This window comes from Rattus norvegicus, chromosome 8, assembly GCF_021556685.1.
Source record: "Rattus norvegicus strain SHRSP/BbbUtx chromosome 8, alternate assembly SHRSP_T2T, whole genome shotgun sequence".
Lineage (NCBI taxonomy): Eukaryota > Metazoa > Chordata > Mammalia > Rodentia > Muridae > Rattus > Rattus norvegicus.
The window spans coordinates 43,674,316-43,746,404 of NC_141541.1; the positions used below are offsets into that span (position 1 = coordinate 43,674,316).

Consider the following 72,089-nt stretch of genomic DNA (forward strand, 5'->3'; position numbering starts at 1 on the left):
CTTTATTAACTTGGGTATTTCTTATTTACATTTCAATTGTTATTCCCTTTCCTGGTTTCCGGGCCAACATCCCCCCTCCCCCTCCCCTTCTCTATGGGTGTTCCCTCCCCATCCTCCCCCCATTACCGCCCTCCCCCAACAATCAAGTTCACTGTCCCCCTGTATTTCTAATCGTTTATGAGTTCTATGTAATTTATGTTTTTCAAATTCTGAGTTTCTTGCTCTTTCATACATTATTTCATTTTGTATAATGTTAGCATTTTGTTTAAGCTCTGCCCTGCAGTTACCTGACTCATTATAAGAGGGGTTGCTAGCCTCCTCCTCTTTCTCTTTCTCTTTCTCTTCCTCTTTCTCTTTCTCTTTCTCTTTCTCTTCCTTTTCTCTTTCTCTTTCTCTTTCTCTTGCTCTTGCTCTTGCTCTTGCTCTTGCCTTCCCGCTCTTGCTCTCTCTCCATGCCCTCCTTTCCCCTCGACAAATGTTCGTGGGTGGCTTCTACTTCTCTGCTCTCTCTCTCTCTCTCTCTCTCTCTCCCTTTCTCTGTCTCTATTACCCATCTCAACTCCCCTCTCTATGCCCTGAATAAACTCTATTCTATACTATACCATCATGTGGCTAGTCCCTCAGGGGGAAGGGATGCCTCAGCATGGGCCCATGTACTACAAGTACATTTTGCTATAAACAATATATTGGCTTTGTTCAACAAAGAAAACAAATGAGAGACCAAATTCTCAAAGACATGAGACATTGTTTTTGTTTTCTGTTGCTGCGATCAAGGGAAAAAGCTTATTTTGGCTCATAGTTGAAGTCTATCACTATTGGGAAGCAAAGGTGGTCAGAGTTTGGACCAGATGGTCATAACTGAAAACCAGACATTGATGAATGCTGCTGCAGCTTATAAGCCTTCTCTATTTTTATAGTCCAAGATTGCAGCCATATTGTGGTGCCATCCACAGTGGTCTTCCCACATCAGTTAATGTAATCAAGGTAATTCTTTACAGGCAAGCTCAGAGTCCTTTCTCCCAGGTGATTCTAGATTCCATCAAGTTGATAATTAATACTAACCATCAAAACTTCACTCCTAATCAACCTGATACCCAAACACATCACATTCAAGTCATAATTTTCTATCCCTTATCTTCACAGGCTCGTGTAAACTTTATAATGTAAAGTGTAAAGTCCAACATAAAAATTCTCCATAACTACTAAAAGTTCCAACACTTTAAAGGTCAAAATTTCTTAATGCGAGCTCCGATAAAAGAAAACACTGAATTATATATCAATGTATAACAGCACAGAGAAAACATTCCTATTTTAAAATGAAAGATTCAGAGTACAGCAAGGAGTTGATATGACCAAAACAAAGCCAAATTCCTTCAGGGAAAACATCAGGCCATGTCCAGTATTTAGAGCTTGTGATGGAACCAACTGAGCTCCAAAAGGCTTTGTTAGTTTAATCCTCCAACCCTGTTACCTGCAGCCAGCAAAGCATCTCATTTAGGTCAGTTGTACACCACACTTGTTGCCCTCCTCGATGAATGTTTTATGGTCCTTGCATCTGTAATATCATAGATTTTCTACTTCACAGCTGGCTTTACTGTTACTGTTCCATGCAGTGGCCTCTCAGGCCCTCTCTGGAGGACCTTTAATCACGCTACACTAAAGTTGCTTTCTATGATGCCTCCAATCTTTGAAGGAGTCTTTCATGCTTTCAGAACCACACTCGTGTGGATGCAGCTGCTAATTTTGTCTGAAAACTTGAGGTGCTACTTGGAGTCCATGGAACATACTCCATTTATTTTGTGTGCTTACCCAAGAGAAATACATTTCCACATAGCTGCTTTTGAGGAACAATGAATCCATTCAGGGTAGGATATCTTTCTTGAGATGAATTTGGATTTCCAAATGTGGAAGCTCTGCAAGGTGAAGTTTTGACCATGGGATGATTTTCTTATCATTTCAGTGCAATGCAAGAATTTCTCTTTAGTGGTGTCTGTAACAATTACAGCTGCTTTCTCAGTAACAGTTTGAACGCTCTCCTGTTTTTGAATGTCCTTTGCAAACCAGTTAGTCCATTATTTTAATATTCAACCCTACTCAGGTTCTCATGATGTAGGCACAAATATCTGCCCAATTCCTGACATAATTCTTGTTTATTCTGAAATCTCACGAACCAGGCCCCCATTGCCTTTTCTTCCTCTCAACATTCTTCCAGGTTCCCATGAAGAAGTCTAATAAAGCTTGGCTTCCGGTATTCAAGGGTTTTTCTAACTCTAAGTTGCAAATACTTTTTTGTTTCTGCAGAACAGTTTCAATGGTCTAAGGTATACATGATCAGGTTTATCCTAGCAACAGTTTCACACATAAGTACCAATTTTGGTTTTAGTTAACATTTTTGCTGTGATAGAGCATTCTGAGGAAAGTAACTTAAGGAAGGAAGGTCTTATTCGGTTTCACAGTTGAAGGATGCAGTTCATCATGGCAGGGAAGACAGCAGGGACTTGAAGCCAATGGTCACACTGCACTCCTAATTGGAAAGCAGAGAGCAGGAAGAGCTTGCTGTGTCTCAGTAACCCAGGATCCCAGCCAGACCATGGTGCCTTCCACAGTGGTTAAGTCTTCCCATCTCAATTAATATAATCAAGATCGTCTCTCCCATGCTTGCCCAGAGGCCAGTTTCCAGGTGACTATAGATTCTGTTAAGTTGGGCATTATTATAACAACATAACACATTTTGAACATTTGGAATCATTCAATGTCTATCTTCAGCCCCCCAATTGAAATAGAAATCAACACCAGGGGTGTAAATGGAAAGCCAAGCACACATAGAGATTTAAAAAACATACTTGTAAACTGCATGTCAAAGGAAAATATCCTGACATTTAAAAATAACTTGAACTAAGTGAAAATTTTAAAAAAGTTAAGAATTATAAGATTCATGGGAAATGCTTAGCGGGCTAGGTGATAGTGGCACTTGCTTTTGATCCCAGAACTCAGGAGACAGAGGCAGGCAGATCTTTGAGTTTGAGGCTAGCCTGGTCTATAGAGTGAGGTCCAGGACAGCCAGGGCTACACAAGCGAAATCTTGTCCAAAAAAAAAATGCTTGGTAGCATCAAATATGCGTATTAGAAAGGAGAAAGTTCTGAAAATAATTATTTACATTTCTATCTTTGGAAACTAAGAAAAGATGAACAAATTAAATGTAAGGAAAGAAGAGAAATAGTTATTTTGGTCAGTTCCACTTGTTTCTTGACCAAATGAGTAACTGAAGGAATCAAGAGGTCAACAGACTGAATTTCAGGCACACCACAAGGAACTGGTAGAATCTTCACAGGTTTGAAGGTTCACAGGATCAAAAAAATACTGATAGTAGAAGGTTGGTCACAGCTAGGGGCAGAGAGATAGAAATGGAAACCGGAAACATAGGCAATCAGAAATAGAAAGCAAGTAAAAAGGATACAAATGAGGAAGAGAAAGTCAAATGAGTTCTACTTGTAGATGATAATATCCATAAAAAATTCCAAAAATTTCATCAGAAAACTTCTGGAAATGATCTACATTTTCAATAAAATTATAGATACAAAGTTACAACTCATAAAAATTAAGTCTTTTTATATATCGATAATAAGCACACTGAGAAAGAGATTATAGAAACACTCCCACTCACAATAGCTTCCACATACTAAAATATCTAAGAATAAGCCTAACCCAAAAGGTGAAAGATCTCTACAATTAAAACTTTACATTTCTGAAGAAGGAGCTTGAGGAAGACACTAGAAAATGGAAAGACCACTCAAGCTCATGGGTTGGTAGAACTCACATTGTGAAAATGACCATCTGGCCAAAAACAATCAAAGACTCAATGCATTGCCCCCCTCAAAATTCCCACAACATCTTCACAGAAATAGTAGAACTATCCTAAAATTTTCAACCATAAGAGGTCAAGGTTAGCCAAAGAAATCCTCAGCAGAAAGAACAATGTTAGAGAGACATAACACAGTTTCAAGCTGTGTCATAGAGCTATGGTAATGAAAATAGCATGGTGCTGGTAACAAAACAAACAAATCTCAAACCACCAGGCATTTATATCAGAGGAACAGAATAGAAAACTGAAACATGAATATAGCCATTTGATATTTGACAAAGATGTTAAACATATACACTGGCATAAGGGCAACCTCTTCAACAAATGGTGCTGGGAAAAATGGATGTCCACACATAGAAGAATAAAAATAGTCCCATATCTATCATTTGGTACAAGAATTCCAAATGGATCAAAAACCTCCATGGGAAATGTTAAGTGCTAAAACCTCTTGAAAAGAACACAGGCAGTACCCTCTAAGATAGAGGTGTAGTAAAAGACTTTCTGAGAAAGACGCCACTTGCTCAGTCATTAAGGTCAACCCCTGACCACTCCCCACCCTCAATAGGCCCTGGATCTGAAGAGAAAGATCTCAAGAGAAGAAATTAAAATGGCTGAGAAATACAGAAAAATGGGTTTAACTTCCTTTGCAACTATGAAAATGCAAATTACAACGGCTGTTAAATTTTGCCTTACTCCAGTCAGATGGTTAGGATGGAGAAAACAACTGAGACAAATATCCAGGATTCAGAGAAAGGCAAAACCTTATTGATTGTTGTTAGGGTAACTAACAACAGGAAAACTTTTATGGTAGTCAGTGTGCAGGATTCTCAAAAAGCTACAACTGGATGTACCACACGATCTAGCTGAATCCTTCTTTGATGTATTGTCAAGGAATTGAATGTGTTCCTCCACAGATACTTGCTTGACTGTGTACATTTCCACTTTACTCACAGTAGCTAGGTAATAGCAGCAACTTCAAGGTCTTAAGGCCAGATAACTGAGGGAATTCATATCTGATACTATGGCAGAGATTTACAACTACATGTAGCCACTATACTCAAGGCTCAGGGATCATCATGGAAGAGTGGTGGAGAGAGTATAAGAGCAAGAAGAACAGGGTACTTGCTGTGAGATGGCATCTTTGGATATGGCATCGAAGCTGCACCTATGAAATCATGACAACCTCAACAAGACATTATCTGATAAATGTGGATGGAGGAAATTTCATAAGGCCTAAACCTTAGATGAAAAGTACCAAAAAAAAAATCACTACTGAAAGAGTGGTCATTAGTTTTCCTCAAGGATAAGCTCTCTGACAGGCTATCCAATCTGAAATAGCCCTAATCACATATACTTCTGAGCAATGCTATGTGGATTCAGGTTTTACTTCCTGGTCCAATAGTAATAATTGTTTAAAAAAAAGGTCATGAATTTAGGGGAAAATGCAGGAGGTGTTGGAAAGGTGAGAAGGAGAAATAAAAATGATGTCAATACAGTACTCATGTAAGAAATTCTGATAAAAATAAAATATGTAAATAAGAAAGAGAAAGCAATGGTGAGTTACTCCAAACAAGTGTGTTCATGAAAGGTGATGGAAGGACTGAACGTTTCCCTCAACATTTCCACAAAAGGGATCAGATTCTTGACAGCAGAGATGCTGGGGAAGGCTTGGGTGAAGTAGAGCCGATACTCACCAGCTATGTGAATGTGGGCAAGGTCAATACTTTCAGACACAGTGTCCTTTAGTGAAAATCAGAAGCAACAAATAAAATAGAAGGTATATATGAGGAATATTATGTGATTGAGACTATTTAGGAGATAATTAAGGGATAAATTTCACAGATGTTCAAGAGGGTGGACATTTTAGTAGTGATGGACGGCTGTATTCTTGAGTGGCTAAGACGAAGGACTAAAGATGGCCTTGAATTAGTTTTCTCTTACACTGTTATCACTCACCTTCTAAGTGCTTAGTACAAAAGACCCTGTCACTGTTATGCCATCATTTAAAGACTATATCTTACAGTTTTCAGGTAGATCAAACTCTTCTTCCAAAAAAATTATGCCTTTTTTAGCTGTTGAACACACAAACACTATCAGTATTTAATACACAGATGAACACATCACTGGACTGGCTTTTCATCTTCAGTCATGAGAAAAGAAGAGGAAAAGAAGAAAAGGAGTAATAATACATTTCATAAATTGTATCTACTATTATTTGAACACCACAAGATGTGTGAATATAGTTCAACAAAAATCCACAATGGAAGTCTATAAATTTGGGGATGGCCTTGTATTTTTTGAAGCCATTCACAAAGGATTCCTGTAAATATTTGGTGAGGAGCCTTATACTCTTTACACCAAACACTAAAGAAATGCACCTTATTTTCTTAAGTCAATTTGAGATCATAAAAATACCAACATTGAAAGTTTTTAAAAGTAGTGATGCCTACTATTGGAGATTTTTGTGACAGAAACGACAGTTCTAGCACAAAGGCAGAGGAGAGCTTTTGGGTCTTGAGTCTGTCACAGCTCATCTCTATTATAGGGAGTTTCATAAAGATCTTCGAAATAAGCTTATCTTTAAATACTACATTTTCGAGAAAAGTCATCCAATTGGTACAACAATTTGACATTACAACACATCAGATCAATCAATTCCAAAGAATAGAAAGATACATTTGTGTTTGTGATAAACTGAAGTAAAGTCAAGGTGAATGAGAAAGGACTTCGGGTCTTCCCATGGACGGTGTTCACTGCGAGGATGCTGTTGTTGATGGGGAGGGTTGGTAGTTCTAAGTATAGCGGAGTCAACTGTATGACAAGGTAGCTTAAAAGGGAAAAGTCATTATTAACCGGGGAAAGAGAACTGGATGTTCTAGCTTTGGTGACAAAGACCTTTCTTGTGCTAAAGTCCATGGGCATTCTAGCATGGTGTTTCATGCTTCACAAGTCTTCTCTCAGGACTTTATTTTGGTGAGAAGATTAAACTGAGAAGTTCTATGTTACTGTGGAAATAACCTGCTTTACAGATTCGCATCTGATTGTTTTGGCTTGTATGGAACACTGAGTTCTCTTTCCCTGGTTTTGCCCACTTTGCAGATTAGCAATATTTAAAATCAGTGCAAGTAAATTGTGAAACTGATTAAATCAAGTCAAATTCAGTGCCTCGCCCTCTTGGGGGTATGTATTCTAACTCGGAATTACACTTTTGCTTCCACTTTTTCTTTTTTGCATTGAGAGGTCTCACTTTGAGAGAACAGAGATGGTTTCCTGCCTTTAATTCTAGTTAGAGCAGATCAATAGTTTTAGAAATTGCATCTTAAGTTGGGGAAAGGTCAAAAGAAAATGAGTAAAAAGCTATTTAAACGAGACTGTCCCACTAACTCTTTAATCCATGTGGTATTTAGTGTAAACAAGCTGGAAATTGCATTTCCCAGAATCACTTGCAGCTAGTACCCTAGAATTAAATTAGATTCCATTAATTAAGTGAATTTATGTGAGATTTGCTGGTAGGTTACCCATGCTCCCGTGGATGGCCAGACACTAAATGTACATACAGACAGTATTAATTGGGCTCAGTCAGTTATTAAACAAAAGAAGGGGACATGAAAATGGAAGATAGATATATTGGGAATAATAATGAAGGAACAGGAGAAGGGGTGGGGAATGGATATGATCAAAATACATTACATGACATATGAAAATATTAATAGTAATTTTTTAAAAAATTGCTTACCATGGCCTCATATAGAGGAGATAGATCCAATAATACAAAAATTATCTTAAAATTGAGTAATTATAAATAGAAACAATAGTAGAAAAGCTGAGAACGAGGAAAAGGAGATTGGCCTTGAACCCAATCACGGAGAAAAGTGATTCCTGTTTCCTGTTTCCCATTGACAGTGGATGAGCTTGCAGAGGTCATCATACAGGTGTTCATAACCACTTACTCTTTCATGAAGAAAGACCAACATTTATATCAAAAGAGTTTTCTCCTCAGTGTTTTGTCCAGTGCAGCCTTCACTTCCTTGTTCCTCAGGCTGTATATGAGCGGGTTGAGCATGGGGATCACTGTGGTGTAGAACACAGAGGCTACATTCTCCTGGGCCAGGGAACTAGCTGTGGAAGGCTTTAAGTACATGAATGCAGTGGAGCCATAGAACAAGCCCACAGCTGCAAAGTGGGAGCTGCAGGTGCTGAAAGCTTTGGACCTGCCCTCAGTGGAGCTGATGTGAAGGATGCTGGACAGGATGAATGCATAGGAAATGAGTACGGTTAAGCTTGTAACTATAATGTCGAATCCAGCTAAAAAGAAGACAGCCATCTCTACATCATAGGTACTAGAGCAGGAAAGCTTCATGAGGGGGAGGATGTCACAGAAGTAGTGACTGATGAAGTCCTCACAGTAGTTTAGTTTCAACATGAGGCCAGTCTCTATTGCGGAGCCAATGAGTCCTACGGCGTAGACAAAAGCCACCAGCAGAGAGCAGAGGGCAGGAGACATGATGATGTTATAAAGCAAGGGGTGGCAGATGGCCACATAGCGGTCATAGGCCATCACAGTGAGCATGTAACACTCAGCAATGACAAAAACCAGGAAGAAATATAGCTGAGACATGCACCCCACATAGGAGATGAGGTTTCTTTGGGACACAAAGTTGATGAGCATTTTTGGGGTAATGACAGAGGAGTAGCAGAGATCCACGAGTGACAGGTTGCTGAGGAAGAAGTACATGGGGGTGTGAAGCTGTGTGTTGAGTCCAATCAAGGTGATCATGCCCAGGTTTCCTACCATGGTGACCGTGTAGATCCCCAGGAAGAGGAGGAAGAGGGGTAGCTGGAGCTCTGGCCTGTGAGTTAGCCCTCCGAGGATGAACTCTGTCACTGTAGAGTGATTTTCTACAGCCATTGTGTTTGGATGGGAAGCCTGTGGGGTGAGAGAGAAGGAGTTTATGAATGGCTGTTCTTGCTCTGCCGGGAGAAGCTGGTTTTCTGCATTTGACACTTGCTGGGCTATCCGGGCTGTGGCACATGTATCCTCTCCATATTGTTGCTTCTTGCTGACAGAAGGACCGGCCCTTAAGGTATCAGAGGGCAAAGTTCTGTATTTCTTACTATTGTCCTGTCATATTTGATGAGCAGCTGCATGTTGTAGAGTCACCAAGAGTTTTCTAGCTAATCTTAACTGTTATTTTTAAATCACAGAACTAATACATTGCACCATTTATAATCATGTCAAATATATATATATAATATGTACATATACACATATAGTATATATTTCTAAGAAGCATGTGTTATCATTAGTAGTTGTGATACATATTGAATTAAATTCTCAAATTTGAGTTATTTTTTTCTATTTCTTTTTTTTAAGTTAAGTCTTGCTAAGTAGCATTGGTTATCCTTGAACTTGTGATACCCCTTCCTCTTCTCCCTACTCGCTGGGATTACAGGCATGTGCTGCCGTGCACAGTATGGGATACATTTATTAATTCTCACAAGTCTCACTTTGCTGATACAATTAGTAATTAATGACACATCTGCAGGATGTAACTGGCTCATTCTTTCAACAGTCACCCATAGAATCAGTTTTTTAAAAGAGATTTTGTGTGTAGTGAGTGTGATGTGATGTGCATGCATTCATGTGTGCAAGTACATACAACTCACAGAAGCTGGTTTTCTCCCTCTTTCTTATGGCTTCTAGGGATCAAACTCAGGTTGTAAAGTTTTATGGAAAGTGGCTTTATCTACCGAGTCAGGTGACTTTCTTTTTCTTAATTATAACATAATCTTTAACATCTTTGGATTCTGCTTTGAGTCTTAGCACATCTCCATTACATGGAAGGGCTTGTATATTGAATTAGTGATAGAAAAGTGCTTACCTAAAGTTACATATTAGCATCAGAAATGGGTGTGATTTTGAATATTATTTTTATTTACTATAAAATGATTTTTATGTAGATGACAAATAATTTAAAACATTACTATTCCCCCTTTTGAAATCTCTACTTCTAAATATAAGAAACATTCAGAACCATTAGCAGAGATCAAAATAGTTTACAAATCAGAACAGGGTGAATGTTACACACCCAGTGCAATGTAGATGGGGATACTAACTTGTAGAATGAGCCCAAGCAAATAGGCTCAAATTTTTCACTTGTATAATCTTCTTCTGCAGCTTTTTATTCTTGTCTTTCTTCCCAAACACCACAGGTTATTGAGACAAGGTCTCACTCGGAAGCCCAGGTTTCACTTGTAATGATTCTCCTGTCCTAGCAGACCATTGCTGAAAGTACAGGTAGCAGTGTTAGCCATCGGGTACACATAAATCTTCCAATAACATAAAAAGACCGACTAGGATCACACAATTCTCATGAATTCCTATGGGTATTAACTATTATTATCAAGCTTTCAGAAGCTCAGGAAGCTTTTTTTTTTCTGAAGAGAGTACACCACATAGAACAAAGTTTTTAAAAGTGAAGGTCAGCATATGGTTATAAACTGTCTGAACTATACATGAGAGTTCACAAGAGAAGACATTTTTTCATACAGTTTTTAGGCATGCAGATAAATACCTGTGCTGAAGGGAAATGAAACAGTGTCCTCTAGAAACTTCAGGCAATGTCTGGCTTCAGCCTTCAGTAGATTCTAGAAGTATACAGATGTGTATCCATCATGAAATTTACTTAAAGAGCCCAGCCCAGTCGTAAAAAAGGAGATTGCCATTTGGAAAGGTGATGTAATATGATTAAGAACTCGGGGTTCTGTTTACTTATATATGTGTGGATCATCTCCTGGGATGTAGTCACTCTAGAGACCATTGTCTTTAAAGCAACAATTAGTTCTTGTTTTCTCTTGTTCTGTGAATCACATTTTATTTCCCTAGTGCATTCAATTTTCTTTTATCTGTGTAAGTCATCTTTCAGTTTCAGAAACTTAGAATAATGGGGGAATGAACAATTTAGCACCAACAGCCCTGTTACCATCACCACTACCCCCACTACCATTGCCACAGCCATCAACACTACCACCCACCACTGCCACCACCCACCCTTATCATCATCAGCATAGTGACCATTGCTACCACCTTTACTACTGCTGTAATCATCATTATCATCATTTTCATCTCAATAGATATCTCAGTAACGGCCACCAACACCATTCTCAGTGCCATGATGGCTATTACACATAATGGTTAGTCATTGTGATGCATCATGAGCTAGCCTCGAAATGCTTGTTTTAAAGAGTTTTGTTGGAACAAAATTTTGCCAGGTGAGGCAACTCAGAGCCGGAAGGATGAATGACACACATTATCTCTCAAATGCAGGCCCCGGCTTCTTGGTTTTGCAAATTTAATTTGGAGCACAGGTGGAAGCCTCTTGCCAAAATTCCTTCCCAGCAGAGAGTAACATCTTTGAAAACAACTGTACTCATCACAGCCAGATTGACATCAGTCTTAATTTTATTCAGAGCTCTCTAATTTTTTTTTTATTAACTTGAGTGTTTCTTATTTACATTTCGAGTGTTATTCCCTTTCCCAGTTTCCCGTCAAACATCCCCCTAATCCCTCCCCCTCCCCTTCTTTATGGGTGTTCCCCTCCCTACCCTCCCCCCATTGCCGCCCTCCCCCCAACAATCTAGTTCACTGGGGGTTCAGTCTTGGCAGGACCCAGGGCTTCCCCTTCCCCTGGTTCTTACTAGGATATTCATTGCTACCTATGAGGTCAGAGTCCAGGGTCAGTCCATGAATAGTCTTTGGGTAGTGGCTTAGTCCCTGGAAGCTCTGGTTGCTTGGCATTGTTGTTCATAAGGGGTCTCGAGCCCCTTCGAGCTCTTCCAGTTCTTTCTCTGATTCCTTCAACGGGGGTCCTGTTCTCAGTTCAGTGGTTTGCTGCTGGCATTCGCCTCTGTATTTGCTGTATTCTGGCTGTGTCTCTCAGGAGAGAACTACATCCGGCTCCTGTCGGTCTGCACTTCTTTGCTTCATCCATCTTGTCTAATTGGATGGCTGTATATGTATGGGCCATATGTGGGGCAGGCTCTGAATGGGTGTTCCTTCTGTGTCTTTTTTAATCTTTGCCTCTCTATTCCCTGCCAAGGGTATTTTTGTTCCCCTTTTAAATAAGGAGTGAAGCATTCACATTTTGATCATCCGTCTTGAGTTTCATGTGTTCTAGGCATCTAGGGTAATTCAAACATTTGGGCTAATAGCCACTTATCAATGAGTGCATACCATGTGTGTTTTTCTGGGATTGGGTTAGCTCACTCAGGATGATATTTTCCAGTTCCAACCATTTGCCTACAAATTTCATAAAGTCATTGTTTTTGATAGCGGAGTAATATTCCATTGTGTAGATGTACCACATTTTCTGTATCCATTCCTCTGTTGAAGGGCATCTGGGTTCTTTCCAGCTTCTGGCTATTATAAATAAGGCTGCGATGAACATAGTGGAGCACGTGTCTCTTTTATATGTTGGGGCATCTTTTGGGTATATGCCCAAGAGAGGTATAGCTGGATCCTCAGGCAGTTCATTGTCCAACTTTCTGAGGAACCTCCAGACTGATTTTCAGAATGGTTGTACCAGTCTGCAATCCCACCAACAATGGAGGAGTGTTCCTCTTTCTCTGCATCCTCTCCAGCATCTGCTGTCCCCTGAGTTTTTGGTCTTAGTCATTCTCACTGGTGTGAGGTGAAATCTCAGGGTTGTTTTGACTTGCATTTCCCTTATGACTAAAGATGTTGAACATTTCTTTAGGTGTTTCTCAGCCATTCAGCATTCCTCAGCTGTGAATTCTTTGTTTAGCTCTGAACCCCATTTTTTAATAGGGTTATTTGTCTCCCTGCGGTGTAACTTCTTGAGTTCTTTGTATATTTTGGATATAAGGCCTCTATCTGTTGTAGGATTGGTAAAGATCAAAAGATCTGTTGGTTGCCGTTTTGTCCTAACCACAGTGTCCTTTGCCTTACAGAAGCTTTGCAGTTTTATGAGATCCCATTTGTCGATTCTTGATCTTAGAGCATAAGCCATTGGTGTTTTGTTCAGGAAATTTTTTCCAGTGCCCATGTGTTCCAGATGCTTCCCTAGTTTTTCTTCTATTAGTTTGAGTGTGTCTGGTTTGATGTGGAGGTCCTTGATCCACTTGGACTTAAGCTTTGTACAGGGTGATAAGGATGGATCGATCTGCATTCTTCTACATGTTGACCTCCAGTTGAACCAGCACCATTTGCTGAAAATGCTATCTTTTTTCCATTGGATGGTTTTGGCTCCTTTGTCAAAAGTCAAGTGCCCATAGGTGTGTGGGTTCATTTCTGGGTCTTCAATTCTGTTCCATTGGTCTATCTGTCTGTCTCTGTACCAATACCATGCAGTTTTTTATCACTATTGCTCTGTAATACTGCTTGAGTTCAGGGATAGTGATTCCTCCTGAAGTCCTTTTATTGTTGAGGATAGTTTTAGCTATCCTGGGTTTTTTGTTATTCCAGATGAATTTGCAAATTGTTCTCTCTAACACTTTGAAGAACTGGATTGGTACAGTGAATCTGTAGATCGCTTTTGGTAGAATGGCCATTTTTACTATATTAATCCTGCCAATCCATGAGCATGGGAGATCTTTCCATCTTTTGAGGTCTTCTTCAATTTCTTTCTTCAGAGTCTTGAAGTTCTTATTGTACAGATCTTTTACTTGCTTGGTTAAAGTCACACCGAGGTACTTTATATTATTTGGGTCTATTATGAAGGGTGTCGTTTCCCTAATTTCTTTCTCGGCTTGTTTCTCTTTTGTGTAGAGGAAGGCTACTGATTTATTTGAGTTAATTTTATACCCAGCCACTTGACTGAAGTTGTTTATCAACTTCAGTAGTTTTCTGGTGGAACTTTTGGGATCACTTAAATATACTATCATATCATCTGCAAATAGTGATATTTTGACCTCTTCTTTTCCGATCTGTATCCCCTTGACCTCCTTTTGTTGTCTGATTGCTCTGGCTAGAACTTCAAGAACTATATTGAATAAGTAGGGAGAGAGTGGGCAGCCTTGTCTAGTCCCTGATTTTAGTGGGATTGCTTCAAGTTTCTCTCCATTTAGTTTAATGTTAGCAACTGGTTTGCTGTATATGGCTTTTACTATGTTTAGGTATGGGCCTTGAATTCCTATTCTTTCCAGAACTTTTATCATGAAGGGGTGTTGAATTTTATCAAATGCTTTCTCAGCATCTAATGAAATGATCATGTGGTTTTGTTCTTTCAGTTTGTTTGTATAATGGGTCACGTTGATGGTTTTCCGTATATTAAACCATCCCTGCATGCCTGGGATGAAGCCTACTTGATCATGGTGGATGATTGTTTTGATGTGCTCTTGGATTCGGTTTGCCAGAATTTTACTGAGTATTTTTGCATCGATATTCATAAGAGAAATTGGTCTGAAGTTCTCTTTCTTTGTTGTGTCTTTGTGTGGTTTAGGTATAAGAGTAATTGTGGCTTCATAAAAGGAATTCGGTAGTGCTCCATCTGTTTCAATTTTGTGGAATAGTTTGGATAGTATTGATATGAGGTCTTCTATGAAGGTCTGATAGAATTCTGCACTAAACCCGTCTGGACCTAAGCTCTTTTTGGTTGGGTAACCTTTAATGACTGCTTCTATTTCCTTAGGAGTTATGGGGTTGTTTAACTGGTTTATCTGTTCTTGATTTAACTTCAGTACCTGTTATCTGTCTAGGAAATTGTACATTTCCTGAAGATTTTCAAGTTTTGTTGAATATAGGCTTTTATAGTAAGATCTGATGATTTTTTGAATTTCCTCTGAATCTGTAGTTATGTCTCCCTTTTCATTTCTGATTTTGTTAATTTGGATACACTCTCTGTGTCCTCTCGTTAGTCTGGCTAAGAGTTTATCTATCTTGTTGATTTTCTCAAAGAACCAACTTTTGGTTCTGTTGATTCTTTCTATGGTCCTTTTTGTTTCTACTGGGTTGATTTCAGCTCTGAGTTTGATTATTTCCTGCCTTCTACTCCTCCTGGGTGTATTTGCTTCTTTTTGTTCTAGAGCTTTTAGGTGTGTGGTCAAGCTGGTGACATATGCTCTTTCCTGTTTCTTTCTGCAGGCACTCAGCGCTATGAGTTTTCCTCTTAGCACAGCTTTCATTGTGTCCCATAAGTTTGGGTATGTTGTATCTTCATTTTCATTAAATTCTAAAAAGTTTTTAATTTCTTTCTTTATTTCTTCCTTGACCAGGTTATCATTGAGTAGAGCATTGTTCAATTTCCACGTATATGTGGGCATTCTTCCCTTATTGTTATTGAAGACCAGCTTTAACCAAGCAAGTAAAAGATCTGTACAATAAGAACTTCAAGACACTGAGGAAAGAAATTGAAGAAGACCTCAGAAGATGGAAAGATCTCCCATGCTCATGGATTGGCAGGATTAATATAGTAAAAATGGCCATTTTACCAAAAGCAATCTACAGATTCAATGCAATCCCCATCAAAATACCAATCCAATTCTTCAAAGAGTTAGACAGAACAATTTGCAAATTCATCTGGAATAACAAAAAACCCAGGATAGCTAAAGCTATCCTCAACAATAAAAGGACTTCAGGGGGAATCACTATCCCTGAACTCAAGCAGTATTACAGAGCAATAGTGATAAAAACTGCATGGTATTGGTACAGAGACAGACAGATAGACCAATGGAATAGAATTGAAGACCCAGAAATGAACCCACACACCTATGGTCACTTGATTTTTGACAAAGGAGCCAAAACCATCCAATGGAAAAAAGATAGCATTTTCAGCAAATGGTGCTGGTTCAACTGGAGGGCAACATGTAGAAGAATGCTGATCGATCCATGCTTATCACCCTGTACAAAGCTTAAGTCCAAGTGGATCAAGGACCTCCACATCAAACCAGACACACTCAAACTAATAGAAGAAAAACTAGGGAAGCATCTGGAACACATGGGCACTGGAAAAAATTTCCTGAACAAAACACCAATGGCTTATGCTCTAAGATCAAGAATCGACAAATGGGATCTCATAAAACTGCAAAGCTTCTGTAAGGCAAAGGACACTGTGGTTAGGACAAAACGGCAACCAACAGATTGGGAAAAGATCTTTACCAATCCTACAACAGATAGAGGCCTTATATCCAAAATATACAAAGAACTCAAGAAATTAGACCGCAGGGAAACAAATAACCCTATTAAAAATGGGGTTCAGAGCTAAACAAAGAATTCACAGCTGAGGAATGCCGAATGGCTGAGAAACACCTAAAGAAATGTTCAACATCTTTAGTCATAAGGGAAATGCAAATCAAAACAACCCTGAGATTTCACCTCACACCAGTGCGATTGGCTAAGATCAAAAACTCAGGTGACAGCAGATGCTGGCGAGGATGTGGATTAAGAGGAACACTCCTCCATTGTTGGTGGGATTGCAGACTGGTAAAACCATTCTGGAAATCAGTCTGGAGGTTCCTCAGAAAATTGGACATTGAACTGCCTGAGGATCCAGCTATACCTCTCTTGGGCATATACCCAAAAGATGCCTCAACATATAAAAGAGACACGTGCTCCACTATGTTCATCGCAGCCTTATTTATAATAGCCAGAAGCTGGAAAGAACCCAGATGCCCTTCAACAGAGGAATGGATACAGAAAATGTGGTACATCTACACAATGGAATATTACTCAGCTATCAAAAACAACGAGTTTATGAAATTCGTAGGCAAATGGTTGGAACTGGAAAATATCATCCTGAGTGAGCTAACCCAATCACAGAAAGACATACATGGTATGCACTCATTGATAAGTGGCTATTAGCCCAAATGCTTGAATTACCCTAGATCCCTAGAACAAACGAAACTCAAGACGGATGATCAAAATGTGAATGCTTCACTCCTTCTTTAAATGAGGAAAAAGAATACCCTTGGCAGGGAAGGGAGAGGCAAAGATTAAAACAGAGACTGAAGGAACACCCATTCAGAACCTGCCCCACATGTGGCCCATACATATACAGCCACCCAATTAGACAAGATGGATGAAGCAAAGAAGTGCAGACCGACAGGAGCCGGATGTAGATCGCTCCTGAGAGACACAGCCAGAATACAGCAAATACAGAGGCGAATGCCAGCAGGAAACCACTGAACTGAGAATAGGTCCCCTATTGAAGGAATCAGAGAAAGAACTGGAAGAGCTTGAAGGGGCTCGAGACCCCAAAAGTACAACAATGCCAAGCAACCAGAGCTTCCAGGGACTAAGCCACTACCTAAAGACTATACATGGACTGACCCTGGACTCTGACCCCATAGGTAGCAATGAATATCCTAGTAAGAGCACCAGTGGAAGGGGAAGCCCTGGGTCCTGCTAAGACTGAACCCCTAGTGAACTAGTCTATGGGGGGAGGGCGGCAATGGGGATAGGGTTGGGAGGGGAACACCCATAAGGAAGGGGAGGGGGGAGGGGGATGTTTGCCCGGAAACCGGGAAAGGGAATAACACTCGAAATGTATATAAGAAATACTCAAGTTAATAAAAAAAAAAAACAAACAAAAAAAAACAGTAGGTGTGTCCACCATCCATCCATCCGTCCATCCATCCATGCATACATACATTTAAATGAACACACCAACAAACCAAAGTATAAACACCTTTTTATCATTTTAGTAAAAATTCAAAGAGAGATTTCAGGTTTAAATATCAACTTATATGAAAGAATGAAATAAATGTTAATTTTATATAGTTTATTCCTAAAAAAAAAAGAATGAGGAAGACAAACAAACAAACACCTATAAACCAAAACCAAACCAAACCAACCAAACAAAAATACCAACCAACCAACAAAACAACAGCAACCAAAACCAAACCCCCATCTTACTTGGCTAAGAATATTCCTAAAACTTAACTCCATTTACAGTGCTCCTCCCTAAGTTCTACAAGTCATAAAATTGCTAAGGAAACAAAATTTTCTCATCTGAAAACTTATGCATTACCATCCACATTTAGAATCGAGTCTTTGTTGATGTAGCCATCTTAGAATTACCTATGGTCTAAGCTAGAGCATCCATCTATCTATCTATCTATCTATCTATCTATCTATCTATCTATCTATCTATCTATCTATCTATCTATCATCTATCTATCTATCATCTATCTATCTATCATCTAGAAATCATAATTTGTCATCTATCATCATCTATCAATCATCTATTAATCACCTGTCTGTCTGTCTGTCTGTCTGTCTGCCTCTCTCTGTCTATCTATCATCTATCAGTCTAAGACAGTGTCTCATGTATCCCAGGCTGCCACAAAACTTGCTATGCTGCTCCAAGGATGACCTTGAACTTCGTGCTTTCTGCCTTTTCCCGCTCAGTGCTGGGATCACAGACGCAGACCACCATGCCCAGTTTATTTGGTGCTAGGAACTCTAGTGTTAGGATCTGTGTTTGATAGTGAGTACTTTACCATTTTTTAAAAAAGAACAAGTGAACAGCAAGGGAATGATGTAATTTAAGGTAATGCCTAGTTCTTTCTCTTGGCAGCTCGAGGACATAGTTATCCTTTCACCTTCAAAATTTTCTCCACCCCTGGCACCTACAAAACTTCTTTTATTCTACAATTGTTTGTGAAATTGGGTATTTGTTGAGGTTACATGTAGGACTTAAAAATATCTTTAAGGTTTCTGTAATTACTCATGTTCTTTGCATGGTCATCTTGTGTCATTGTTAAGCACGGGGCTCAAGCTCATATCCTGTTTTACTTCTGAAAGGCACTTTTAGATGTTGTACATGTCTTCAAATGCTTCTGTTGATCAATTTCCCCTTCCTGTGTGTGGTCATATTTTAGGATGCCTTCAACCCCTGAATTTCAATTATTTCCTCTTTAAAGACATACATTCAGCGCGAGTTATAATTGCTTTACTTTTTAGGTTAGCTCTGTATTAATAATTCTTAAGTATGCATCTCTTTCCTACCATAGACTGACTTTACATTGCCATCTTCTTTCTGGTATTTGCCTTTTGGATGTTATGGTACCACTTTATGGTCTTATCTAAAATTTATCTAATTGCCCTCTTCAGTCTTATTTCTCATATATGTCATATTTATGCTTTTCTGGGCTTCAAACCTTAGTCAAATTTGATTTGTGCTTTTCCCATCAATCTCCTTTTTACCATTGGGACATCAATATATATAAACTGCTCCATTACTATGTCTCCTGCACCGTTCACCTCTTTCTGTATATACTGCTGTGGGAAGTGTTCCGGCTGTTCTCCCTGTCTGCCCTTTTCTCTCTTTCAGCCTGTTCTGACATTACCATCTATATAAAACATCATTGCTATTAAGAAAGACAGTTCTTATTGCTAGTATTATTTAATCAATTCTTTTTGCCTTCTAAATTCTATAATCAGCACCATTTATTCACCCTTTGAGATATGATTATTATTAGTGTTAAGATTAGAGATTGAAGTTCAGAGAGAGGTTGAACAGCTACTAAGGTCACATATTTAGTAATAGGCAAAGTCACGATTTGTACTGAAGTTAGTTCACATTTTCAATGCTTAGAAACATCATAATTTATGATTTACCATTATTACCAATAATTTTGTTAGAATTACAGTCATAAACTTGACTATTCCAAGCAAGTCGACAAGTGGTCACGTTATTGGTATTATTCTGTAATTCCTCTTTAGTGGTTATACTGTATATATTTGTATGGGAAAAGTTGAAGAATTATCACCTTTTAAAAATATTTTTCAAAAGCCAACCACACCAATGTTAGATTTTGTTATGCCATTTTCAAATTTGTTTTTTAAATCTTCCTTATCCCATTTTCCATCCCTCTGCTTTTCCCTCTCCCTCTCTATCCCAAGAAACTTTTTGTCCATGTTGTCACATGTATTATATTAACATGCATCACATGACCCCCTTTCTAGCTTTATGACATATCTACACTCATACCTACACACACACACACACACACACACACACACACACCCTTAAAACAAGGATCCGCATATGAAAGATAACATGAAGATAATACTTGATCTTTCGAAGTCTAGGTTAACTTACATAATATGATAATCTCCAAATTTATCTATTTTTCTGAAAATTTTGCTAAATAAAACTACATTGTGTATTTATACCACACTTTTATTACCAAACGATGGACATTTAGAGGACTTTAGTATTTTCTTGCTATTTTAAATAGGGCATCAATAGACATGGATATGTAAGTAACTTTGCAGTAGAATGTAGAGTTCTTTGGTCATATGTCTTAGTATTCTATTGCTGTGAAGAGGCACCATGACCATGACAAGTCTTTTAAAATAAAACATTTAATTGGGACTTGCCTATAGTCTCAGAGGTTTAGTCCATTATCCTAATGGCAGAGAGCATGGTAGCTTGCAGGTAGATATGGTAGCTGAGAGTTTTACAGTCAGATCTGAAGACAATAAGAAGGGGGTGGAGGGAGAGGAAGTGGGAGAGGGAGAAGGAAAGGGAGAGGGTGAGAGAACTAGGGCCTATCTTGGGCTTTTGAAGCCCATCCCTAGTGACACACTTCCTCTAACTAGGCTACCAATCCTTTCAAGTAGTGCATTCTGTGGTGACCAACAATTCAAATTTATGAGACTATGGGGACTGTTCTTATTCAAACCACCACAGCATATGCTAAGAAGTGGCATGTGAGGGTCACATGGTAGTTCTGCTTTTAGGTTTTTGAGGTCTCCACACTAATTTCCATAGAGGGAGGACCTGTTTACCCTCTTTTCTTCATAAACAGTTTATGATAGCTATTCTGACTAGGGCAAGATGGAATCTTAAAGTAGTTTTATTTGCATTTCTTTGATGATAAGATACTGAACGCCTTTATAATACTTATTGACTGGGCTAGTAGGATGACCCAGAAGGCAAAAATGATTTCTATCAAGTTTGATAAACACAGACCAATCCCTGTGAACATTGTTCTCTTCTCTCCACACAGTGGCTGTGCTATACATGTATATACATGTGCACATATGAATAAATGTGATAAAATATATTTATTGGTCATTTCTATTTCTTCTTTTGAGAACTTTTGCTTTTCTGTGTGTATATTCTATATATTAATACCCAGCTGTCTAAGCATCCTTTAACTCGGACCTTCTTTATTTCACTAATAAACACCCTGTCATTTGCTTGATATACATACATACATACATACATACATACATACATACATACATACACACACACACGCACGCACACACACACACACACACACACACACACACACATATATATATATATATTGAAATTTCCACTAAGGAAATAGTTGGGGTGACTAGAGTAGTTGCATAGTTTTTATGCATTTTATCAATAATTTTATTCTTATATTACCTGCTGTTCAAAGTTTGCAAATAGTTGCTTTGTGTTTTCTTGTTTGTTTTTCTTTTAATTTTATTTATTTTTTTTTACACTCCAGATTTTATCCCCCTCCTGCTCCACTCTCTGATTGTTCCCCATTCCATACCTCCTCTCTACCCCCTGTCTCTATGATGTCTCCACCCTCACCCCACCCCATCTCCCACCTCATCAGACCACTAAACTCCCTGGGGCCTCCTGTCTCTTGAGGGTTAGGTGCATCTTCCCTGACTGAACCTAGGTCTGGCAGTCCACTGCTGTATGTGTGTTGGGGGCCTCAGACCAACTGATGTCTGGTTGGTGCTGTCTGGTTGGTGATCCAGTGTCTGAGAGATCTTGGGGACCAGATTAATTGAGACTGCTGATCCTCCAACAGAGTTGCTCTTCCTCAGCTTCTTCCAACTTTTCCCTAATTCAACCAGAGGGGTCAGCAGCTTCTGTCCATTGGTTGGGTGTAAATATCTGCATCTGACTCTTTCAGCTGGCTGTTGGGTCTTTTGGAGGGCAGTCATAATAGGTCCCTTTTTGTGAATGCCCCATAGCCTCAGTAATGGTGTCAGGTTTTGGGTTTCCCTTTGAGCTGGACCCCACTTTGGGCCTGTCGCTGGACCTCCTTTTCCTCAGCTTCTCCATTTCCCTCCCTGCAGTTCTTTCAGAGAGGAACAATTATGGGTCAGAGTTTTGACTGTGGGATGGCAACCCCTTTCTTGTTTTTATATTGTTTGTGCACAGAGAAATCACTATACCAGCTATGCTATTGCATGTAATCTAATGTCTGATTTTAAAAGCAGGCTGTGCATTTTTATTCCTTTTACTTTTCATTCCAGTCGCACTAAGGGCCATGTGGGTTTGTGGAGAAGGAGAGGTCAGAAACAGAGACTTAGAGCAATCTGGTACTTCACACAGGCATCTTCCCTTTGGCAACCTGTGCTCGGTGCCTTCAGAGGTGATAGTAGCTGACTGTGTGGATCCCTCTGTCACTGGTTCTGAAAATACTTAGAAGGACTTGAAAGAGTCTGTGGCCACGTCCACACCCAGAAATTTTGATTGATGTTTCAGACTTTCTTTCAAGACTCGCTCTAGGTATTTGTAGCGAGGAGTCCGGTTTGAAAACAGAGGAAAACACAACCTCTCCAGATCCTTCAGGTCTCAGCTTCCATGAGGATGTGATTTTGATGTTTGAGAAGAGAGGGCATAGAGAAAGATGGTGAAGGCAGAGGTTGGAGGTTGAGAGTAGGAGACAAAAAGGAGAAAGGGGCAATTGGTAGGAGTTCTCATGGAATTTTGACTAGTTAGTACCAGATGAAGACTGCTCGGGCATAGATACAGAGAGGTCCTGCTATCCTGAGATTTTCTTTTGTTTATTATTATTAAACTTAAAGAAGGAGAAATAAGAATTCTTGTTGATTTCTGATTAATTACGTTTCAAGAATTAATATTACTCAGCTATCAAAAACAATGGCTTTATGAAATTCGTAGGCAAATGGTTGGAACTGGACAATATCATCCTGAGTGAGCTAACCCAATCACAGAAAGACATACATGGTATGCACTCACTGATAAGTGGCTATTAGCCCAAATGCTTGAATTACCCTAGATGCCTAGAACAAATGAAACTCAAGACGGAAGATCAAAATGTGAATGCTTCACTCCTTCTTTAAATGAGGAAAAAGAATACCCTTGGCAGGGAAGAGAGAGGCAAAGATTAAAACAGAGACTGAAGGAACACCCATTCAGAGCCTGCCCCACATGTGGCCCATTCATATACAGCCATCCAATTAGACAAGATGGATGAAGCAAAGAAGTGCAGGCCGACAGGAGCCAGATGTAGATCTCTCCTGAGAGACACAGCCAGAATACAGCAAACACAGGCGAATGCCAGCAGCAAACCACTGAACTGAGAATAGGACCCCCGTTGAAGGAATCAGAGAAAGAACTGGAAGAGCTTGAAGGGGCTCGAGACCCCATATGTACAACAATGCCAAGCAACCAGAGCTTCCAGGGACTAAGCCAATACCTAAAGACTATACATGGACTGACCCTGGACTCTGACCTCATAGATAGCAATGAATATCCTAGTAAGAGCACCAATGGAAGGGGAAGCCCTGGGTCCTGCTAAGACTGAACCCCCAGTGAACTAGACTGTTGAGGGGAGGGGGGCAATGGGGGAAGGGTTGGGAGGGGAACACCCATAAGGAAGGGGAGGGGGGAGGGGGATGTTTGCCCGGAAACCGGGAAAGGGAATAACACTCGAAATGTATATAAGAAATACTCAAGTTAATAAAAAAAAAGAATTAATATTGATCCTTGGAATGAGTTAAAATTTGAATAAATCTTTCATTATGCTAAAGTATAACAGCCATGCAAAAATTTCTCAACTGAACTCACATCTATAAAAATTATTGGACAGTATTTGTCATTTTTTCCTTTATTAACTTGAGTATTTCTTATTTACATTTCAATTGTTATTCCGTTTCCTGGTTTCTGGGCCAACATCCCCCTAACCCCTCCCCTTCCCCTTCTATATGAGTGTTCCCCTCCCTATCCTCCCCCCATTACCGCCCTCCCCCCAACAATCACGTACACTGGGGGTTAGTATTTGTCATTTTTAAGACATTGCCTTATGGGTTTCAGTGGGACCCATAAGGAAGTTGGTCTAACGGGCAAATCTTTGAATTGGGCAGACTCAGATGAGGACTGGGTTTTGAAATACACTGTATCTTTGCGGAGATCCAGACTTTAACAACCTAGGCAAGAGCTAATAAGGAATGAATAGATGTTCCTAAAACTTTATTTTTTATTATTTTGAGATTATAATATAATTATATCATTTCCCCTTTCCCTTTTCTCCCTCTAAAATTGCCCATATACCTTTCCTTGCTCAAATTTTGTGGCCTCCTTTTCATTAATTGTTACACATATCGGTATCTCTCTCTCTCTCTCAATATGTATATCTAAATATACATATGTATATCTAAATATACAAGTACAAAAATAGTCATGTTTCTGAATGCTTTAGACCTTGGCAGCTGGGACTCAGTTTAATGACACAGTATTGAGTACATTATAGGGTATTTAAGAAGTTGTGTTTGTTGTTATTTTTGTAATATTTATTTTCTTGAATACTATGCTACTAGCTGAAAGAAAAAATACTTCAAAAATCCAAACTATGAGTTATACAGGAAACAAACAATTTTGCTTCCTTTGGGAAGGTAACTCTGAGGAAATGATCCTGAGGGAACCTCTGTCTTCATAATTAATAATTGTGAACCAGGCTGTGTCTGTTTATTCTTCTATTACCATAGGTCAGGACAGGATCTGCCTCTTTCTTGGAAGCTGGAGGAACCATTGGCGAAATTAAAAGGTGTAAGTCAAGGTTGTCCATACAGAGAGAATTATAAGGGAAAACTGAGATTCTGACCTTTGGCCCAGAAAAGGAGAAGGTCCAAGCACCAAGCTGTTGTCTTCTATTCACCAGGTCTTCGTCCTCCCCAGAACACATCAGAGGAGAGATAGTAGGCAGAGACATCCCTGTTGCAAGTAAAGAAAGGTATGTGCCCCTCTGATCCTGAGCAGCCATAGAACACAGAGTAGGAATGCAGACCCTGTGTAAGTCTTCAGGAGCTTCCCTCAGGCCTGAAGTCTGGAGGGTCTGTGACTGGATATTTCATAGTCTCACTTATCCAATCTGTAAAGTGAGGATAAAAGTAGAGACACATTATTAGAGCCTCTCACAGTAACTCCTAAATAAGCGTTAGATTATAATGCTTTAATTCATCCTGCATACAGTTGAGCTAAGAGATCGTGAGAAGCCTGGCTTCATATTATTATTATTATTATTATTATTATTATTATTAATATTATTATTAATGGTGCAAACTGAGAGATACTGTCATAGCTCTGGTGGCATCTGCCTGTCAGGACTCAGTCCAGGGTAGAGACTCATGTTTCAACAACTTGCTCAGAGGCAGGAAAGGGGACGGTATCACCAATGATTTAACTTCAGAATCTAAGAGATACTCACTTTGTTCAGTCTCTCTCTCACTCCTCTTTCTTTCTCCCTCTCCCTCCTCTCTCCATCCCTCCCACCTCTCTCCTTTTCAAAGATAGGATAGATTTGTGAGGATGGTAGTGATGCTTCTTTTTCTCCACTGGTTTTCTTCTCTGTCACACAGGCCTTCCTCCCGAGAAGAATGACTGTCAAGAATTCCTCTGTGACAGAGTTCATCCTCGAAGGTCTGACAGACCAGCCAGGACTCCGCATGCCCCTCTTCTTTCTCTTTCTAGGTTTCTACATGGTGACTGTGGTGGGGAACCTGGGCTTGATCTTCCTGATAGGGCTGAACTCTCACCTGCACACCCCTATGTACTTCTTTCTCTTCAATCTTTCTGTAGTAGATTTCTGTTATTCCTCCACCATCATCCCTAAAATGCTAATGAGTTTTATCTCAAAGAAGAACATCATCTCACACTCAGGGTGTATGACACAGTTGTTTTTCTTCTGTTTCTTTGTTGTCTCTGAGTCCTTCATTCTGTCAGCCATGGCATATGACCGTTATGTTGCCATCTGTAACCCCCTGATGTACACAGTCACCATGTCTCCCCAAGTATATTTACTCCTTTTACTAGGCGTCTATGTGATGGGTTTCTCTGGGGCCATGGCCCATACAGGGAACCTAATGAATCTGACCTTCTGTGCTGACAACCTTGTCAATCACTTCATGTGTGACATCCTTCCTCTTCTTGAGCTCTCCTGCAACAGCACCTTTACAAATGAGCTGGTAGTCTTTATTGTGGTGGCCTTTGATATTGGTGTGCCCATTGTCACTATCTTCATTTCGTATGCCCTCATCCTCTCTAGCGTTCTTCGCATGCATTCCACGGAGGGCAGATCCAAGGCCTTCAGCACCTGCAGCTCCCACTTGATTGTGGTTTGTCTGTTCTTTGGTTCTGGGGCTTTCATGTATCTCAAGCCACCTTCCATTTTGCCCCTTGACCAAGGAAAAGTTTCTTCCTTGTTTTATATGATTGTGGTGCCCATGTTGAACCCTTTGATCTATAGTCTGAGAAATAAGGATGTCAAAGTTGCTCTGAGGAAAACCTTGGGTAAGAAAATACTTTCTTAACAGGGGAGCAGTATCATGAAGTGCAGTGGTGTGATTGGTCAGTGAGCAGTATTCACACGGAAAGAGCTGTGCTTGGATAAGACGATGCAATGTTGCCATAAGGGGTTCAGGTCTAGTCATCTTTTTCTTCTTGCCCAAGAGAAGTTTATGGCACTATGGTGTGAATGTAGCTATGTATTTGAGGATCCTGGGCAATTGTTCAACCAACAAACTACATGCAGCCAAGAAACAGGGTTACACACAATTTTATCTGAGCAAGATTTTAACACAGCCCTGTTCCTCCTGACTTTTGCTCTGCCTAAACTCTTTCAACACTTATTTTTTAAAATAAAAATTGCATATCTCTATTGAAAATGTACAAATACATAATTAACAGCTATTTTCTCTTTCATTCATAAACTGTTATCTGTAACATGCAAATATTGAGCAAAATAGCAGTTTCCTACAGTGTTGCCATAGTTAGGGTCACAGTCTGTCTCCCCAAAAGCCAGGTTCTGCCCTTAATCCAATTTTTAATTTTATGCAAATTTCAATAGTCACGAACCATTTATTCTTGAGTGGGCCTTATAAATTACTTAATCTAATCTCATTTAATGTTATTGGAGACTCAGAAACATGTTGTTGTTAAAGAATAAAACTATCTGTTATCAAAAATAAACTCAATTCAGAAAGCTGAACTTATGTGTATTTTTTGGTTTGCCTTTATGCTGTGTTTTCTTGTCATAGTACCCCTCCTTTAGGATTTCTTCCTGCTAATAATCGTTTTAAATTGTTTTATTTAATTAAACTAAAATACAATTACATATTCTGCCCCTTCTCTTTGCCCTCTCTGTTACCTCCCATGCATCCCTTTCTCTTCCAAGTTCACGACCAGTTTTTTTTTTAATTGTTACATAGTCCTAAGTACACAAATGTAGCTTGGCTAGCCTGTATAATACTATCTGAAGGAATATGACGTCAGGGCCAACCCCTTGGTAAGGTTTTTTGTTTTAATGTATATGATAATACATTAACATCTTATTCTACTTACACAGATGCAATGTTAATTCTCAGAAAGAGAATTTGGTAGTGGTAGGATTATTCAGTGGTTAAGAGCACTTGCTGCTCTTCCAGAGGATCTGCACATAGTTGTTAGCATGCAGGTTGAGCGGTAGCTCTGTCTAGAGGATCCAACACCTTCCTCTGACTTACTAGTATACCTACACACATGTGGCACACACACACACACACACACACACACACACACACACACAAATATACACACACATACGCACACAGAGAGAGAGAGAGAGAGAGAGAGTTTTAAAAAAATCCTTAAAAATCAAGAAAATTGTCATTATTAAGTTTTAGATAGGAGAAGAAATTTTTCCTTGTTTTTCGCCAAGTGACAGAGTAATATGACTGTGCCATTGATTTAAGAGTGAGGTCATATGTGGAATACAACAAGTTCAGCCCCCTGCATTAGGATTCCTAAGGTCTTAATTGTTATAAAGATGTTGAATACAACTTCATATATGTTTGAAGACAAATGAGCAGAATTTAGAACTTTTTGGATATGAACTTTAGGATTTGAGCTTTGACAGAGAAATCTGTGACTCAGGATAACCAACAAAGGATTGGGTATTTTAAAGAAACAATGAATAAGTTGGAGGGATGAGGTTATTTATCAAGATAACATAAAGATGATGCTTACTAGAAAAAGTATGTAAGTTTGATTTGTTTTTCATTAAAATGTTTTTGTCTTATTCACCTTATATCACACTCACTGCTCTCCTCCTGATCACTCCCTCCTGCAATCTGTCCCCCTCCCCCTCCCTCACTCCTGTATGTGGGCAGGGGTCCTCCTGGGTATCCACCCACTCTGGTACATCAAGGCTCTGTGAAGCTAGGCACATCCTTTCTTCCTGAGTCCGGCAGCCCAGCTAAAAGAACATATCCCACCTACAGGCAACAGCTTTTAGGATAGCCCCACTCCAGTTGTTTGGGACCCACATGAAGACCAAGCTGGACCTTTTTTTTTTTAATCTTTATTAACTTGAGTATTTCTTATTTACATTTCGAGTGTTATTCCCTTTCCCGGTTTCCGGGCAAACATCCCCCTAATCCCTCCTCCTCCCCTTCTTTATGGGTGTTCCCCTCCCCATCCTCCCCCCATTGCTGCCCTCCCCCCACCAGTCTAGTTCACTGGGGGTTCAGTCTTAGCAGGACCCAGGGCTTCCCCTTCCACTGGTGCTCTTACTAGGATATTCATTGCTACCTATGGGGTCAGAGTCCAGGGTCAGTCCATGTATAGTCTTTAGGTAGTGGCTTAGTCCATGGAAGCTCTGATTGCTTGGCATTGTTGTTCATATGGGTTCTTGAGCCCCTTCAAGCTCTTCCAGTCCTTTCTCTGATTCCTTCAACGGGGGTCCTGTTCTCAGTTCAGTGGTTTGCTGCTGCATTCGCCTCTGTGTTTGCTGTATTCTGGCTGTGTCTCTCGGGAGAGATCTACAGTGGTTTTACTGTTCCTTCTGCTGCCCATAAACTGGCCTGGCCTCATTGTCCCAGGCACAGAGTCTGTGCCTTGTCTCGAAATAAACTTTTTTACCCCCTTATGTGTGGAGTGGTACTGTTTGGTGAGTTTGTTGTTCTCACTCACAAGTTCAAAGCAGAAGTTGTTAGGTCTCAGAAACTGAGGACAGAAGGCTAGCTGAGGTAACATATCAAAACAGATGCTGGCCCTCTCTCCCAGCGTTGCTTAGCAACTATGACTCCCTCCAGCACTTCTCACCTGCCCCCTACTTTCAACTTCTCTCTCTGAGGTCTGGGCCTCAGCCTCCCTTCCCCCAGCTTAATGTCCATATAACTCAGCCATTTTGTCTACACCTTTCTTGGCCTCTTAGCCTGGGGCTTCCTCTAAATTGTGGCCCCTCAGTTACGCCCCCCCAAGCCCCCTTTTCCCCTGTTAAGTTTAGTCAGCTGGCCGTATTCAGCCTAGACTCTTCTCTCTGCCTGCTTTCTCACTTATATGTACGATAAAACCCTCCTGCATATTTTAGAAGTACTCATATCCTCCATTTTTAATTTCATTGTTTTTTTTTGATAAGACCTTACATATTTAATACAGTGTGTTACCCCTGTACAAATGGAAAAAACTTAAGTTCAACATTTCTAGACCAATATGGCTGTTAATTTCTGTACAGTGCCAACTCAACACAGTAAACGGGGATACTTTTTTCCAAAGTTGACAGCACAGCTAAAGTTTCAAAAAATTCAAATTATATATCTGTATATATATATTATTTATATGAAAAGACCAATAATAGCAGTGTGTTATGCATCAACAGCAGCAACAGCTTTTCCAGATTCTGCAGTCATCTGAACAAAACTGTAGAGACATCCAGCACACTCCATTAAAAAAAAAAGTAAAAAAACAAAACCGGAGAAAACAGCACAGTTCTGTTACTCTTGTGGTACCTGGCACCATTTTTTTTTAAAATTAGCTTCTCAATCATCATCTGGAAAGAAAACATTCTGAGCAACATCATTAAAAACAGCTCTGATAAAGCACGGTCACTACTACGTATCATAAAGCAGGTACAAGCTATTTTACATCCACAGAGGTATGATACAGTACTGTCCTACATCTATAATACTAGAGGATACAATTTAAAAGGCATTATTTGAGACTTGATTCTACTTTTCCAGCAGAGGGCCCAAAGGATGGTGTGACATAGCTTTGTAAAGAAACATACTCTAGACAGGATTTCCTTTCACTAGTGGCACAGTTGTAAGGATTCATTCTCTCCATGAATGTCAGCTAAAACCGTTATTAAAAAAATGAAATATCCCTAGAACAAAACCGTATAACCACTGGATTCACATGAAGATGACCTAGTGGAGACAAGCTGGACCTCACCTTACCAACAAGCTATCAAATCTGTTATGTTTAAACAGTGAGACCTCCAAGGAAGGAGATGCCAAGTAGTGCTTCAAAGCTTCGGACCACAATCAAACACAGCATCCTTTTCAACAGAAGCAGAAGCTCATCTGAATATGCTCAAGGATGCTGACATCAACATTTAATCATCTCCTCACTCATCCAGGAAGAAGGGGAGATCAGTTACTACTGTACTTTATTGTGTTCAACCAAATCACCATGTTACAAAAATAGCAAGCTGCCATAATAAAAAATAAGGCTCCTCTATCCAGCACCAGATAGCATCATTTTACTTTCAAGCCTAGAAATTGCACACTTGTATATAAACCAACCGAAGATGAGGATTGAGAGTTCATCTTGGTGGATTTTTCCTTTGATGAATATGAAGTGTCCTTCCTTATCTTTTTTGATGACTTTTAATTGAAAATTGATTTTATTTGATATTAGAATGGCGACTCCAGCTTGCTTCTTCTGACCATTTGCTTGGAAAGTTGTTTTCCAGCCTTTCACTCTGAGGTAGTGTCTGTCATTGTCTCTGAGGTGTGTTTCCTGTAGGCAGCAGAATGCAGGGTCCTCATTGCGTATCCAGTTTGTTAATCTATGTCTTTTTATTGGGGAGTTGAGGCCATTGATGTTGAGAGATATTAAGGAATAGTGATTATTGCTTCCTGTTATATTCATATTTGGATGTGAGGTTATGTTTGTGTGCTTTTCTTCTCTTTGTTTTGTTGCCAAGATGATTAGTTTCTTGCTTCTTCTAGGGTATAGCTTGCCTCCTTATGTTGGGCTTTACCATTTATTATCCTTTGTAGTGCTGGATTTGTAGAAAGATATTGTGTAAATTTGGTTTTGTCATGGAATATCTTGGTTTCTCCATCTATGTTAATTGAGAGTTTTGCAGGATACAGTAACCTGGGCTGGCATTTGTGTTCTCTTAGGGTCTGTATGTCATCAGTCCAGGATCTTCTGGCCTTCATAGTTTCTGGCTAAAAGTCTGGTGTGATTCTGATAGGTCTGCCTTTATATGTTTCTTGACCTTTTTCCCTTACTGCTTTTAATATTCTTTCTTTATTTTGTGCGTTTGTTGTTTTGACCATTATGTGACGGGAGGTGTTTCTTTTCTGGTCCAATCTATTTGGAGTTCTGTAGGCTTCTTGTATGCCTATGGGTATCTCTTTTTTTAGGTTAGGGAAGTTTTCTTCTATGATTTTGTTGAAGATATTTACTGGTCCTTTGAGCTGGGAGTCTTCACTCTCTTCTATCCCTAGTATCTTTAGGTTTGATCTTCTCATTGAGTCCTGGATTTCCTGTATGTTTTGGACCAGTAGCTTTTTCTGCTTTACATTATCTTTGACAGTTGAGTCAATGATTTCTATGGAATCTTCTGCTCCTGAGATTCTCTCTTCCATCTCTTGTATTCTGTTGGTGAAGCTTGTATCTACAGCTCCTTGTCTCTTCTTTTGGTTTTCTATATCCAGGGTTGTTTCCATGTGTTCTTTCTTGATTGCTTCTATTTCCATTTTTAATTCCTTCAACTGTTTGATTATGTTTTCCTGGAATTCTTTCAGGGATTTTTGTGTCTCCTCTCTATGGGCTTCTACTTGTTCATTTATGTTTTCCTGGAATTCTTTCAGGGATTTTTGCGATTCCTTTTTGTAGGCTTCTACTTTTTTATTAATGTTTTCCTATGTTTCTCTAAGGGACTTCTTCACGTCTTTCTTGAAGTCCTCCAGCATCATGATCAAATATGATTTTGAAACTAGATCTTGCTTTTCTGGTGTGTTTGGATATTCCATGTTTGTTTTGGTGGGAGAATTGGGCTCCGATGATGGCATGTAGTCTTGGTTTCTGTTGCTTGGGTTCCTGCGCTTGCCTCTCGCCATCAGATTATCTCTAGTGTTACTTTGTTCTGCTATTTCTGACAGTGGCTAGACTGTCCTATAAGCCTGTGTGTCAGGAGTGCTGTAGACCTGTTTTCCTCTTTTTCAGTCAGTTATGGGGACAGAGTGTTCTGCTTTCGGGCGTGTAGTTTTTCCTCTCTACAGGTCTTCAGCTGTTCCTGTGGGCCTGTGTCTTGAGTTCACCAGGCAGGTCATTTGCAGCAGGAAAGTTGGTCTTACCTGTGGTCCTGAGGCTCAAGTTCGCTCACGGGGTGCTGCCCTCGGGCTCCCTGTGGCGGCAGCAACCAGGAAGACCTGTGCCGCCCCTCCGGGAGCTTCAGTGCACCAGGGTTCCAGATGGCCTTTGGTGTTTTCCTCTGGCGTCCGAGATGTATGTGCAGAGAGCAGTCTCTTCTGGTTTCCCAGGCTTGTCTGCCTCTCTGAAGGTTTAGCTCTCCCTCCCACGGGATTTGGGTGCAGAGAACTGTTTATCCGGTCTGTTTCCTTCAGGTTCCGGTGGTTTCTCTCTTGAGTATTTCTTATATACATTTCGAGTGTTATTCCCTTTCCCGGTTTCCAGGCAAACATCCCCCTCCCCCCTCCCCTTCCTTATGGGTGTTCACCTCCCAACCCTCCCCCCATAAAGTTTTTAAAGTCACATCTTCATTAGGATTACTGTGGCTATGATAAAGCACCATGACCAAAAGGAAGTTGGGGTTTATTTGGTTTACACTTCTACATTATAGTCCATCATTGAAGGAAGTCAAGGCCTGAACTCAAACAGGGAAGGAAATGAGGTGGGAGCTGAAGCAGAGGCGATGGAGGAATGCTGCTTACTGGCTTGCTCCACATAGCTTGCTCAGCCTGCTTTCTTACAGAATCCAGGATCACTAGCACAGGGATAGCACCACTCACAATGGGTTGGGCCCTGCCACATCTATAGCTAATTAAGAAAATTCCCTCCACACCCGTGTCTTAGAGAGGCATTTTCTCAACTGAGGATTTTTTCCTTTTTATAATTACAGCTTGGGTGAAATTGACATTAAATAGTCAGCACAGGTCACGTGCATCTGGAAATTAATTCATTTGTTTTGAAGTCTTCAATTTAGAGGAATATAGCCTTTAATAGCATGTACTTAAGACTTTCTGGATTTTATTGGTATTTATGAAATATTTCTATCTTCTCTAATTTTATCGATTTGGGTTTTCTTACTCTTCCTTTTGGTTAATTTCCCAATCTTGTTTATGTTGTCAAAGAATGAACTCTACATTCCCTAATTCTTGAATTTTCTTTTTGATGCCCATTTCATTACTTTTTGCCCTGACTGTTACTTCTCTTTATCTATTGCTCAAGGATTTGGTTTGTTCTTGTTTTTTTTTTTTTTTAGATTTTATGTATTTATTATATATAAGTACACTGTAGCTGTCTTCATCCATACCAGAAGAGGACATCAGATCCCAGTACAGATGGTTGTGAGCTACCATGTGGTTGCTGGGAATTGAACTCAGGACCTCTGGAAGAGCAGTCGGGTGCTCTTAACCGCTGAGCCATCTCTCCAGCCCCATTGTTCTTGTTTTTGTAAGGCCTTAATGTATAGCATTACTCTATTAATTTGGGCTTGCTCTAATTTTCTGATATAGGTACTTAGTGTTATAAATTTTCCTCTTGTGGCTTCCTTTATTGTATCTGTAAGTTTCAATATGGTGTGTTATCATATCCTCAATTCTAGGAGATTTTGGCTTCCCTCTTTATTTTGCTAATGGCCTATTCATTGTTCAGTAGTGTGGTGTTTAAGTCCCACGAGTTTGTGTAATTTCTGTTGTTGACAATGTCTAGTCCCCCACCCTCTGTTGTGGTCAAATAAAATAAACTATACTATCTCCACTTTCTTGTGTTTGCTGAGATTTGTCTTTATGTTTTATTGATCGATTGACTGATTCATTTATTGATTTATTTTTGAAAAGTTCTATGTGGTACTGAGGAGAACGTATATTCTTTGGTTTGCATATTATGTTTATTTGATTTATAGTTTTATTTAACTCTAATGTTTCTGTGTTTATTTGCCTGACTATTGGTGATAATGAGTTTTTTTTTTTTGAATCTCCCACTATTACTGTGTTGAGGTGTATTTGTGGCTTTACACTTAGTAAAATTGGTTTTATTAAATACAGTACACTTGTGTTTGGTTTATAGGTTAGGTATCATAATATCTTCTCTTTCCTCAGCCTCTTTTTCGTCATCCTTGATCAACTCCAGCTGGTCATCCTCCCATCACCATTATCATCATCATCCAGCAGGTTTCCCTTGTCAGCAGAGTTGTCTGTGCCTGCCTCAGACTCCAACTTCACCTCAGCTCCTCTCCAGATTTTTTCATTCTTCATTTCTACTGGGGATGAGAAAGACAAGTCTGCTTTTTTGCTTTGTTCTTTTTCAAAAATCTTCAGCAGACAATACACTTTTTGTTTTATCTGAGTCAGTTCCTTCTAAATGACCTGAAGGTTACCTTTCAACTTCCCAGACTTGGAAGAAGATCCCTGATAGAGACAGCACCAATGGGGAGGATGGCTCTTGAGCACATAGTGGAGTTTAGAAGTCTTATCCCATTATTCATTTACCTAAGTGCTTGTGAGAGATCAACGTAATACCAGATCCTCTCTCCTAGTATCTTCTGCACACTCTCACTGTTCTCCCTCCTTATTCTTCCTGTATTAATTCATAATTGCCCTGTGCCTAGTTTTACTTTTACTTTCTTTGATGCCCCTTAGTAGTTTCAGCAAGTCTTATCCTGTAAGTTTTGCTTCAATTTTGATATCTCTTTGACTTAACAATAAAAAGATGATCCCAAGGAGTGAATCTGACATACGGAAATGAAGGCATGTCAGAATGGGCCATGGATACATACCTGCTAGTAAGACCATATGAAGTGACTTTGGCAGGTGGGATTGGAAGCAACACCACATATATACATATATGTTAATTTAATTTAATTTAATTTAAATTTTTATTTTACTGTGTTTGGGATCATGCTCAGGGACTTGGGCTGGCTAGGGAAATGCTCTACCAGTGAGACGTGCCCCTCTTAAGTAATCAAAGCAGTAGAAACTTAGATAAAAAGGTAGCTTAATCACTTGTTCACTGAGGGTTGTATTTCTTTAAGGAGAAATTTCTTTCTTCTTTGGATAAAGGCATCCTAAATAGCCCTGAGAAAGTATTTTAAAATATAGCTGGCTAGATACCAGCTAAATTTGTGCCTTATAGGAACACACTGGATCTCTGCCTGAAAGCTGATTAGAAAATTAGAAAAACTCAGAGAAATGGATGATATGTTTAGCCTAGAGATATGCAGATATTACTACTCTTCACTGTATGACTTCTGATTCTGAAGAAAGGCCATAAAATTCTTTTGCTGCTGTAACTTGTGGGGTCTAAAATTCCCTTCAGTAGAGCCAGTGCTTTTGGTGGAGCTGTTGTCTGAGTCAAGGACAGTGGGTTCTGTGATAAGTTAAGCAATGGTCACCCATTGACCCATTTAGTGATAGATACTGACTGAAATAGTGTGACCATCAGTTTTTAAGACTTGACCAACATGATTATCATAGGCTTTATAACCCATCCAATCCCCATAAATGTTTCATGATTTGTCATCTTGTTTAAATATATAACTCATAATCCCTGCCCTTTTCCTCTTTCTTTCTTCTCTCTCTCTCTTTCTCTCTCCATTCTTTCTATCTGCTGTGATATATTACATAACTTGTTTATTATTTGTCTTCTCTTTCCTAGTAATTGATAGATACTCTGTTTTTGTTACTGTTTTTTCTATCCCCTCTAGAACAGTGCATGACAGCATTTCTCCACTTGTTGGATGAGTTAGTGAGTATCACTTTTTCAGTCTCAGATGTGGCTTTGTCATTAAAGAAGTGCCTTCGAGCTTAGCATTTGAGGTTCTCCTCAGTGTATTCTTAGTTCTCTCTCAGAGATTGATCCATTGTTTTTTTCCCAACTCATTCAGGTTTACACATGTCTTAATTAGGGTTTCTATATAATTCTGTTATGAGAGACACTATGGCCACATTGACTCTTATAAAGAAAAACACTTAATTGGGGGCTGGCCTGTAGGTTCAGAGGTTTGGTTCGTTGTCCTTATGGCAGAAAGCATGGTAGCATGCAGGCAGACATGGAGCTGGAGAAGGTGAGAGTTCTATATCTGGATCCTCAGGTATCAGGAGGAGAGCGTGACACTGAGCCCGGTTTAAACACCTGAAACCTCAAAGTCCCTTCCAGCCTCCTCACATACTTCCTCCAACCATCTACTCTAACAAGGCCATACCACCTAATAGTGCCATTCCCTATGAGTCTGTGGGAGTTGTTTTCATTCACACATCACATGACTCATTGCAGTAGTCTTTTCTTTTTATTGCTAAGTTGTATTTCATTGTAATGAAACACCATGGCTTATTCATCTCTCCAGTTAATGCTTACTTTATTTATTTCCAGTTTTGAGCAATTGTGAGATGCCAAGTCCTTCTTGGCCCTGTGTAAGGGATGGCATGACATAGTTTCTGCCTCTGGAACAGAGCAAGCAGGGTGTAGGCCTTTGTGAGTGTTGATGGTTGCTGTGGGAAAAAGGCTTATTTTTAATAATAGTATATATATTTTCATGTACTTCCTTTGAACAATGTCTTCTCTGCCAGGGTTAATGTCTCCATGATAATCAGAGACAGCACAAGTAGGAGGTGAGGGTGTGTCTATGTCTGAGCAAAATGATAGAATACTGTAATCTTCAGGACTGTCCTTATGGTTATGGGAAAAAATGCTGAAAACCTGAATTTGAAAATTTATAATTTCTCAACTATGCAAAATATAAGCATGCAATATGAATTGTATAAGGAGTTTCATAAGTCTAAAGGAACAGAGGTGGCTGCTCTATGAACCAGCTTGTCAGAAAGATACTAAGGAAGGAGGTAAAGAGATTTAGGGGTTGGTGATCAAAAGGCAAGATCCCACCCAGCTAAGTTTATTGTTCATGCTTACAAAGGCAGGTAGATTCCTGAGTTCAAAGTCAGCTTGGGACAGAGGGAGTTTAGGTCCAGGCCCAGGAATGGTAGGAATGGTAATTTCAGGGCCAGGTCCCATCAAGCTATCTTATTATTTGTACTTGTACTTGCTGTCTCTTTCTAAGAACCAAGGGACTAGGGTTCCGGGATGCTGATTCATGAGATAATCAAAAGGGAATCTGGGGTAATGACTAAATGGATACACAAATAAAAGACTGGGTCTTTGATCCGCAAGAGATGAGCTGTCCAGAGAGATGTTAGAATAGCAAGAGACAGCTGTCTTGAGCAGAGCAGAACAAAGAGAGCAGTCTGAAAAGCTGTCTTGAGAAGAAGAAGGAGGAGAAAGAGGAGGAGGAGAGGAGAGGGAGGGAGGAAGGAAGGGAGAGAGAGAGAGAGAGAGAGAGAGAGAGAGAGAGAGAGAGAGAGAGAGAGAGAAGTCTGGAAAGCTGTCTCAAGGAGAACACAGGTGTCTGGAAATCTAGGTGTTGGATCTTAATTCTAAACATGTTATTATTTTGGGGGAGTTTTGACCCAGTATGATTGCTGGGTCATAGAGCAGGTGTATATTTTGTCTTGTCATATAATACAAGCTTTACAAGTGAACACATTAAAGTCCTACTAGCACTATAAAAGCAATATAAAATTTCTTTACAATTGTTGATAGGACTTAGTATTATTACTCTTTTGAATTTTATTGACAGTGATATACCTATCCATCCGTGTAAATGTTCTTGATGGATTGAATAAACATTGGGTGCCTGCTGCATTAGCTATTTCTGAAGTATCAACTGACATTGGTGAGAATTCACACTTTAGGGTAGCCTCATGAAGCAAGAATAAGCCTTTAAAAATATACTGTTGAAAATTATTTCTGATATAATTTCTGGATTGTAAGATTTGTTGGGTTTTGATCTTGTATTCAAGTTATTTTTTTCCCTCAAAATACATGTAATAGCTTGTGTATATCTCGATTTAAACCCCTTAGTACATGTGGATTGTCACTTGGAGGCTCAGGAGAATACAATATGAAGAGAAACTCTTCAGTTTGGCAAAGCGGAGCAAGGACAGTGTCTGGGAAGGGTTTGAATGCCATAGAGGACTGTTCCAGAATACCTTGAGGCTGGTAAGGATTTCTGGGCCAATTATCACTTCCTTCATGCTTGCCTAACAGGATGGGAAAGTTTAAGGTTTAGGACTCAGTTTTCACTCTGGTGTTTTTTTTCTCTTCACAATAGGTTGTTACTCATGCTGAACTGGAGATGTTTGCATTTATACCTATAAATTTTTGATCCTGTTGATTTACGCAAGGTTCTTTTAATCCAACTTCCCTTGTAGTTTTAATTACACATCTCTATATTTTTGGCTGAATTATGTTGTTGTTTTATTGCCTTAAACAGCCAAAATTATTTTTGAAAGGAAACTAAAAGAAAGTATTTTATATATAATGCCCATGTATTTAGCATTTTCTCAGATATAAAGTTCCTCTTATAGACAGGTACTTTCAGCTGGAAAGATTTGCTTCTTCTTGCAATAGTTGGCAATAAATCCTTTCACTTTTCATTTGCTTGACAATTTCTTTGTTTAGTTTCTGGAGGTATTTTTACCAGACATGTAATATTAGATTGACAATTGTTTTTCTTCAGAGTTTTAATGATGTCATTTAATTGTCTTCTCATTTCCATTTCCTTCATAACAGCTGAGTTGGTTTCACTTCAGCTCCTCAGGAATCTCTGAGCCTCTCGTCTATGTCTATTTCAAAAGTTTTTCTTTTTAATCCAGTTTTCAGCTCTTTGGCTATGTTATGTGACTGTGATATGTTTTCTATTCACTGTTTTCTTGCTGTGGTTTCCTTAACTTTATTTTGTTTTCTGGCTCATCAAAATTATTGGATGGAAGCTTTTTCATTTAGTACTTAAAAGTAGTTTTTCTTTTTATTTTTTAGGTCATATACTGGAACTGTGATTACACATATATTGGACTTGTTTAAGATTATCCCAGAGGCTTGGGGTACTGTGGTATTTTGAAAATTAGTTTTTTTTCCATCTGGATTTAGTATGGCTGATTTCTATTAATTCTGTCTTTGATTTCACTGATACTTTGTGTGACTTTAGCTAATCTGATATTAACTCAACTCAGAAAATTCCTAACCCATTACAAAAAGTTTCAGTGCAGCAGTTACCCAATTAATCCTACTCATATTGACCCTGGCAGTAGTAGAAGCACTTCTAGCTACCCGCTCCAATGTTCTGGGTCCTCTAATGAGAGACACACATGCAAGTAGCCTTATATTTTAATATGCCTTTAACAGCTCAGTGGCTGGCCCACTTCCAAACCTTCATGTGGCTAACACACTCCCTCCCCCAATATTCCTGAGTTCTTGCTTACTAAAAATCTATATTCCATCTTTGTTACCCTAGACCCAGTCAGGGGCGCTCCTTGGGACCGCTCTTCCCTGGTTCTTATGTGGCAGCTACCTCTCTGTCCTCTGCACCTCTCAGGTGTGATGTCTCCATTCTTTCCCAGGCATGACAGCTATCTCTCTTCCTCAGATCCCTGCCTGGAAATCCTAAAGTCCCACCTCTGTCTCCATGCCCAGCCATTAGCCACCAGCAGCTTTATTTACCAATCAAAACCAGAGGCAGGGTCCCTCAGTGTCTTACATGCAGACGTGTGGATTCTCGAGCAATTTTGGGGACCAAATTAACATAATACAAGCTGCATTAAACCAAATATACAACATTTCAGTTTCAAATTTTTCATTTGGTATTTTGCTGTTCCTTATACTCTGTTGAAATGTAGTGTTTGTTAGCTCATTCTTTTCCTTCTAAATAGATTAAAAAGTAATTCAAGTGGCTATTTTAAAGTCCTTACTTCTAATTCTAGGCTATACAGCTCTGTATTACTGGATATATATTTTGGATCCTGGATCCCTTTTTATCGTTTTATTGTATTTCTAGTAACATTCAACTTTCTGACACTAGAGATTCGGATATGTTGTCGGACCCAGGATCATTTCCTCTATCATAATTATAACTGGTAATTGTCAGAAAATTTTTTTCTAAAGGCTAAACAAGGTATTTCTACATCTTTAGGGAGTGCAACTCTGAGGAAATGGTCCCGAGAGAACCTCTGTCTGCATAACCAAGCCCCTGAGATCTGCAAACCAGAATGAACCTCTTATTCTGTTACTCAAGGACAGGAGCTGCTTCTTTGCTGGATATTGCAGGAGCCACTGGATAAGCAGCAATTGTGAATCAATGTTGTCAGTACGGAAAGGATTACAAGATAAACCTGAGTGTACTTTGGCCTGGGAGAAGGCAGTCAATCCTGCATTCCAAGCTATTCTTTTCTATTCAAGAGGTCTTTATTTTTCTCAGAACACTTCAGATGAGAAACAGTAAGCAGAACATCCCTGCTGCAAGTAAAGGAAGGTATGTGCCCCTCTGACCCTGACAAGTCAGGAAACAAGGATCAGGACTGCAGACTGCGTGTGCATCTGCTGAAGGTCCCATTCTGCCCCAAGTCAGGAGGGTCTGTGTCTTTGAGAGCTCTGTGTCTCCTTTGTAAACTGAGATTGCTATATGGTCACATATTCTTAGAGGCTCTCACAGTAGTTCCTGTTAGCTTAGAATATTATTATTACTAAATCTATGTGTAGTCCAGTTAGGAGATTGTGGGGAATACAACTTCAACTTGTAACTCTATAGTGCTGACCTAGAGAAGAAGTCCCAATTTAAGTAACTGGTATACTATGGTAAAAGAATCATCTTCAGAATAGAAGAGATGCTCATCCTCTAATGCTGGAAGATAAGTGTAGTCCTTATTGTGCTCTGGAAGTTAGAGTCACCTGCTAGTTCACTATCATGCTCTGTAAATAGTTTAAACCTTCCTAACACAGTTCAAACTTCCTTTGGGTTCCATTTTCACAAAGAGGACATAGATTTGTGAGGACGGTGGTGATGCTTCTTTTTCTCCACTGGTTTTCTTCTCTGTCACACAGGTTTCCCTCCCGAGAAGAATGACTGTCAAGAATTCCTCTGTGACAGAGTTCATCCTCGCAGGTCTGACAGACCAGCCAGGACTCCGCATGCCCCTCTTCTTTCTCTTTCTAGGTTTCTACATGGTGACTGTGGTGGGGAACCTGGGCTTGATCTTCCTGATAGGGCTGAACTCTCACCTGCACACCCCTATGTACTTCTTTCTCTTCAATCTTTCTGTAGTAGATTTCTGTTTTTCCTCCACCATCATCCCTAAAATGCTCATGAGTTTTATCTCAAAGAAGAACATCATCTCACACTCAGGGTGTATGACACAGTTGTTTTTCTTCTGTTTCTTTGTTGTCTCTGAGACCTTCATTCTGTCAGCCATGGCATATGACCGTTATGTTGCCATCTGTAACCCCCTGATGTACACAGTCACCATGTCTCCCCAGGTTTGTTTACTCCTTTTACTAGGAGCGTATGTGATGGGTTTCTCTGAGGCCATGGCCCATACAGGGAACCTAATGAATCTGACCTTCTGTGCTGACAACCTTGTCAACCACTTCATGTGTGACATCCTTCCTCTTCTTGAGCTCTCCTGCAACAGCACCTTCATAAATGAGCTGGTAGTCTTCATTGTGGTGGCCATTGATATTGCTGTGCCCATTGTCTCCATCTTCATTTCGTATGCCCTCATCCTCTCTAGCATTCTTCGCATGCATTCCACAGAGGGCAGATCCAAGGCCTTCAGCACCTGCAGCTCCCACTTGATTGTGGTTTGTCTGTTATTTGGTTCTGGGGCTTTCATGTATCTCAAGCCACCTTCCATTTTGCCCCTTGACCAAGGAAAAGTTTCTTCCTTGTTTTATACGATTGTGGTGCCCATGTTGAACCCTCTGATCTATAGTCTGAGAAATAAGGATGTCAAAGTTGCTCTGAGGAAAACCTTGGGTAAGATAATACTTTCTTAACAGGGGAGTAGTATCATGAAGTGCAGTGGTGTGATTGGTCAGTTAGCAGTATTCATACGGAAAGAGCTGTGCTTGGATAAGACGATGCAATGTTGCCATAAGGGGTTCAGGTCTAGTCATTTTTTTCTTCTTGCCCAAGAGAAGTTTATGGCACTATGGTGTGAATGTAGCTACGTATTTGAGGATCCTGGGCAATTGTTCAACCAACAAACTACATGCAGCCAAGAAACAGGGTTACAAATAATTTTATCTGAGCAAGATTTTAACACAGCTCTGTTCCTCCTGACTTTTGCTCTGCCTAAACTCTTTCAACACTTATTTTTTAAAATAAAAATTGCATATCTCTATTGAAAATGTACAAATACATAATTAACAGCTATTTTCTCTTTCATTCATAAACTGTTTTTCTGTAACATACAAATATTGAGCAAAATAGCAGTTTTCTACTGCTATTCCACAGTTAGGGTCACAGTCTCCCAAAATTCCACGTTCTGCCCTTAATCCAATTTTTAATTTTATGCAAATTTCAATAGTCACGAATCATTTATTCTTGAGTGGACCTTATAAATTACTTAATCTAATCTCATTTAATGTTATTGGAGACTCAGAAACATGTTGTTGTTAAAGAATAAAACTATCTGTTATTAAAAATAAACTCAATTCAGAAAGTTGAACTTATGTGTATTTCTTGGTTTGCCTTTATGCTGTGTTTTCTTGTCATAGTACCCCTCCTTTAGGATTTCTTCCTGCTAATAATCGTTTTAAATTGTTTTATTTAATTAAACTGAAATACAATTACATATTCTGCCCCTTCTCTTTGCCCTCTCTGTTACCTCCCATGCATCCCTTTCTCTTCCAAGTTCATGACCAGTTTTTCTTTAATTGTTACATAGTCCTAAGTACACAAATGTAGCTTGGCTAGCCTGTATAATACTATCTGAAGGAATATGACGTCAGGGCCAACCCCTTGGTAAGGTTTTTTGTTTTAATGTATATGATAATACATTAACATCTTATTCTACTTACACAGATGCAATGTTAATTCTCAGAAAGAGAATTTGGTAGTGGTAGGATTATTCAGTGGTTAAGAGCACTTGCTGCTCTTCCAGAGGATCTGCACATAGTTGTTAGCATGCAGGTTGAGCGGTAGCTCTGTCTAGAGGATCCAACACCTTCCTCTGACTTACTAGTATACCTACACACATGTGGCACACACCACACACACACACACACACACACACACACACACACACACACACACACAGAGAGAGAGAGAGAGAGAGAGAGTTTTAAAAAAATCCTTAAAAATCAAGAAAATTGTCATTATTAAGTTTTAGATAGGAGAAGAAATTTTTCCTTGTTTTTCGCCAAGTGACAGAGTAATATGACTGTGCCATTGATTTAAGAGTGAGGTCATATGTGGAATACAACAAGTTCAGCCCCCTGCATTAGGATTCCTAAGGTCTTAATTGTTATAAAGATGTTGAATACAACTTCATATATGTTTGAAGACAAATGAGCAGAATTTAGAACTTTTTGGATATGAACTTTAGGATTTGAGCCTTGACAGAGAAATTTGTGACTCAGGATAACCAACAAAGGATTGGGTATTTTAAAGAAACAACGAATAAGTTGGAGGGATGAGTTTATTTATCAAGACAACATAAAGATGATGCTTATTAGAAAAAGTATATAAGTTTGATTTCTTTTTCATTAAAATGTTTTTGTCTTATTCATCTTATATCGCACTCACTGCTCTCCTCCTGATCACTCCCTCCTGCAATCTGTCCCCCTCCCCCTCCCTCACTCCTGTATGTGGGCAGGGGTCCTCCTGGGTATCCACCCACTCTGGTACATCAAGGCTCTGTGAAGCTAGGCACATCCTTTCTCCCTGAGTCCGGACAAGGCAGCCCAGCTAAAAGAACATATCCCACCTAAAGGCAACAGCTTTTAGGATAGCCCCATTCCAGTTGTTTGGGACCGACATGAAGACCAAGCTGTACCTTAATCAGCTCAGTGGCTGGGCCACTCCGAAACTTCCTCATTGTTAATGCCTCCCCTCTGATACTCCTGAATTATTACTTGCTAAAATTTATATTCCATCTCTACTACCCTAGACCCAGTTGGAGTGGGGTGGTGGTTGGGGCCGCTCTTCCCTGCCTCTTACATTATTGTATGATTTCTCTTCTACAGATTTTAAGCCTTTATCCCTTTCCTGGCATGTCGATTCTGTTTTTGCCTTGGTCCCCTTGCCTGTGAACCCTAAAGTCCTGCCCCCTGACAACTTCATTCGTTTATATGGTAGATTACATTGATGGATTTTAATGTATTGCATCATTCCTGCATCCGTGGGGTGAAGTCTGCTTGATCTTGGTGGATGAAGGTTTTGATGTGTTCCTAGATTCGGTTTGTGAGTGTTTAGTATTTTAGCATCATGTTCATTAGAGAAATCAGTCTGAAGTTCTCATTCTTTGTTGAGTCTTTGTATGGTTTAGGTATCTCCTTCACTGTGGCTTTAGAGAATGAGGTTGGCAGTGTTCCTTCTATTTCTATTTTGTGGAATAGTTTGAGGAGTATTGGAATTACCTCTTTTTTTAAAAACCTGGTAAAATTCTGCACTAAAATTATCTGGCCCCGTTTTTTTTTTCTTGTTTGGTTTTGTTTTTTGTTCTGTTGAGAGACTTTTAATGACTGCTTCTATTTCATATAGGATTATAGGGCTGTTTAGATAGTTTACCTGAACTTGATGTAACTTTAGTAAGTGTCTAGAAATATCATACACTTCTTTAAGGTTTTCTAATTTTGTGGAGTACAGGCTTTTGAAGTAAGACTTCATGATTCTTTGAATTCCCTCACTGTCTGTTGTTATGTCTTTCTTTTCATTTATTATTTTGTTTATTTGTATACCGTCTCTCTGCCTTTTGGTTGGTTTGCTAAGGCTTTGTCTATCTTGTTGATTTTCTCAAAAAATTAGCTCTTGACTTTGTTGATTTTTTGTAGTTTTTTCTTTTTTCTAACTGATTGATTTCAGCCCTGATTTTGCTTATTTCCTGCCTTCTACTCCTCTTTGGTGTGTGCTTGGCCTTTTTTTTCCTTAATGATTTCACTTGTACTTTTAAATTGGTGGTATGAAAACTTTTAAATTTCTTTATGGAGGCATTCTGTGCTATAAACTTTCCTCTTAACACTGCTTTCATTGTTAAACTCATAAACTTGGGTATTTTCAAACTACATTTTCATTGAATTCTAGAAAGTCTTAATTTTTTTTGCTGACCCAAAGATCATTGAGTAGAGAGTTGTTCAATTTCCATGTGTACGTAGGCTTTCTGGTGTTTGCGTTGTTGTTGAAGTCCAGCTTTCGTCTGTGGTGATCTGATAGGATACAAGACATTATTTCAATTTTCTTGTATCTGTTGAGGCTTTCTTTGTGACAGACCATATGTTCAAGTATGGAGATTGATCCATTTGGTTCTGAGAAGAAGGTATATTCTTTTGTTTTTGGGTGAAATATTCTATAGATGTCTGTTAGGTCCATTTGATCCATAATGTCTTTTAAGTTTCATTATTTTTCTGTTTTGTTTTTGTCTGGGTGATCTGTCAACTGTGAGAGTGGGTTGCTGAAGTCTCCCACTATTGATGTATGTGGTTCAATGTGTGATTTAAGCTTTAATACTGTTTCTTTTACAAACGTGGGAGCTCTTATATTTGAGACAAATTAAGATCTGAGATATCATGTTAGTAGATTTCTTTGATGAGTATGAAGTGTTCATCCTCGTCTCTTTTGATTAATTTTGGTTGAAAGTCTGTTTTATTGGATATTAGAATGGGAATGGCTACTCCAGCTTGCTTCTTGGGCCCATTTGCTTGGAAAACTTTTTCCTGCCCTTTACTCTGAAGTAACATTTTGATGTTTGTGGTGTCAGTGTGTATGCTTTTTTTTTTTAATAGAATTACTTGTATCCTGTGTTTTCTTGGATGCAGTTATCCTCTTTGGGTTGGAATTTTCCTTCTGCTATTTTCTGTAGGAGTGGTTTTATGGATGGGTATTGTTTGAATTTGAATTTGCCTTTGAATATCTTGCTTTCTCCATCTTTGGTGGTTTAGAGTTTTGTTGGGTATAGTAGTCTAGGTTGGCATGTGTTGATCTGTAGAGTTTACAAGCTATCTGGGCTCTTCTGGATTTTAGAGTCTCTGTTGAGAAGTCTGGTGTAATTCTGATAGTTTTGCCTTTGTATTCTACCTGACCTTTTCCCCCTTGCTGCTTTTAATATTCTTTCTTTGTTCTATAGATTTTATGTTTTGTTTATTATGCACTGGGAAGAGTTTATTTTCTGGACCTGTCTAATTTGTGTTCTATGTTTATTAGCATCTCTTTCTTGAGGTTCAGAAAGTTTTCTTCTATGATTTCATTGAAAATATTTTCTGGGACTTGGAACTGGAGTCCAATTATTATTATTCCTATTATTATGACACCTAAGACAACATGAGAAGGTTAGGTCTTTTCATGTTATCCCATATTTCCTGGACATTTTGTGTCAGGAATTTTTAGACTTAACATTTTTGTAACTGATGTATCGATTTCTTCTACTCTATCTTCTATGCCTGAGATTCTCTCTTCCATCTCCTTTATTCTGTTGGCATTTGTTCCTGTTCTCTTCTCTAAGTTTCCCATCTTCAGGATTCTCTCAGTTTGTGTTTTCTTTATTGCTTTATTTCAACTTCCAGGTCTTGTACATGTTTAAAATTTTTTCTATATTTTATTTTCTTCATCTGTTTAATTGTATTCTCCTTTGTATCTTTAAGGTATTTATTTGTTTCCTTTTTAAAGGATGGTATCTGTTTGATTATATTTTCTTGTATTTCTTCAAGGGATGTATTCATTTCCTCTTTAAAGGCCTCTATCATTTTTATAAGATTGGATTTAAGGCCATTTTGTCTGTCTGTGTGTGCATGTGTGTGTGTGTTTCAGTTGTTTTCTAAGGCTTGCTGTAGTAGGGTATCTATGCTCTGAAAGTGTCATATTGCTCTGGCTTTTGTTGATTGTGTTGTTTTGAGCCGTTAGCCATTTGGATGACTTTGGTTTCTGGATATTCCTCTTTTAGTAGATTTTTGGAGTGAGGTTAACCTTGACAGTCAGGGTGGGGCAGACTTCTGATGCGTATCCTTGGGCTGTATGGTTTCAGATCTATAGGTCTGTATGGTTCAGGAGTTGTAGGTCTGACGAAGGTGGGCAGAGAAATTATGGGAGAATGGAGGTCCACCTGGGCTAGCAGGCTGCTCAGAGCAGCTTGGCATGCCCTAGAGGACTCAGCCATCAGGGAGGAAGTGTGGGGGAAGGGAAGCTAACATGTATGTTTCAGGCTGCAAAGGTCTGATGAAGATGAGTAGAAAGGTGGGGGGCGGGGAGGACAGGGATCTGTAGGGGATAGCAGACTGCTTAGGGAAGCTTGGCATGCCCCAGAGGATTCAGAAAGCAGGGTAGATGGGTGGGGGAAGGGAAACTAAGCTGTATGGTTCAGGTGTAAAGGTGATGAAGATGGGCAAAGAGGTGGGGACGAATGGAGGTCCAGAGGGGATAGCAGGCTGCTTAGTGCTGCTTGGCTTGCCCCATAGGACTCAGGGAGTAGGGAAGATGGGTGGGGGAAGGAAAGCCTTGTGTTGGATTTTTAAGAACGTGCTAATCCAATTAGTGCCGCCTTAGCACTTTATTTCAGTCTTTTATTCAACGTTTTCATTCTTTTGTAGAAGTAAAAAGCTTAATGTATATAATTTGAAATTATACTAGTTTCTCTACAGAACTTGTTCCTAAATAAAATGAAAGTACTATTTTCAAAGTCATTCACATTGCTAGTGTCCTAAGTATACATTTTGTTTGCCTGTGAGGTTAACCTTACACAACATGACCCAAATTGTGAACTCTCCATAATAAGAAAGTCACATTTGGAACAACTTGTTGGTAGCACTGGACAAGGTAGTTAGATCCTCAACTGGTCAAAATAAATCTATTAGGCAAGGATTTCTGGTCTAATACCAAGAACACCAGCAATAACTTAAAACATTAAAGCAAAACTGACATTACTTTTAGAAGTTTAAGAAAAAACCTCTTAACCACCTTAGTTTTCTAATTCAAAGGAAATTTGACATTCTCAGGCAGTTTAGAATAAAAACCACTAATCACAATGCGTATTGGACTTCTGGGTGGCTTGGGAGGTGTGAAGGATCTAAGAGGAGTAGCAGAAGGAGATAGGATCCTTCCACTACTATATGATCAAAGTACATCAGATGAAAAATAGTTAATAAAATAACCATAAAAATGTAGACTCTGTTTCTTCATGTGTACTGTTATACAAGAAACAATAAATCCACTGACTTCAGGAACATACACATGGGACACAAGACATATCCAGACTCTGTTTAGGAAACACAACATCTAATAAGCAATGAGTCAATAAGAAGGCATGTATATGGCCACCAGGGATATGAAAACAGCATTGCTTCTATTAGTGGTAAGCGACATGTAGATGGAATTACCATACCGTTATGTACCAAACAACTGGATAAATTAAAGATACCGATAATTCAAGTACTGAGGAGTGCATCAGGCCCCCATTTTTTACTAATGGAGGTGTCAAGTGGGAAAACCACTTTAGCAAATGCCATGGAAGACTTTTGTTCAGTTAAAATCAGGCGCTCTGTGTTGAATAAAAATTTGCTTAAGTACTTACCAAAACACGATGGAAATATTACTTACACATCATCTGTAAGGACATTTCTAGGAGCTTCGCTTATGACAGTCCTGTTCGCTGAGCCCTGACTCAGGCACTTTGCTTATAAGGTAACTGTGGTTTTACTGTTCCTTCTGCTGCCCATAAACTGGCCTGGCCTCATTGTCCCAGGCACAGAGTCTGTGCCTTATCTCGAAATAAACTCCCCCCCCCTTATGTGTGGAGTGGTACTGTTTGGTGAGTTTGTTGTGCTCACTCACAAGTTCAAATTAGAAGTTGTTAGGTCTCAGAAACTGAGGACAGAAGGCTAGCTGAGGTAACATATCAAAACAGATGCTGGCCCTCTCTCCCAGCGTTGCTTAGCAACTATGACTCCCTCCAGCACTTCTCACCTGCCCCCTACTTTCAACTTCTCTCTCTGAGGTCTGGGCCTCAGCCTCCCTTCCCCCAGCTTAATGTCCATATAACTCAGCCATTTTGTCTACACCTTTCTTGGCCTCTTAGCCTGGGGCTTCCTCTAAATTGTGGCCCCTCAGTTACGCCCCCCAAGCCCCCTTTCCCCCTGTTAAGTTTAGTCAGCTGGCCGTATTCAGCCTAGACTCTTCTCTCTGCCTGCTTTCTCACTTATATGTACGATAAAAACCTCCTGCACATTTTAGAAGTAGTCATATCCTCCATTTTTAATTTCATTGTTTTTCATTCAGAAACAGTTCATTATTTCCATGAAATTTTCTCAGTGAATGAGTAACTGATATGTTCATACAATTAAATATTATTTAGCAATTAACAACCTATTAAATTCATCTATCTATTTACATAAAAGAACTTAAACATGAATAAATCTTAAAACTTAGTGAAAAGTTAGCATTCTGTCTAAGCTCCACCTCACAGTTACCTGGCAACAACTAGGTATGCCTGACACTATAAAAGGGGCTGCTTGCCCCCTCACTCTCTTGTTCTCTCTTGCTCCTCTCTTGCTCTTGCCTTCCTGCCCCAACTCTCTCCCCATTCCCTTCACTCCCCTCACTCTACATCCTCATGACTGGCCTCTCCTCCTCTTTTCCCTTCCCTTCCCTTCCCTTCCCTTCCCTTCCCTTCCCTTCCCTTCCCTTCCCTTCCCTTCCCTTCCCTTCCCTTCCCTTCCCTTCCCTTCCCTTCCCTTCCCTTCCTTTCCCTTCTCTCCCCCACCCCCTCTCTGCCTTTCTCTGCCTCTACTACCCTATTAACTCCCATCCCCATCCCTGAATAAACTCTATTCTATACTATACTCTCCTGTGGCTGGTCCCTTAGGGGGAATGATACCTCTTTAGCCAATGCATTCTGGGATGTAAGACAAAGTATTTTACATCTCAGAGTCTGGGACATTTGGCCACATAAATAAAGGGCAAATGTCAAGTGCCAGTTCCTAGACTAGTGTCCCTAAGATCTCAGTGTTGGTTCATAGCATGCTTTTTCTGGCATTACCTTGGCTAAATACGGGGAAAATGTCCACATACCATCCTCAGGGCCTCTGGGTAGTCTCCAGTCCAGTCTAGCTCCTAACAGAGGTTAGGTCTTTATTACTAGCCTTTTTTGTGACTTTAATCATGAAAGGATATTGGGTTTTGTTGAAGTTTTTTTTTTTTATATCAGGATATCTCATAGTTTCTGTCTTTGAGTACATTTATGGGATGGATAACATTTATTTATGTTGAATTATATCAGTGTCTCTGATTATTGAATGATCTTTCAATACTGATATTAGTTAAATTTGGCTTGCCAGTATTTATTTGAGAATTTTTTAAATCTATGTTCATCTGCTTTGTAATTTCTTTCCTTTTTAATGGTGTCTTTATCATGTTTTTGGTACTAAGTTAATATTTGTTTCATAAAATGGTGTTTGAAAGCACTTTCTTTTTCTCAACTTTATGGAATGATTTGAGCAGTATTGGTATTATTTTTTTCTTTGAGGTTCTGTCAGAATTCAGTAGTGAATCCATCTGGTCTTAGAGTTTTGTAGTTGGAGAGTCTTTAATTACTGCTCCAAAACTCATTGCTGATTACAGGTTTATTTAATTCTTTCATCTTTTAAAAAGTTTTTAAAGTCACATCTTCATTAGGATTACTGTGGCTATGATAAAGCACCATGACCAAAAGGAAGTTGGGGTTTATTTGGTTTACACTTCTACATTATAGTCCATCATTGAAGGAAGTCAAGGCCTGAACTCAAACAGGGAAGGAAATGAGGTGGGAGCTGAAGCAGAGGCGATGGAGGAATGCTGCTTACTGGCTTGCTCCACATAGCTTGCTCAGCCTGCTTTCTTACAGAATCCAGGATCACTAGCACAGGGATAGCACCACTCACAATGGGTTGGGCCCTGCCACATCTATAGCTAATTAAGAAAATTCCCTCCACACCCGTGTCTTAGAGAGGCATTTTCTCAACTGAGGATTTTTTCCTTTTTATAATTACAGCTTGGGTGAAATTGACATTAAATAGTCAGCACAGGTCACGTGCATCTGGAAATTAATTCATTTGTTTTGAAGTCTTCAATTTAGAGGAATATAGCCTTTAATAGCATGTACTTAAGACTTTCTGGATTTTATTGGTGTTTTTGAACTATTTCTATCTTCTCTAATTTTATCGATTTAGGTTTTCTTACTCTTCCTTTTGGTTAATTTCCCAATCTTGTTTATGTTGTCAAAGAATGAACTCTACATTCCCTAATTCTTGAATTTTCTTTTTGATGCCCATTTCATTAATTTTTGCCCTGACCATTACCTCTCTTTATCAACTGCTCAAGGATTTGGTTTGTTCTTGTTTTTGTAAGGCCTTAATGTATAGCATTAATCTATTAATTTGGGCTTGCTCTAATTTTCTGATATAGATACTTAGTGTTATAAATTTTCCTCTTGTGGCTTCCTTTATTGTATCTGTAGGTTTCAATATGATGTGTTATCATATCCTCAATTCTAGGAGATTTTGGCTTCCCTCTTTATTTTGCTAGTGGCCTATTCATTGTACAGCAGTGTGGTGTTTAAGTCCCACGAGTTTGTGTAATTTCTGTTGTTGACAATGTCTAGTCCCCCACCCTCCGTTGTGGTCAGATAAAGTAAACTATACTATCTCCACTTTCTTGTGTTTGCTGAGATTTGTCTTGTGTTTTATTGATCGATTGATTCATTTATTGATTTATTTTTGAAAAGTTCTATGTGGTACTGAGGAGAACGTATATTCTTTGGTTTGCATATTATGTTTATTTGATTTATGGTTTTATTTAACTCTAATGTTTCTGTGTTTATTTGTCTGCCTATTGGTGATAATGAGTTTTTTTTTGAATGTCCCACTATTACTGTGTCGAGGTGTATTTGTGGCTTTACACTTAGTAAAATTGGTTTTATTAAATACAGTACACTTGTGTTTGGTTTATAGGTTAGGTATCATAATATCTTCTCTTTCCTCAGCCTCTTTTTTGTCATCCTTGATCAACTCCAGCTGTTCATCCTCCCATCTTCATTATCATCATCATCCAGCAGGTTTCCCTTGTCAGCAGAGTTGTCTGTGCCTGCCTCAGACTCCAACTTCACCTCAGCTCTTCTCCAGATTTTTCATTCTTCATTTCTACTGGGGATGAGAAAGACAAGTCTGCTTTTTTGCTTTGTTCTTTTTCAAAAATCTTCAGCAGACAATACACTTTTTGTTTTATCTGAGTCAGTTCCTTCTAAATGACCTGAAGGTTACCTTTCAACTTCCCAGACTTGGAAGAAGATCCCTGATAGAGACAGCACCAATGGGGAGGATGGCTCTTGAGCACATAGTGGAGCTTAGAAGTCTTTTTTTTTTTATTAACTTGAGTATTTCTTTTTTTTTTATGGACCTTGAGACAATGTGAACTATTTTTTAAATCAATTATTATTATTTTGTCTCTAGATTTTTTCCTTTTTTTTTTATTAACTTGAGTATTTCTTATACACATTTCAAGTGTTATTCCCTTTCCCGGTTTCCGAGCAAACATCCCCCTCCCCCCTCCCCTTCCTTATGGGTGTTCCCCTCCCAACCCTCCTCCCATTGCTGCCCTCCCCCCACAGTCTAGTTCACTGGGGGTTCAGTCTTAGCAGGACCCAGGGCTTCCCCTTCCACTGGTGCTCTTACTAGGATATTCATTGCTACCTATGAGGTCAGAGTCCAGGGTCAGTCCATGTATAGTCTTTAGGTAGTGGCTTAGTCCCTGGAAGCTCTGGTTGCTTGGCATTGTTGTACATATGGGGTCTCGAGCCCCTTCAAGCTCTTCCAGTTCTTTCTCTGATTCCTTCAACGGGGGTCCTATTCTCAGTTCAGTGGTTTGCTGCTGGCATTCGCCTCTGTATTTGCTGTATTCTGGCTGTGTCTCTCAGGAGCAATGTACATCCGGCTCCTGTCGGTCTGCACTTCTTTGCTTCATCCATCTTGTCTAATTGGGTGGCGGTATATGTATGGGCCACATGTGGGGTAGGCTCTGAATGGGTGTTCCTTCAGTCTCTGTTTTAATCTTTGCCTCTCCCTTCCCTGCCATGGGTATTCTTGTTCCCCTTTTAAAGAAGGAGTGAAGCATTCACATTTTGATCATCCGTCTTGAGTTTCGTTTGTTCTAGGGATCTAGGGTAATTCAAGCATTTGGGCTAATAGCCACTTATCAATGAGTGCATACCATGTATGTCTTTCTGTGATTGGGTTAGCTCACTCAGGATGATATTTTCCAGTTCCAACCATTTGCCTACGAATTTCATAAACTCGTTGGTTTTGATAGCTGAGTAATATTCCATTGTGTAGATGTACCACATTTTCTGTATCCATTCCTCTGTTGAAGGGCATCTGGGTTCTTTCCAGTTTCTGGCTATTATAAATAAGGCTGTGATGAAGATAGTGGAGCACGTGTCTTTTTTATATGTTGGGGCCTCTTTTGGGTATAGGCCCAAGAGAGGAATAGATGGATCCTCAGGCAGTTCAATGTCCAATTTTCTGAGGAACCTCCAGACTGATTTCCAGAATGGTTGTACCAGTCTACAATCCCACCAAGAATGGAGGAGTGTTCCTCTTTCTCCACATCCTCGCCAGCATCTGCTGTCACCTGAGTTTTTGATCTTAGCCATTCTCACTGATGTGAGGTGAAATCTCAGGGTTGTTTTGATTTGCATTTCCCTTATGACTAAAGATGTTGAACATTTCTTTATGTGTTTCTCAGCCATTCGGCATTCCTCAGCTGTGAATTCTTTGTTTAGCTCTGAACCCCATTTTTTAATAGGGTTATTTGTTTCCCTGCGGTCTAACTTCTTGATTTCTTTGTATATTTTGGATATAAGGCCTCTATCTATCGTAGGATTGGTAAAGATCTTTTCCCAATCTGTTGGTTGCCGTTTTGTCCTAACCACAGTGTCCTTTGCCTTACAGAAGCTTTGCAGTTTTATGAGATCCCATTTGTCAATTCTTGATCTCTGAGCGTAAACCATTGGTGTTTTGTTCAGGAAATTTTTTCCAGTGCCCATGTGTTCCAGATGCTTCCCTAGTTTTTCTTCTATTAGTTTGAGTGTGTCTGGTTTGATGTGGAGGTCCTTGATTCACTTGGACTTAAGCTTTGTACAGGGTGATAAGCATGGATCGATCTGCATTCTTCTACATGTGGACCTCCAGTTGAACTAGCACCATTTGCTGAAAATGCTATCTTTTTTCCATTGGATGGTTTTGGCTCCTTTGTCAAAGATCAAGTGACCATAGGTGTGTGGGTTCATTTCTGGGTCTTCAATTCTATTCCATTGGTCTATCTGTCTGTCTCTGTACCAATACCATGCAGTTTTTATCACGATTGCTCTGTAATATTGCTTGAGTTCAGGGATAGTGATTCCCCCTGAAGTCCTTTTATTGTTGAGGATAGCTTTAGCTATCCTGGGTTTTTTGTTATTCCAGATGAATTTGCAAATTGTTCTGTCTAAGTCTTTGAAGAATTGTATTGGTATTTTGATGGGGATTGCATTGAATCTCTAGATTGCTTTTGGTAAAATGGCCATTTTTACTATATTAATCCTGCCAATCCATGAGCATGGGAGATCTTTCCATCTTCTGAGGTCTTCTTCAATTTCTTTCCTCAGTGTCTTGAAGTTCTTATTGTACAGATCTTTTACTTGCTTGGTTAAAATCACACCGAGGTACTTTATATTATTTGGGTCTATTCTGAAGGGTGTCGTTTCCCTAATTTCTTTCTCGGCTTGTTTCTCTTTTGTATAGAGGAAGGCAACTGATTTATTTGAGTTAATTTTATACCCAGCCACTTTGCTGAAGTTGTTTATCAGCTTTAGTAGTTCTCTGGTGGAACTTTTGGGATCACTTAAATATACTATCATATCATCTGCAAATAGTGATATTTTGACCTCTTCTTTTCCGATCTGTATCTCCTTGATCTCCTTTTATTGTCTGATTGCTCTGGCTAGAACTTCAAGAACTATATTGAATAAGTAGGGAGAGAGTGGGCAGCCTTGTCTAGTCCCTGATTTTAGTGGGATTGCTTCAAGTTTCTCTCCATTTAGTTTAATGTTAGCAACTGGTTTGCTGTATATGGCTTTTACTACGTTTAGGTATGGGCCTTGAATTCCTATTCTTTCCAGGACTTTTATCATGAAGGGGTGTTGAATTTTGTCAAATCCTTTCTCAGCATCTAATGAAATGATCATGTGGTTTTGTTCTTTCAGTTTGTTTATATAATGGATCACATTGATGGTTTTCCGTATAGTAAACCATCCCTGCATGCCTGGGATGAAGCCTACTTGATCATGGTGGATGATTGTTTTGATGTGCTCTTGGATTCGGTTTGCCAGAATTTTACTGAGTATTTTTGCGTCGATATTCATAAGGGAAATTGGTCTGAAGTTCTCTTTCTTTGTTGGGTCTTTGTGTGGTTTAGGTATAAGAGTAATTGTGGCTTCATAAAAGGAATTCGGTAGTGCTCCATCTGTTTCAATTTTGTGGAATAGTTTGGATAGTATTGATATGAGGTCTTCTATGAAGGTCTGATAGAATTCTGCACTAAACCCGTCTGGACCTGGGCTCTTTTTGGTTGGGAGACCTTTAATGACTGCTTCTATTTCCTTAGGAGTTATGGGGTTGTTTAACTGGTTTATCTGTTCCTGATTTAACTTCGATACCTGGTATCTGTCTAGGAAATTGTCCATTTCCTGAAGATTTTCAAATTTTGTTGAATATAGGTTTTTATAGTAAGATCTGATGATTTTTTGAATTTCCTCTGAATCTGTAGTTATGTCTCCCTTTTCATTTCTAATTTTGTTAATTTGGACGCACTCTCTGTGTCCTCTCGTTAGTCTGGCTAAGGGTTTATCTATCTTGTTGATTTTCTCAAAGAACCAACTTTTGGTTCTGTTGATTCTTTCTATGGTCCTTTTTGTTTCTACTTGGTTGATTTCAGCTCTGAGTTTGATTATTTCCTGCCTTCTACTCCTCCTGGGTGAATTTGCTTCTTTTTCTTCTAGAGCTTTTAGGTGTGCTGTCAAGCTGCTGACATATGCTCTTTCCTGTTTCTTTCTGCAGGCACTCAGCGCTATGAGTTTTTCTCTTAGCACAGCTTTCATTGTGTCCCATAAGTTTGGGTATGTTGTACCTTCATTTTCATTAAATTCTAAAAAGTTTTTAATTTCTTTCTTTATTTCTTCCTTGACCAGGTTATCATTGAGTAGAGCATTGTTCAATTTCCACGTATATGTGGGCTTTCTTCCCTTATTGTTATTGAAGACCAGTTTTAGGCCGTGGTGGTCCGATAGCACGCATGGGATTATTTCTATCTTTCTGTACCTGTTGAGGCCCGTTTTTTGACCAATTATATGGTCAGTTTTGGAGAAAGTACCATGAGGAGCTGAGAAGAAGGTATATCCTTTTGCTTTAGGATAGAATGTTCTATAAATATCTGTTAAGTCCATTTGGCTCATGACTTCTCTTAGTCTGTCTACATCTCTGTTTAATTTCTGTTTCCATGATCTGTTCATTGATGAGAGTGGGGTGTTGAAATCTCCCACTATTATTGTATGAGGTGCAATGTGTGTTTTGAGCTTTAGTAAGGTTTCTTTTACGTATGTAGGTGCCCTTGTATTTGGGGCATAGATATTTAGGATTGAGAGTTCATCTTGGTGGATTTTTCCTTTGATGAATATGAAGTGTCCTTCCTTATCTTTTTTGATGACTTTTAGTTGAAAATTGATTTTATTTGATATTAGAATGGCTACTCCTGCTTGCTTCTTCTGACCATTTGCTTGGAAAGTTGTTTTCCAGCCATTCACTCTGAGGTAGTTTCTGTCTTTGTCTCTGAGGTTTGTTTCCTGTAGGCAGAAGAATGCAGGGTCCTCGTTGCGTATCCAGTTTGTTAATCTATTTCTTTTTATTGGGGAGTTGAGGCCATTGATGTTGAGAGATATTAAGGAATAGTGATTATTGCTTCCCGTTATATTCATATTTGGATGTGAGGTTATGTTTGTGTGCTTTCATTCTGTTTGTTTTGTTGCCAAGACGATTAGTTTCTTGCTTCTTCTAGGGTATAGCTTGCCTCCTTATGTTGGGCTTTACCATTTATTATCCTTTGTAGTGCTGGATTTGCAGAAAGATATTGTGTAAATTTGGTTTTGTCATGGAATATCTTGGTTTCTCCATCTATGTTAATTGAGAGTTTTGCAGGATACAGTAACCTGGGCTGGCATTTGTGTTCTCTATGACATCAGTCCAGGATCTTGTGGCCTTCATAGTTTCTGGTGAGAAGTCTGGGGTGATTCTGAAAAGGTCTGCCTTTATATGTTACTTGACCTTTTTCCCTTACTGCTTTTAATATTCTTTCTTTATTTTGTGCGTTTGGTGTTTTGACAATTATGTGACGGGAGGTGTTTCTTTTTTGGTCCAATCTATTTGGAGTTTTGTCGGCTTCTTGTATGCCTATGGGTATCTCTTTTTTTAGGTTAGGGAAGTTTTCTTCTATGATTTTGTTGAAGATATTTACTGGTCCTTTGAGCTGGGAGTCTTCACTCTCTTCTATACCTATTATCCTTAGGTTTGATCTTCTCATTGAGTCCTGGATTTCCTGTATGTTTTGGACCAGTAGCTTTTTCTGCTTTACATTATCTTTGACAGTTGAGTCAATGATTTCTATGGAATCTTCTGCTCCTGAGATTCTTTCTTCCATCTCTTGTATTCTGTTGGTGAAGCTTGTATCTACAGCTCCTTGTCTCTTCTTTTGGTTTTCTATATCCAGGGTTGTTTCCATGTGTTCTTTCTTGATTGCTTCTATTTCCATTTTTAATTCCTTCAACTGTTTGATTGTGTTTTCCTGGAATTCTTTCAGGGATTTTTGCGATTCCTTTCCGTAGGCTTCTACTTGTTTATTAATGTTTTCCTGTGTTTCTCTAAGGGAGTTCTTCACGTCTTTCTTGAAGTCCTCCAGCATCATGATCAAATATGATTTTGAAACTAGATCTTGCTTTTCTGGTGTGTTCGGATATTCCATGTTTGTTTTGGTGGGAGAATTGGGCTCTGATGATGCCATGTAGTCTTGTCTTCTGTTGCTTGGGTTCCTGCTCTTGCCTCTTGCCATCAGATTATCTCTAGTGTTAGTTTGTTCTGCTATTTCTGACAGTGGCTAGACTGTCCTATAAGCCTGTGTGTCAGGAGTGCTGTAGACCTGTTTTCCTCTCTTTCAGTCAGTTATGGGGACAGAGTTTTCTGCTTTCTGGCGTGTAGTTTTTCCTCTCTACAGGTCTTCAGCTGTTCCTGTGGGCCTGTGTCTTGAGTTCACCAGGCAGGTCACTTGCAGCAGAAAAGTTGGTGTTACCTGTGGTCCCGAGGCTCAAGTTCGCTCGCAGGGTGCTGCCCTCGGGCTCTCTGTGGCGGCAGCAACCAGGAAGATCTGCGCTGCCCTTTCCGGGAGCTTCAGTGCATCAGGGTTCCAGATGGCCTTTGGTGTTTTCCTCTGGCGTCCGAGATGTATGTGCAGAGAGCAGTCTCTTCTGGTTTCCCAGGCTTGTCTGCCTCTCTGAATGTTTAGCTCTCCCTCCCACGGGATTTGGGTGCAGAGAACTGAGCCTCTCGTCTGTGTCTATTTCAAAGTTTTTTCTTTTTAGTCCAGTTTTCAGCTCTTTGGCTATGTTATGTAACTGTGATATGTTTTGTATTCACTGTTTTCTGCTGTGGTCTCCTTAACTTTATTTTGTTTTCTGGCTCATCAAAATTATTGGATGGAAGCTTTTTCATTTAGTACTTAAAAGTAGTTTTTCTTTTTATTTTTTAGGTCATATACTGGAACTGTGATTACACATATATTGGACTTGTTTAAGATTATCCCAGAGGCTTGGGGTACTGTGGTATTTTGAAAATTAGTTTTTTTTCCATCTGGATTTAGTATGGCTGATTTCTATTAATTCTGTCTTTGATTTCACTGATACTTTGTGTGACTTTAGCTAATCTGATATTAACTCAACTCAGAAAATTCCTAACCCATTACAAAAAGTTTCAGTGCAGCAGTTACCAATTAATCCTACTCATATTGACCCTGGCAGTAGTAGAAGCACTTCTAGCTACCCGCTCCAATGTTCTGGGTCCTCTAATGAGAGACACACATGCAAGTAGCCTTATATTTTAATATGCCTTTAACAGCTCAGTGGCTGGCCCACTTCCAAACCTTCATGTGGCTAACACACTCCCTCCCCCAATATTCCTGAGTTCTTGCTTACTAAAAATCTATATTCCATCTTTGTTACCCTAGACCCAGTCAGGGGCGCTCCTTGGGACCGCTCTTCCCTGGTTCTTATGTGGCAGCTACCTCTCTGTCCTCTGCACCTCTCAGGTGTGATGTCTCCATTCTTTCCCAGGCATGACAGCTATCTCTCTTCCTCAGATCCCTGCCTGGAAATCCTAAAGTCCCACCTCTGTCTCCATGCCCAGCCATTGGCCACCAGCAACTTTATTTACCAATCAAAACCAGAGGCAGGGTCCCTCAGTGTCTTACATGCAGACGTGTGGATTCTCGAGCAATTTTGGGGACCAAATTAACATAATACAAGCTGCATTAAACCAAATATACAACATTTCAGTTTCAAATTTTTCCATTTGGTATTTTGCTGTTCCTTATAATCTGTTGAAATGTAGTGTTTGTTAGCTCATTCTTTTCCTTCTAAATAGATTAAAAAGTAATTCAAGTGGCTATTTTAAAGTCCTTACTTCTAATTCTAGGCTATACAGCTCTGTATTACTGGATATATATTTTGGATCCTGGATCCCTTTTTATCGTTTTATTGTATTTCTAGTAACATTCAACTTTCTGACACTAGAGATTCGGATATGTTGTCGGACCCAGGATCATTTCCTCTATCATAATTATAACTGGTAATTGTCAGAAAATTTTTTTCTAAAGGCTAAACAAGGTATTTCTACATCTTTAGGGAGTGCAACTCTGAGGAAATGGTCCCGAGAGAACCTCTGTCTGCATAACCAAGCCCCTGAGATCTGCAAACCAGAATAAACCTCTTATTCTGTTACTCAAGGACAGGAGCTGCTTCTTTGCTGGATATTGCAGGAGCCACTGGATAAGCAGCAATTGTGAATCAATGTTGTCAGTACGGAAAGGATTACAAGATAAACCTGAGTGTACTTTGGCCTGGGAGAAGGCAGTCAATCCTGCATTCCAAGCTATTCTTTTCTATTCAAGAGGTCTTTATTTTTCTCAGAACACTTCAGATGAGAAACAGTAAGCAGAACATCCCTGCTGCAAGTAAAGGAAGGTATGTGCCCCTCTGACCCTGACCAGCCAGGAGCAAGGATCAGGACTGCAGACTGCGTGTGCATCTGCTGAAGGTCCCATTCTGCCCCAAGTCAGGAGGGTCTGTGTCTTTGAGAGCTCTGTGTCTCCTTTGTAAACTGAGATTGTTATATGGTCACATATTCTTAGAGGCTCTCACAGTAGTTCCTGTTAGCTTAGAATATTATTATTACTAAATCTATGTGTAGTCCAGTTAGGAGATTGTGGGGAATAAAACTTCAACTTGTAACTCTATAGCGCTGACCTAGAGAAGAAGTCCCAATTTAAGTAACTGGTGTACTATGGTAAAAGAATCATCTTCAGAATAGAAGAGATGCTCATCCTCTAATGCTGGAAGATAAGTGTAGTCCTTACTGTGCTCTGGAAGTTAGAGAGTCACCTGCTAGTTCACTATCATGCTCTGTAAATAGTTTAAACCTTCCTAACACAGTTCAAACTTCCTTTGGGTTCCATTTTCACAAAGAGGACATAGATTTGTGAGGACGGTGGTGATGCTTCTTTTTCTCCACTGGTTTTCTTCTCTGTCACACAGGTTTCCCTCCGGAGAAGAATGACTGTCAAGAATTCCTCTGTGACAGAGTTCATCCTCGCAGGTCTGACAGACCAGCCAGGACTCCGCATGCCCCTCTTCTTTCTCTTTCTAGGTTTCTACATGGTGACTGTGGTGGGGAATCTGGGCTTGATCTTCCTGATAGGGCTGAACTCTCACCTGCACACCCCTATGTACTTCTTTCTCTTCAATCTTTCTGTAGTAGATTTCTGTTTTTCCTCCACCATCATCCCTAAAATGCTCATGAGTTTTATCTCAAAGAAGAACATCATCTCACACTCAGGGTGTATGACACAGTTGTTTTTCTTCTGTTTCTTTGTTGTCTCTGAGACCTTCATTCTGTCAGCCATGGCATATGACCGTTATGTTGCCATCTGTAACCCCCTGATGTACACAGTCACCATGTCTCCCCAGGTTTGTTTACTCCTTTTACTAGGAGCATATGTGATGGGTTTCTCTGAGGCCATGGCCCATACGGGGAACCTAATGAATCTGACCTTCTGTGCTGACAACCTTGTCAACCACTTCATGTGTGACATCCTTCCTCTTCTTGAGCTCTCCTGCAACAGCACCTTCACAAATGAGCTGGTAGTCTTTATTGTGGTGGCCATTGATATTGCTGTGCCCATTGTCTCCATCTTCATTTCGTATGCCCTCATCCTCTCTAGCATTCTTCGCATGCATTCCACGGAGGGCAGATCCAAGGCCTTCAGCACCTGCAGCTCCCACTTGATTGTGGTTTGTCTGTTATTTGGTTCTGGGGCTTTCATGTATCTCAAGCCACCTTCCATTTTGCCCCTTGACCAAGGAAAAGTTTCTTCCTTGTTCTATACAATTGTGGTTCCCATGTTGAACCCTTTGATCTATAGTCTGAGAAATAAGGATGTCAAAGTTGCTCTGAGGAAAACCTTGGGTAAGATAATACTTTAACAGAGGAGCAGTATCATGAGGTGCAGTGGTGTGATTTGTCAGTGAGCAGTATTCATATGGAAGGAGCTATGCTTGGATAAGACGATGCAATGTTGCCATAAGAGGTTCAAGGTCTGGTAATTTTTTCCCTTTCTTGTAGAAGAAGAGAAGTTTATGCCACTATGGAGTGAATGTAGGTCTTCAAGGATCCTGGGCAATTGTTCTACCAACAAACTACATTCATCCCATAAAGAGGGTTGCAAATCTTATTTGAGCAAGATTTTAACACAGCTTTGTTTTTCCTGACTCTTACTCTGCCTAAACTCTATCAATATTTATTTTTTTTAATGAAAAAATGTACTTCTTTATTGAATATGCACAAATCCATAATTAATAGTCATTTTTTCTCATTTATAAGCTATTTTTCTGTAATTTATAAACATTGAGCACAATAGCACTTTTTGCATTGTTAGGATGGTCAGGGTTCAAAGCCTGTGTCTTAGCATGCCAACCTTTGTCATTTGTCCAATATTTAATATTATGCATGTTTTATCAATAATTAAGAGCCATTTATTCATTAAAGGGCCTTATAAATTATTTAACTATTCTTATTTAATAGACATTGAAGACACAAAAATATGTTTTATTCAAGGACAGAAAACTATCTGCTATCAAAAATAAACTCAAAAAGTTAAATTCATGTGTGTGTTATCTGTCTTTATGCTCTTTGCTTGACATATTATCCCTCCTTTAGGATTTCTTTTTTAAAATAATACTTTTTAAATTATTTTATCTTTTGAAACTAAAATATAATTATATAATTTCCTCTTTTTCTCTCAGCTCTCCAGACTCTCCTGTGTACTCCATTTTCTCCTCTAAATTTATGATTCCTTTTTCCTGAATTGTTACATATTTCTAAATATATAAATGCAGTTTGATTATTTTGTATACTCTTGCCTGTGGCTATTAGATGTTAGGGCCTACTCTCTTGCCTTTGATATGATTTCTCTTTTAAAATCATTATACATCAAAATCATATTCTATATATAATAATTTGATGCGACTTCTCAGAAGACATTTTTTGGAATGGTTGTAGAGATAACTCAGTGCTTCAGAGCATTTTGCTGCTATTCCAGTGGACCTGCACATAGTTCTTAGTATTCAGGTTCCCAACTTTTCCTGTAGCTTAACTCCAGAAGATCCAACTCCTTCTCCTCCTCATGTGTGGCACACACACACAGACACAAACCCATACACACAGACATAGACACACACACACACACACACACACACACACACACACACACACACACATTATAAAAACCTTTAAAAATCAGGCAAATTGAGAGAAGTGTCTTAGAGGTCTCATGGATCTGTGCCTTGCTTCAACAGTGTTTAGACAGAACAGTCCCAGGGATTCCCTCTTTGTTAGCTTCCACCATCCTTCTAGTCTTTCAAGTCTTAGTTTCCTGGACCATCTCTTCTCTGCCTTTGGCTCTTGGGACCCGCTAGTATAATCTCTTTGTGATGAGCTCCAAACCTTAGGTCAGCCTTGAGCTCCCCGATTCTTATTACACCTAAGTAGAAGCTCCTATGAATCACCTTGTCAACTTGCACTTGTCGGTCTACTGCATCTATCTACCTTTCTTTGGGTTACTATTTTCATCAAGATTACTTGGCCCTGGAGGATGTAAACTATTGCTTCCATGGACTGGCTGAGAATAGTGAGCTGCTTATTAGGGGCATTTCCATGGGATTTTTATGGACATGCTAATCCTAGAGCTAATATTTTATCTGGCCATGTATTTGCTTGCAGTATTCATAGGCAATACTTTTTATTATTATTATTTTTTTAATTAACTTGAGTATTTCTTATATACATTTCAAGTGTTATTCCCTTTCCCGGTTTCCGGGCAAAATCCCCCTCCCCCCTCATCTACCTTATGGGTGTTCCCCCTCCCAACCCCCCCCCCATTGCCGCCCTCCCCCCATAGTCTAGTTCACTGGGGGTTCAGTCTTAGCAGGACCCAGGGCTTCCCCTTCCACTGGTGCTCTTACTAGGATATTCATTGCTACCTATGGGGTCAGAGTCCAGGGTCAGTCCATGTATAGTCTTTAGGTAGTGGCTTAGTCCCTGGAAGCTCTGGTTGCTTGACATTGTTGTACTTTTGGGGTCTCGAGCCCCTTCAAGCTCTTCCAGTTCTTTCTCTGATTCCTTCAACGGGGGACCTATTCTCAGTTCAGTGGTTTGCTGCTGGCATTCGCCTCTGTATTTGCTGTATTCTGGCTGTGTCTCTCAGGAGCGATCTACATCCGGCTCCTGTCGGTCTGCACTTCTTTGCTTCATCCATCTTGTCTAATTGGGTGGCTGTATATGTATGGGCCACATGTGGGGCAGGCTCTAAATGGGTGTTCCTTCAGTCTCTGTTTTAATCTTTGCCTCTCCCTTCCCTGCCAAGGGTATTCTTTTTCCTCATTTAAAGAAGGAGTGAAGCATTCACATTTTGATCATCCGTCTTGAGTTTCGTTTGTTCTAGGGATCTAGGGTAATTCAAGCATTTGGGCTAATAGCCACTTATCAATGAGTGCATACCATGTATGTCTTTCTGTGATTGGGTTAGCTCACTCAGGATGATATTTTCCAGTTCCAACCATTTGCCTACAAATTTCATAAACTCGTTGTTTTTGATAGCTGAGTAATATTCCATTGTGTAGATGTACCACATTTTCTGTATCCATTCCTCTGTTGAAGGGCATCTGGGTTCTTTCCATTTTCTGGCTATTATAAATAAGGCTGCGATGAACATAGTGGAGCACGTGTCTCTTTTATATGTTGAGGCATCTTTTGGGTATATGCCCAAGAGAGGTATAGCTGGATCCTCAGGCAGTTCAATGTCTAATTTTCTGAGGAACCTCCAGACTGATTTCCAGAATGGTTGTACCAGTCTGCAATCCCACCAACAATGGAGGAGTGTTCCTCTTTCTCCACATCATCGCCAGCATCTGCTGCCACCTGAGTTTTTGATCTTAGCCATTCTCACTGGTGTGAGGTGAAATCTCAGGGTTGTTTTGATTTGCATTTCCCTTATGACTAAAGATGTTGAACATTTCTTTAGGTGTTTCTCAGCCATTCGGCATTCCTCAGCTGTGAATTCTTTGTTTAGCTCTGAACCCCATTTTTTAATAGGGTTATTTGTTTCCCTGCGGTCTAACTTCTTGTGTTCTTTGTATATTTTGGATATAAGGCCTCTATCTGTTGTAGGATTGGTAAAGATCTTTTCCCAATCTGTTGGTTGCCGTTTTGTCCTAACCACCGTGTCCTTTGCCTTACAGAAGCTTTGCAGTTTTATGAGATCCCATTTGTCGATTCTTGATCTTAGAGCATAAGCCATTGGTGTTTTGTTCAGGAAATTTTTTCCAGTGCCCATGTGTTCCAGATGCTTCCCTAGTTTTTCTTCTATTAGTTTGAGTGTGTCTGGTTTGATGTGGAGGTCCTTGATCCACTTGGACTTAAGCTTTGTACAGGGTGATAAGCATGGATCGATCTGCATTCTTCTACATGTTGCCCTCCAGTTGAACCAGCACCACTTGCTGAAAATGCTATCTTTTTTCCATTGGATGGTTTTGGCTCCTTTGTCAAAAATCAAGTGACCATAGGTGTGTGGGTTCATTTCTGGGTCTTCAATTCTATTCCATTGGTCTATCTGTCTGTCTCTGTACCAATACCATGCAGTTTTTATCACTATTGCTCTGTAATACTGCTTGAGTTCAGGGATAGTGATTCCCCCTGAAGTCCTTTTATTGTTGAGGATAGCTTTAGCTATCCTGGGTTTTTTGTTATTCCAGATGAATTTGCAAATTGTTCTGTCTAACTCTTTGAAGAATTGGATTGGTATTTTGATGGGGATTGCATTGAATCTGTAGATTGCTTTTGGTAAAATGGCCATTTTTACTATATTAATCCTGCCAATCCATGAGCATGGGAGATCTTTCCATCTTCTGAGGTCTTCTTCAATTTCTTTCCTCAGTGTCTTGAAGTTCTTATTGTACAGATCTTTTACTTGCTTGGTTAAAGTCACACCGAGGTACTTTATATTATTTGGGTCTATTATGAAGGGTGTCGTTTCCCTAATTTCTTTCTCGGCTTGTTTCTCTTTTGTATAGAGGAAGGCAACTGATTTATTTGAGTTAATTTTATACCCAGCCACTTTGCTGAAGTTGTTTATCAGCTTTAGTAGTTCTCTGGTGGAACTTTTGGGATCACTTAAATATACTATCATGTCATCTGCAAATAGTGATATTTTGACCTCTTCTTTTCCGATCTGTATCCCCTTGATCTCCTTTTGTTGTCTGATTGCTCTGGCTAGAACTTCAAGAACTATATTGAATAAGTAGGGAGAGAGTGGGCAGCCTTGTCTAGTCCCTGATTTTAGTGGGATTGCTTCAAGTTTCTCTCCATTTAGTTTAATGTTAGCAACTGGTTTGCTGTATATGGCTTTTACTACGTTTAGGTATGGGCCTTGAATTCCTATTCTTTCCAGGACTTTTATCATGAAGGGGTGTTGAATTTTGTCAAATGCTTTCTCAGCATCTAATGAAATGATCATGTGGTTTTGTTCTTTCAGTTTGTTTATATGATGGATCACGTTGATGGTTTTCCGTATATTAAACCATCCCTGCATGCCTGGGATGAAGCCTACTTGATCATGGTGGATGATTGTTTTGATGTGCTATTGAATTCGGTTTGCCAGAATTTTATTGAGTATTTTTGCGTCGATATTCATAAGGGAAATTGGTCTGAAGTTCTCTTTCTTTGTTGTGTCTTTGTGTGATTTAGGTATAAGAGTAATTGTGGTTTCGTAGAAGGAATTCGGTAGTGCTCCATCTGTTTCAATTTTGTGGAATAGTTTGGATAATATTGGTATGAGGTCTTCTATGAAGGTTTGATAGAATTCTGCACTAAACCCGTCTGGACCTGGGCTCTTTTTGGTTGGGAGACCTTTAATGACTGCTTCTATTTCCTTAGGAGTTATGGGGTTGTTTAACTGGTTTATCTGTTCCTGATTTAACTTCGATACCTGGTATCTGTCTAGGAAATTGTCCATTTCCTGAAGATTTTCAAATTTTGTTGAATATAGGTTTTTATAGTAAGATCTGATGATTTTTTGAATTTCCTCTGAATCTGTAGTTATGTCTCCCTTTTCATTTCTAATTTTGTTAATTTGGACGCACTCTCTGTGTCCTCTCGTTAGTCTGGCTAAGGGTTTATCTATCTTGTTGATTTTCTCAAAGAACCAACTTTTGGTTCTGTTGATTCTTTCTATGGTCCTTTTTGTTTCTACTTGGTTGATTTCAGCTCTGAGTTTGATTATTTCCTGCCTTCTACTCCTCCTGGGTGTATTTGCTTCTTTTTGTTCTAGAGCTTTTAGGTGTGCTGTCAAGCTGCTGACATATGCTCTTACCTGTTTCTTTCTGCAGGCACTCAGCGCTATGAGTTTTCCTCTTAGCACAGCTTTCATTGTGTCCCATAAGTTTGGGTATGTTGTATCTTCATTTTCATTAAATTCTAAAAAGTTTTTAATTTCTTTCTTTATTTCTTCCTTGACCAGGTTATCATTGAGTAGAGCATTGTTCAATTTCCACGTATATGTGGGCATTCTTCCCTTATTGTTATTGAAGACCAGTTTTAGGCCGTGGTGGTCCGATAGCACGCATGGGATTATTTCTATCTTTCTGTACCTGTTGAGGACCGTTTTTTTTTTTTTTTTTGGTTCTTTTTTTTTTTCCCGGAGCTGGGGACCGAACCCAGGGCCTTGGGCTTCCTAGGTAAGCGCTCTACCACTGAGCTAAATCCCCTGCCCCCGAGGCCCATTTTTTGACCAATTATATGGTCAATTTTGGAGAAAGTACCATGAGGAGCTGAGAAGAAGGTATATCCTTTTGCTTTAGGATAGAATGTTCTATAAATATCCGTTAAGTCCATTTGGCTCATGACTTCTCTTAGTCTGTCGACATCACTGTTTAATTTCTGTTTCCATGATCTGTCCATTGATGAGAGTGGTGGGTTGAAATCTCCCACTATTATTGTGTGAGGTGCAATGTGTGTTTTGAGCTTTAGTAAGGTTTCTTTTACGTTTGTAGGTGCCCTTGTATTTGGGGCATAGATATTTAGGATTGAGAGTTCATCTTGGTGGATTTTTCCTTTGATGAATATGAAGTGTCCTTCCTTATCTTTTTTGATGACTTTTAGTTGGAAATTGATTTTATTTGATATTAGAATGGCTACTCCAGCTTGCTTCTTCTGACCATTTGCTTGGAAAGTTGTTTTCCAGCCTTTCACTCTGAGGTAGTGTCTGTCTTTCTCTCTGAGGTGTGTTTCCTGTAGGCAGCAGAATGCAGGGTCCTCATTGCGTATCCAGTTTGTTAATCTATGTCTTTTTATTGGGGAGTTGAGGCCATTGATATTGAGAGATATTAAGGAATAGTGATTATTGCTTCCCTTTATATTCATATTTGGATGTGAGGTTATGTTTGTGTGCTTTCATTCTCTTTGTTTTGTTGCCAAGACGATTAGTTTCTTGCTTCTTCTAGGGTATAGCTTGCCTCCTTATGTTGGGCTTTACCATTTATTATCCTTTGTAGTGCTGGATTTGTAGAAAGATATTGTGTAAATTTGGTTTTGTCATGGAATATCTTGGTTTCTCCATCAATGTTAATTGAGAGTTTTGCTGGATACAGTAACCTGGGCTGGCATTTGTGTTCTCTTAGGGTCTGTATGACATCAGTCCAGGATCTTCTGGCCTTCATAGTTTCTGGCGAGAAGTCTGGTGTGATTCTGATAGGTCTCCCTTTATATGTTACTTGACCTTTTTCCCTTACTGCTTTTAATATTCTTTCTTTATTTTGTGCGTTTGGTGTTTTGACAATTATGTGACGGGAGGTGTTTCTTTTCTGGTCCAATCTATTTGGAGTTCTGTAGGCTTCTTGTATGTCTATGGGTATCTCTTTTTTTAGGTTAGGGAAGTTTTCTTCTATGATTTTGTTGAAGATATTTACTGGTCCTTTGAGCTGGGAGTCTTCACTCTCTTCTATACCTATTATCCTTAGGTTTGATCTTCTCATTGAGTCCTGGATTTCCTGTATGTTTTGGACCAGTACCTTTTTCTGCTTTACATTATCTTTGACAGTTGAGTCAATGATTTCTATGGAATCTTCTGCTCCTGAGATTCTCTCTTCCATCTCTTGAATTCTGTTGGTGAGGCTTGTATCTACAGCTCCTTGTCTCTTCTTTTGGTTTTCTATATCCAGGGTTGTTTCCATGTGTTCTTTCTTGATTGCTTCTATTTCCATTTTTAATTCCTTCAACTGTTTGATTGTGTTTTCCTGGAATTCTTTCAGGGATTTTTGCGATTCCTCTCTGTAGGCTTCTACTTGTTCTCTAAGGGAGTTCTTCATGTCTTTCTTGAAGTCCTCCAGCATCATGATCAAATATGATTTTGAAAATAGATCTTGCTTTTCTGGTGTGTTTGGACATTCCATGCTTGTTTTGATGGGAGAATCGGGCTCCGATGATGCCATGTAGTCTTGGTTTCTGTTGCTTGGGTTCCTGCGCTTGCCTCTCGCCATCAGATTATCTCTAGTGTTACTTTGTTCTGCTATTTCTGACAGTGGCTAGACTGTCCTATAAGCCTGTGTGACAGGAGTGCTGTAGACCTGTTTTCCTCTCTTTCAGTCAGTTATGGGGACAGAGTGTTCTGCTTTCTGGCGTGTAGTTTTTCCTCTCTACAGGTCTTCAGCTGTTCCTGTGGGCCTGTGTCTTGAGTTCACCAGGCAGCTTTCTTGCAGCAGAAAATTTGGTCTTACCTGTGGTCCCGAGGCTCAGGTTCGCTCGTGGGGTGCTGCCCACGGGCTCTCTGCAGCGGCAGCAACCAGGAAGACCTGTGCCGCCCCTTCCGGGAGCTTCAGTGCACCAGGGTTCCAGATGGTCTTTGGCTTTTTCCTCTGGCATCTGAGATGTGTGTGCAGGGAGCAGTCACTTCTGGTTTCCCAGGCTTGTCTGCCTCTCTGAAGGTTTAGCTCTCCCTCCCACGGGATTTGGGTGCAGAGAACTGTTTATCCGGTCTGTTTCTTTCAGGTTCCGGCGGTGTCTCAGGCACAGGGGTCCTGCCGCTCCTGGGCCCTCCCCCACGGGAGCCCAGAGGCCTTATACAGTTTCCTCTTGGGCCAGGGATGTGGGCAGGGGTGAGCAGAGTTGGTGGTCTCTTCCGCTCTGCAGCCTCAGGAGTGCCCACCTGACCAGGCGGTTGGGTCTCTCTCTCACCGGGTCTGGGAGCAGAGAGCTGCTGCGGGCAGGGATCCGCGGGTGTGGGACTTCCGGTAAACACAGAACGTGCCCGGTCCTAGAGAAATTCTGCTTTCCTGTGTCCCAAGCTCACCAGGCGTCTTTCTTGCAGCAGAAAATTTGGTCTTACCTGTGGTCCCGAGGCTCAGGTTTGCTCGTGGGGTGCTGCCCACGGGCTCTCTGCAGCGGCAGCAACCAGGAAGACCTGTGCCGCCTCTTCCGGGAGCTTCAGTGCACCAGGGTTCCAGATGGTCTTTGGCTTTTTCCTCTGGAATCCGAGATGTGTGTGCAGGGAGCAGTCACTTCTGGTTTCCCAGGCTTGTCTGCCTCTCTGAAGGTTTAGCTCTCCCTCCCACGGGATTTGGGTGCAGAGAACTGTTTATCCGGTCTGTTTCTTTCAGGTTCCGGCGGTGTCTCAGGCACAGGGGTCCTGCTGCTCCTGGGCCCTCCCCCACGGGAGCCCAGAGGCCTTATACAGTTTCCTCTTGGGCCAGGGATGTGGGCAGGGGTGAGCAGTGTTGGTGGTCTCTTCCGCTCTGCAGCCTCAGGAGTGCCCACCTGACCAGGTGGTTGGGTCTCTCTCTCACCGGGTCTGGGAGCAGAGAGCTGCTGCTGGCAATACTTTTTATATGGTCATGTAAATGCTTGAATTCCTTCCTTGTCTTAGCTCAAACTTCCTGGGCCATGTCAAAAAGACAATGCTTATCTACTTGTGAATTTCTCAGAAACCCTGTGACTCAGGGAGCTTGTTTAACAGATAATTGTAGTTTTCCCATTCCTTCCCAACAGGCTATTTACTACCCATCAACTGGCCTGATTGTCACAGGCACAGATCGCTTTTAGCCTGCTCAGCCCAGGGACCTTGTTCTATCCATGGGGTGTATATGTGTGTCCTGAGAGAAAAGGATCTGGCCTTAAACCTCAAGCACTTCACAAAGTATATGTGATCTTTCTGGCTGGATTGCTTTACTCTTGTGATACAGCCTGGCAGTTTGTCCCCCAATAAACTTTTTCCCCCAGTAGAGTGGTCATGTTTGGTGGATTTGATGTGCTTGCTTAAAAGTTCAATTTCCCAACCAACCCAAATAAGAAAATAAGCAATTGATATGTTCATATTATTTAACAATTAATAAGGGATTAAGCTCACATACACACATTGAAGAATCTCAATATGTATGAATTTTAAACTTTATCTGAGTGAAAAACGTCACATGAAAGTAGTTGATACTTTTTATAACATTGAAGATGTAAGACTTGACCTACATCCTAACTACTGGGAGACTCCTATGAATGAGACATGGGACTGGAGATTGATGCAAAAGCAAGAGATTTATTATTCCAGCATGTTGGGGTTGGCCTACATTCAGAGGAGAGGTGACCCTGAACTATCCATTAGTACAGTTTTTATACATTTTGTAAAGAGCAGTTACAGCAATGGTGATTGGACATGCAAGCATTGGTGGGCTCAATTGACCTTTAGGTTGCTGCCAACTCAGGCAGCATAGGGGTCTTTGATCTATATAACTGGGGCTGCTATTAGATAAGGTTGGGACAACCCTTCCTG

At 39.8% G+C, this 72,089-nt stretch overlaps 4 protein-coding genes across 5 annotated transcripts; 3 read left to right on the forward strand and 1 right to left on the reverse strand.

The window, feature by feature from the left end:
- Positions 1–7,842: 7,842 nt before the first annotated feature.
- Positions 7,843–8,772, reverse strand: Or8a1 (olfactory receptor family 8 subfamily A member 1). The gene has a single exon (NM_001001081.1). It carries the CDS (start codon positions 8,770–8,772, stop codon positions 7,843–7,845), a length of 930 nt encoding a protein of 309 aa, NP_001001081.1.
- Positions 8,773–16,502: 7,730 nt separating this feature from the next.
- Positions 16,503–26,382, forward strand: Or8b12 (olfactory receptor family 8 subfamily B member 12). 2 transcript variants are annotated; one of them, XM_087560873.1, is made up of 2 exons: positions 16,503–16,520; positions 25,462–26,382. In XM_087560873.1, exons 1-2 carry the CDS (start codon positions 16,506–16,508, stop codon positions 26,380–26,382), a joined length of 936 nt encoding a protein of 311 aa, XP_087416999.1. In that variant the 5' UTR covers positions 16,503–16,505. The 2 variants fall into 2 exon arrangements, with proteins under 2 accessions (XP_087416999.1, NP_001000435.1); NM_001000435.1 differs by lacking the exon at positions 16,503–16,520 and having other exon boundaries at positions 25,450–26,382.
- Positions 26,383–41,218: 14,836 nt separating this feature from the next.
- Positions 41,219–42,187, forward strand: LOC120094365 (olfactory receptor 8B12-like). Its single transcript, XM_087564253.1, has one exon. It carries the CDS (start codon positions 41,255–41,257, stop codon positions 42,185–42,187), a length of 933 nt encoding a protein of 310 aa, XP_087420379.1. The 5' UTR covers positions 41,219–41,254.
- A 19,088-nt stretch (positions 42,188–61,275) lies between these two features.
- Olr1198 (olfactory receptor 1198) lies at positions 61,276–62,205 on the forward strand. Its single transcript, NM_001000436.1, is given in 1 exon segment — positions 61,276–62,205. A coding segment is annotated over 1 exon segment (930 nt).
- Positions 62,206–72,089: the final 9,884 nt, after the last annotated feature.

Coding starts and splice junctions, on each gene's coding strand:
- Or8a1 (NM_001001081.1), bottom strand. CDS start 8,772: ATGGCTGTAGAAAATCACTCTACAGTGACAGAGTTCATCCTCGGAGGG.
- LOC120094365 (XM_087564253.1), top strand. CDS start 41,255: ATGACTGTCAAGAATTCCTCTGTGACAGAGTTCATCCTCGCAGGTCTG.